A 72089-nucleotide genomic window follows, 5' to 3' on the forward strand; every position below is an offset into this window, starting at 1 on the left:
GGCAAAAAAAAACGAATCTAACAAAACATCACATTTAAGAACAATGTAACACCGAATTTGGCCAAATCAAATCCCGGAATTTTGCAAACATTAGTGAGAGGCAGCCCACTATACATTTTGCGAAAAGTATATGCGCAGAAAGTGGAAAAATGAAATTTTCCCACACATAGCAAAATCTAAGTATATTCTGCCGCTACCACTAGTCTCTGGTTCCGTCTAGCTCATAGTTCAACGCTCGCCTCCCACTTCAGTACGCGTTTCCCCGCAGAATCGGAAGCTCTACACCATTTCTTTCCTGGGCGGGAAACAGAGTTCAGTAACTCGCTACTATTAAAACTGTTATTGCACTCGTCACGAAAGCAGGGTGATCATCTCTGCCACCATACAGTATTAGCAATTAGTGATAATTTAAACTTTTAGCAAAAACCCCCAAAACATGTCAGACATCTTTATTTTTAGTCAAAAATATGATGGAGTATTTCCTAAAGAAAAGTTTTACAAGTCGTTACCAAAAAAGTAAAAACTAACTTCATAAGAGATTTTAGAGAAATATGTTTTCTACTTTAACCTGAGAAAAAAGGCAGACACACTAACATATTTACACTCAAAAATGTAGAAACATTCTGAAAGTTTATAGATGCATCTGATACACATTTTACCTCGACACGTCAAAGTATTTAGAGGTAAAAAATAAAATAAATAAAATACCGTAAGAGGTACGAAACTGTTTCGCCTGTGTAAAGAAAATCGTCGCCGTTGACGAATTCTCGTTCTGTTTGGCCTTATAGAAACTTCCATCGACAGAGCTCTTAAGAAGACTATAAAATTAATTTCGGTAACATCTGAGGCGTGTTACTGACGAACGTTATTTATTTACGGAACACTGCACACGCGACAGTGGCCAAGACCTCTAGGATTCTGGTTCCGACGGCTCCCTGATAACAGAACAGATTATATACGCAGCTGTAACAGAATCTTCATCACAGCACCCATCACACAAAACACCAATATATACTGCAGCAGGGCTGGCCAAGATTAGCGCTCCATCTTCCGCCACTCCGGCGGGTTTCCGAGTAGGTGTGAGAGTCACACGGCTATATGCCAAAGGCTGAACGCTAGCGAAACGTACGAAGAACTGTTTGCAACACAGTGCAATTCCTACTGATAGGCGATAATTGCAGCATATTTTTAAGAGCAGGATTTTATCACATGTGTTTATATTTATCTTTTACTTTGCCAAAGGATCAACTTTTATTACTTCAGGAAACAAAAACCTGTATATATAGGATTTCAGCATTAAGTTGTGATGTTTATACATTTAAACAATTTGCGATCTTAGAATCTATACTTATAGCTATATACACAATGAAATTGGAACTGGTCGATGTTTTTACATAAGCGATACTTAGGAAAACTTAATATGAGCGGTCTTTATGACAGCAGTAGAAGCCAAAACAGTTATTTTTAGAAGTTTTGGTTACCTTACTGTCTGTCTATCCGTATGTTTGTGCGTAAATCGCGCAGAAATTACTGCACGACATTTGATGCGTTTTTCACAGTTCTTGGTGTCTAACTTAAAATCTGGTACATGTTTAATCTTGATACGCCACCTAGAAGCCAGTTATCTATACACACAGCATGTCTTTTATAACTGGGTCATTACGGAGAAACCGGAATCCACAGGAGTTGCAGAAAAACTGTCTTAAAAACCTTTTGTGGAAACAATTTTGGCATACTGAAATTTTTGGTCAAGCGTGACTTGTCCATGAAAATGATTAAATAAATGATAGAATCTCTAAAAAGTAGTATTTTGGAACTTTTTATCATCATAATAAAACATTCATTGTTTAATCCCCTTATCCACAGACATTCTTGTATTCATTCTTGAGTTGGTGTAACTATTATCGTTGATGAGTTTGTCGAGTAGTAATAATGCCTTTCTCGCGACATCGCCTGCGTGGATCTCTGACCAAGATGAATTTTGAAAAATTCTTAAAGCTCATTATCGGTGAGAATAACGGATTAAAGAAACTGAAGGTGAAGCTGACAAAAGGGCGCAACGGTAAAGGACCGACGAGTTAATAGGCATAGGTTCTTTAATTTCCGTAATTTCTCTAAATACAACACTAGGCTGTACCCCTATCCAGGTCTGTTAGTATTTCGTACTTCAAAATATCTGTATCTCTGCTTACGAACATATCATTTCTTTACCATCGCGCCCATTTGACAGCTTCGCCGTCAGCTTTTTATATCTGTTTTTCTCATCATTAAAAAATCTTCAGGATTTTTCAAAATCCATGCGGGTTCGAGATCCACGCGGTCAAAGTTGCGGGCAGAAACTAGTATGTAACATGTATGGTCATATGGTTCATGATTCAGTCAAACATATGGAGTTATGCACATTAAATTCTGTTCAAACTCGAACGTTGTTGGGATTTTGTTAGTATCAAAACAGAACATATGTTGAACCAAACACCGAGCTAACTTGTCTGTGCGGTCGAAGGCATTTTATAAAAGTCCTGTTAGTTCCCGGACTGCACAGACAGGTCGTTGAGTTGGGTGCGTCTGTCAGCTCAAGTTGGAAGTTATGAGGTACATTATCGCACAATAGCGAGAATGTCTGACAGATAAACTGAAATCTCCTTCATTCGTGCAATGTCTTGCAATCTCTTCGAGAACTTATTATGCAATGTTTCAATCACTAAAACGTTGTCCATCGTGGTCCACAAATACTACCTTGAGTTACGGGAAAAGTTCCACATCATAAACATGAACCTGTTCTTCCATGGGATTATTTTTTAGTGGATAGTATCAGTCTTGTCTACTATATCTGTTACCGGACGATTATCCCCTTGTATTATACCCTTCATGAATGGAAATAATTGGTGATGTCAAACATAAAAGATTTTATTACCACTCTACTTGCCCTAACTCAGTTTTTTTCCTAATGGTCACCTTCAGTTCACCCAGCATTCCCTATCGTTTAACAGAAGGAAACAGTATCACAGTGTCTTTGCTGCTGGTGCTGTAACGGCCTTCCAGTAAGTGTTTTTCCAGCTCATAATACTGCAATGACATATTAAGCACTTTGCATAGCATTTATATATACAACACGAAAAGTAAGGTAATTCCCATTCGGCATTGAATAATGTGGCTTCTTCACGTTTTCTTTATGGACATGGGCATAAACTCCATAGCATTAATGCAGAACGAAAATCATGCAGTATTGGCACTGTACTTGTGAGCGGCAGGTGGATTTATTAGCTTCGCCGTATTTACAAAAGCCTGAAAACTATTTCTGTGGTCAGTCAGAAAGCGATGGAGAGCTTGCTGACCATAATTTCCAGTCAGCAATTCCACATTATTTTTGTGCCCACTGAAAGAGTTTCTACTTGGTGTTTACACAGCAGGATAAAGAATTATGATTATAAATAAAAGTTTTGAATTCTAATTGATTAATATATTCAGTAAAAATTCACATTCACAAACATAATAATATTACTGACAACAATAAAAGTGCCACTATCAGAAACATATTAGAAGCAGTGCAGAGGCGACCTCTAAGGCAGGTTCCAAGTAAAGTGCCCTATCGCCCTGACTTCGGATCATCGAAGTTAATTGCGCGCTTTAACCTCACCACTTGCCACGAAGTTTTGTCAACATTACGGGCGACACACAAACAGTTACATCTAAGCGATCCAGGATCGTGTACAGTCCTCGCGAGTTCACTTCCGCCGGCCGCTGTGAGCAAGCGGTTCTAGGCGCTTCAGTCCGGAACCGCACTGCTGCTGCCGTCGCAGGTTCGAATCCTGCCTCGGGCGTGGATGTTTGTGATGTCCTTAGGTTATTTAAGTTTAAGTAGTTCTAAGTCTAGGGGGCTGATGACCGCGGATGTTAAGTCACATAGTGCTTAGAGCCATTTGAACCATTTAGTTCACTTCCTACTGTTACCGAAAAGCTGGTCGTACGTTGCGTTCCAAAAATGAACAGTATAGAGACAGAAGTGATGACACTTCCTGCAGGACCTGACCATCATTTTGCAGGACAGTGTTCAAGCACCTACAGTGCAAACTGTTACTGATTTGTTTCACTGATGGGTCTGCTAAGTGCTATACCACATACTGCACTCCCCTGACTTAAGCCCTCGTGAGTTCAAATCGATTTCTAAACTGAAGGAAACACTTCACGGCGTTCGCTTCAGAACTGCTACAAATTCGTCGGGCAATAGACCGCGACACTCTAACAGTCGACATATCTGGCACTGCTGAGTATCCTACGACTTCCACATCGCTGGCAACAGCTTATACATAGTGCTGGTGACCACTTTGAAGGTCAGTAAAACTTTGAAACACGTTTCTATTTTATATTGAAACGTCCCCTTAGAAAAATTATACAAGACTGTGCTTAAACTGAAACACAATATTTTTGGCGCTACGCAATCTGACTTCCAAAAATCCCTACGAAAGAATGGCCCTGACTAACATTAACCTATACGTTTCACAAATCACTTACCTCACAAAAATCTTCGTTACTCAAGCTACTGCAATACAGCGAGCACCAGCAATTCTGTTAACCAGTCCCTTGCTGAATTGTTGACACACAGGCAAACACTATCAGTCCCTACTTCTCACATATTATCCATATACTATGACCAATAGAAATGTGTGCAGTGAAATGTAACTTCCAAGTTACTTAATTTGATGAACATGTGTCAATTACAATTTTATAACATGAGAATACAATCACAAAGGTACAAAATATATCATTAAAGAACATAATAGTACAGATAACATTTGCAGTAATACAGGCTTTACAAAAGAATCGAAGTAATATATACATAAGTGTTACAGGAATTATGACAGGAGCACATACATAAAAAATCAGAATAAATTTTCGAAACATCAACTTCACACATGAGCATTAAAACAAAATAGAATAAATAATGTCTAAACATCTTTACAAAGTAAATAACATATTATTGATGCAAATTATATTTGAGGATAACAGTATTCCTCATCATAGTGAATGTAGCTTAGTATAAGAACAGAAAAAATTCTATGAAACAGTACACAGAGACAGGAAGAAAATAAATACACAAGGGTACACAAACAAATAGTGGGATAACACAAAAGGAAAGGACAGGGTTTGTTTTCAGGGTAACATTTGGTACTGGAGTCCAACCCAAAACTTCATTCCATAGATCGCCCCTCTTATTTCAACATTTGCTCCAGCCAAAAAAAATCCTAACCAAGCATGCTTTCTGTATTCTGTTCTCATCCTCTTTCAAAAATAGTTTTCCTCCACTGTACACAACTTTTTTGGCCAAACCATTTTCTTATAGCTTCTCAATGCTTTTCTTCCAATTCATCATAGTTAGTTTCTTATATAGTCTACCCCCTCTTAAGCTAATTTAAACCTACTGAGCTCAGATGCTAAACTAAGGGACGAGGCAATGCAGCAGCACAAAAGAATTAATACAAACAGCAATAACAAAAAAAATAGAAATTGGCAAAGCAACCAGCAGTAAATGTAATAACTTATATCTAAACATGACAAACCCACAAGCAGAAAAAAATATTACAGTAAAAATGTTTAATACCTATGTCACATCTTAACACTAGAGTGATGCATCAAGAGAACATACGCTAGCAGATAAGTTACCAAATCGTAAAAAAATTATTTTTGCAATTCCTGTCAAGGGAAATGTCTTTTTGAGCTCCTTCGTTTTTTAAGTGCATCATAAAGTTATTATTTACTGGATCTGTAGGCATAAAATATTTATATTAGTACATCCATTAAATTTTATAGTAACCAATGCTGCAGTGCGGCTATAAACTAGATATTAAACAAAATAGGCAAAACAAGGCGTGAAACGTCATTAGCTAGCCATATGGCGTTTCATACTGCAGTAAACAATCTTTCAACTAGCAAGACAATAGACATGAAACGTTTCTCATCATTTCATTTCAGTAAATATCATAAATTAAGAACTCTACAGTGTAATCATGTTTTCAAGTTTGAAGGTGTCGTATTTACTATGCTTTCTACAAAGAAATGTCAATAGCGAGGATAATGGCTTTTTTTTCTTTTACCTGTGCCTCTGAAAGACACACACACACACTAATGGCTTTTTTCCCAGGCGACTATCGCACAGCTGGGTGCCCACGACGCATTACATCACGGTCACTTACCTTTCATACCGAAATATTTACGACAGCAGTTTACTACAGTGACAGTCTCATATAAAAATATTTTCACAGGTTGAGAATTTGCGTTACAAATCTGTAGAAACAAAATCCTTTAAATATAATAGTGTCCAAAAAAATTTCACCAGCATTGTAATACATTCATGCATTTACATACATTTCATAACTCTTAAAGGACGATTCTTGGTTTCCAACCACCTTTTTCACAAACCAGAGTCCCTAACCACTACTCATTATTCCTTACCTTATTCGTCGACACTTCTTCAATATTTCATCATAACATATATGTAGCATAATCAAATAACTCATATAGCATCAGCTTATTGACCATAAACATACCACAACAGCATAATACAAATAGTCATCGTAATAATAACATCATAACACCTCAGTCAACTCTCAAAATCGTCGTAGCTTCCTCCAATAATTTCAAAACCTAAAAAAAAATTCTCTGCTCATGTCAAGTGTCATCTGCCTCAAAACGTACTTTAAAAATCATGATCCCATACCAAATACATCATTCAAAGCTCTCATAGTATCACAATGGTTCTGAAAAAATATAAACAGTTCACAAAGTACAGACAAAATACAATTTTCGTAAGTGTGAAGTTATCCAACTGTGTAATTACATAAACATCTGTCACTGATGTAGTATAATAAATGTTTGTTTCTCTCAGTTAAATGATCAGATAGCTGTGTAATTTATGTGTTAGAGAAATATGGTACCGATGTGTAAAGTTGTATAAGCAAATACCATATTAGCTAGGGCTCCTTGTGCCTGCCACACACATGGTACACAAAGTAAGCGTGTACCCCCCTGAGGAATAATGTAATTATATCCTCAGGTGTTACAGATTACAGCAATCACGAAAAACTTTCTTTGCAATTCAACAATCTTGATAAATAAATGGTTTAAGTACCAAATTAATCACTCAAATGCGTGCCCTGTAGTGCTAAATGTGCGTTTTGCTGTAAGATAATTCTGTGGAACTGTCGTAGTTATCGTCCTCTGTAAGCAAAGTTCTGCTGAAGTCAATGTACTTACCTCACCATAAACGAAAGTGAAATGCTTTCTGTATAAATATCGTAGTTACTACGCTTATTGCCGTGATGAAGTAAGTACTGTACTGTAACGTATTGTTGTGCTACAGAAAAGGCTTTCTCATTGTAGCTATACCACAAACGTTACTACTAAAACATGTTTTACTTTCCAGAATAATACAGAAAAACTGTGCAGATATAAAACACATACACTGCAAAAGCAACATTGTAAATTGTCACTCATTAGTAGCGTCGTGATAAAATCGTGTAGCTGTCACATATACTAACCACTGTCTCATCTGGTATCTCACAGAAAGTACTTTAAATCCAGAATTTATTTTCAAGTAAACCAAAATGTTGCATTAAAATCTCATTAGCAGTACTGGTAACTGTTCTAAGTATGTCAGCCTTATAGTCGTTACGTAATCGTGCAACTAACAAGCAAGAATGTTCACGCACAATAACACTGTGACGTCTGTTCACTATAACAATGCATTTGTAATTTCTCTTTAAATAAGTTCTCTTGGTTCTTGACTGGATATTTAACTTCAAACATGGTTGCATGTTAACAGATTCTAAGTCTGACAAATTGTACTAGCAGCGTGAAGTGAAAAATTTTATGGCAAAGACAAAGTTAAAAAGCAGATTATCTTTCAATAAACGGTTTTACGTGTGAAATGTAGTGTAAAACTTTACTCTTCCTAGTACGCAGAGTTTCAGCTTCAACGCAATTATCATGTGGTATACGTCGAATTCTGTAAGGTCCATTGTAAACTAGAAAGAATTTGTGACTCAAGTGTTTCTTCTTATGTGACAATGAATGAGTTTTAATGAGAACTTTCTGACCAATATATAATTTCTTTGCATTTGCTTTACCGTGTAATTTTCTCCTTTTGTCTGCAGCACAATTTATATTTTTAATAGCAAAGTCAATTATGTCTTTGTGTCGAAGTTTATGTGTATTCGGAAAAGGTACAAGCTCTCTGATTCTGTTCGGTGGTTCTTTATTCTTCAGTACAAGAACAGGTGGTAAAGCAGTGGAGTCATGAGGCATTTCATTCAGCACGTTTTGAAATAAGTGTAAATATCTGTCCCAATGCTGATGCTTTCTGTGACAATAAAGTCTGCAAAGCTTATTGATTTCTTTCATAATCCGTTCAGACGGGTTACAATGTGGTGAGTACAATGAAATAAAAACAGATTTGATTTTATGGTTACGAAGCATGCGTGACCAAACAGCAGATCTGAATTGCGGTCCGTTATCTGAAATTACTTTAATAACGTGTCCAACTTCATGTAAGAAATTTTTAACAAAGGCGTTGGATATAGACCGTCCAGTGGCTTTACGTAACGGTGTGAAAGAAACAAATTTTGAAGTAAGTTCAACAGCGACTAGAACGTACGAAAATCCATTAGATGTTCTAACAAGCGGTCCCAAGAGATCAACAGCAGCAAATTCTTTTAATTTAGAAGGAATGATAGGAAACAACAGAGCACGATGCGAGACAGTAGATGGTTTCGCCTTTTGACAAAGTTTACAAATAGACAAGACTCTTCCAATTCTCTTTTCCATATTGTTAAAATAGCAAGTCGTTCGAAGAATATGATAACATTTTCGTGGAGCAAAATGTGCATAGCTGAAATGAATGTACCAAATGAGCTTATTAACGAAATCTTCTGGAATGCAAAGTACCCATAGCTTGTCATCAACAGTGCAGCGTTTGAACAGTATGATGTTCCTAACCAGATGATAATGCCGAATCTGTGTGTTTGTCTTTTCATGCCATTTACTTTTGATGTCTTTCCAAATCGGATCTTTATCTTGTTCATGAGCAATGTCCTTTAAAGATGTGGTGATGAAGTTTTCAAAGGCGACTTTCTGAATGTAAAGAATACTGAAATTTTTATCGAGGTTGCTTTCTGTGTTACTTTTCTCGAGTCCAGCCGGTGCGCGTGACTGTGCGTCCGCAACAATGTCCTCCTTGCCGGGAATGTAGACTACTGTGAAGTGGAATTCTTGTAGAAACAATGCCCAACGTTTTAACCTGTCATGATTTAATTTTGAAGACATAAGAAATTGTAATGAACGATGGTCACTGTATACTTTTACGTGCTTACCATAAAAAAATAAACGGAATTTGTTAAATGCCCAAACGATAGCTAAAGCTTCTAATTCAGTAACGAAATAATTTTTTTCAGATTTTGTTAGCACTCGGCTAGCAAAAGCAATGGTTTTCTGAACAGTAATATCATTTTCTGTGGCTTCTTGAAATAAATGGGCACCAAGACGGACTTTAGAAGAATCCGTGCTAAGGCAAAAATCTTATGAGAGATCTGGATGAGCTAGTATTGGCGCGTTAAGTAGCGATTCTTTCAAAGAATTGAATTCCAACTGTGCTTGTTCGTCCCAGTTCCAAATAGTATTATTTTTAGTGAGAGAACAAAGTTTTGGTGTAACTAGAATTTGCATATACAGAAAACGACGGTAAAAATTTACAAGGCATAGAAAACTGCGGACTTGTTTTTTTGTGGATGGAACTGGAATGGCTCTGATTGCTTCTAACTTTTCAGGATCCGGCTGAATGCCTTCAGAAGAAATAATATGTCCCAAAAACTTCACCTTTGTCCTACTGAATTCAGACTTTTCCAAGTTAACTGTAATTCCAGATTTTGCAAAAATATGTAACACGCAGTTGGGGATGCGATTATGTTGTTCCTATGAGGCTTCTGCTATCAGAATATCGTCCACATATAAGGTGATGTGACGTTTTAAGAACTTAGGTAATACGGAATTTAGACCGCGAATGAATGCTGCCGAAGAAATGTTCAAACCAAAAGGAAGTTTCCGAAACTGATAACAAACGCCGAAACAAAGGAAAGCTGTGTATTTTCTGCATTCTGGGTGAAATTCGATCTGATAAAAGCTGGATCTGAGATCAATGAGAGACAGCACTTTTACACCATTAAAATTTTGAAGTAGTTCTTCCAACGTTTGCGGCCTGTCTGTTTCAGGAATAATGATAGTATTGATTTGTCTCGAATCTAAGACAAGCCTGATCGATCCATTTTTCTTCTCAAAAACATGTAATGGATTGTTGTATGAGCTTACTGCAGGCTCAATGATGCCCTCGTCAAGCATAGATTGTATTTCTGTTCTAACACGGTCCCTATAATGTGCTGGAATTACGTATGGTCTAACACAAAATTTAGTATGCTCACGAACACGAAATTGGTATTGAAATCCCTTGATTGTTCCTGTTTTGTGTGTAAAAACTGTCGAATGTGCTTGTAAAATGTCAAAAAAGGTCCTGCCTATCAGTCTCATTGCAATTCTCAAACTTTTGAGTTTTATTCTGAATTAACTCATTAGTTTCAAATAAGCCGTCGATATCATCTCTGTCAGTACTTGCAGAGTGATTGTTAGTGTCTAGTTCCGTAGAAAATTTCGAACTGTTGTCTAACAGAAGGTAAAGCCGATTAATTTCCTCGCCATGGTTTGAGAGCCAATCTTCAAATTTCAAAGCTATTGACTTACCTTCTTTGTCTAAACTAATTTCAGCATCGTGAAAGTTTAAGATTGCTTTGTATTCATTCAAAAAGTCTACTCCCAGTATAATTTCCGTCGACAATAATGGAACAATAAGAATGTTCATAGAAAAGCTGTGGCTTTGACAAAAGAATTCTAAGTTGGTTTGCTGGCGTACATCTACACTTTTTCCAATGACTGCACCTTGTAATTTAATCTTGCGTAACGGAAGTGTGGGGCAATCCTTCGATTTGTTGCATTTGCTAAAAGCTGTTTCACTAATTACTGAAATGGGACTGCTTGAGTCAAGTACTGCCGTAAATTTTACGTCATTTACAGTAATGTGAATCACAGGATATGCAATGTTGTTATGTTTTATGTCCTGTTTCTGGAGTAAGATGTCCCTGATGTCTTCCATTTTTACGTAATTACTAGCTACGGCAGCTACGTCGTCAGTTTCATGCGTACGTTTTGTGGCTGCCAGCGGTATGAGTCATTGCCTATTGTGTCTTGTTGGCGCATGTCGTTATTGGGATTTGGAGACCTAACTTCTACAAATTCACCTTGTCGAGAGGGCCCTCCTCTGTTTGAATCCCGCCAGTTCTGCTGCAATTCAAGTCTGTCGTTACGATCATATCGTCTGTCGTCTTGTCGGTAGATTCCATAGTTTCTTCCTTCTCCGTCACGTGGTGGAGAATTTCTCCTTGAATCGAAACTGCGCGCTAGACCGTTGCGTCTTAAGTTATTCTGTCTCCCTTGATAATAATTATTTTATTTTCCATATTGTCTGTTTCTCTGATTGTCTATGTGATACTCATTACTACGGAAATGCGATCTTTCTCTGTAACTAATATTACTCCGCCAGTGGTTATCATATGGGTGGTGTCTGTTTTGGTCACGATTTGCGTTGTAAGAATAGACTTGTCGTGTCCAGTTATTGTTTCTGTCGTCACGGAATTGTGACGGATGTGAACTGTAGTGATTGCTTTCCTGTTTTTGCATTCCGCGACTGTCTGTGTCAATTTCTCATTCTTGTAAGAGTCCCTGAAAATCTTCAATGACGTCATTGCAACGCCCTGCCAAAATAATATTCCTTAAATGTTCAGGCAATTACATTATGCAAATGCGGATGAGTTTGAAGGGCTATATGGGTTTGAAAGATATTGATTCTTATGTAACATGTCTTCAAAATATTTGACGAGACTGGAAAATTCAGATTGTTCAAAGTGTTTCATCATCATGATGCTATGTTTTACTCGGTCTTGTGTAGCTTGAGACCAATATGCTGAGAGGAAGGCATGATAAAATTCTCCTTCACTATGACAATCGTGAATGACCGATCAAATTCTTACAGCTGGTTCATTCTCCAAGTAGCCACAAATAAATTCTAATCTGTGCTCTAATGACCAGTTGGGAGGAAAACAATGAGAAAATTGATGGAGCCACACTTGTGGATGAATGTCGTTGCCAGAATTCTTAAATGTTTTGAATTTACGTGCAGTAATGAACAGCTTATAGTCAAAATCAACGTGTCGGCGAGTAGCATATCGGTCATTGTTACGTCGTGTCGGCGGTTCCATCTCAAAATTCGGTGCACCTTGCCAATTTCTTTCATGATTTCCGAAAAGCCCTGTGTTATTATTTTGTGGCTTTTCCGTATTTCTAAGTTCCTCTTCCCGTGTTGGAGCGCGAGTGCCCTCTGAAATATGTAATTCTTGTATTACCTGTGTCAGCTGATCTTGTACTTCCCGGATTTCTCTTTGGCGTTGAGTATTAATTTGATTCAGATTTTGTTTGAATTTCCTAATTTCTTCGCACTCTTCTGTGTCATTAAACACTACCGGTTTCGTGTCATTCATACTATCATCTACCTTCGTAGATAAATTAGGTAGCTGATCCAAAGGTTCAACTACTTTCTCTGATAATGAACTAATTTCCTGCATGTGTCTTTCTGAACCAATTTTCAGAGTATCTACTGTGTCCTTTAAGTTTTCCTGAGTTTTGCAAGTTGCGTAGCCGAATCGGTAGATGCAACTGAGTCAATCTTAGCTTTCAAGGTCTTATGATTTTCATGACCAATAGTTTGCAGTTCTTTTATGGCTAATTTGTGATTATGTAATATATTTTCATGCCGCGAAAAAAGAGGTTGGATTTTCTCACAAATTTGTGTTTTTACGTCATTACAGACTTTTTGACATTTCGATTCGATTTTATGTAACTCAGTAGTTAAATCTTCAAGTGTTTGTTCAAGTGTATGTTCCACTGAGTCAAACTTTTTAAGCTTTTGTTCCATTGTGTCTACTTTTTGAAGCTTATGCTGTGTTTGTCTCTGATTTTGTTCCATTGTGTCTAACTTTTGAAGACTTTGTTCCATTGTGTCTCACTTTTGAAGATTTTGTCTCATTTGTTTCTGATTTTGTTCAAGCATTGTGTCTAACTTTTGTAGCCTTTGTCCCATTTGTTGCATTAACTGTAATAACAGTGCACTGGTGTCTGAAACATGTTCCTCAGTGCTATTCGGCAGTGCATTTGAACCGGCAATATTTGAAAAGCAGAAAATATGTCTTGATTTATTTGAGAAAACGGTAAGGACGCAAAACCTGAGTCTACAGTGTTTGCAAAATTGTGTCCTGTTATGTCGGAATCCTGAGGCGAGCGGTTGCCTACCGATCGATCGATAATGCTTCTCTGATCACTAACTGTTTCACTGTCTACTCCATTATTTGAAGCCCGCTCCATTTCCCTATGTACACTCCTAGAAATACAAAAAAGAACACATTGACACCGGTGTGTCAGATCCACCATACTTGCTCCGGACACTGCGAGAGGGCTGTACAAGCAATGATCACACGCACGGCACAGCGGACACACCAGGAACCGCGGTGTTGGTCGTCGAATGGCGCTAGCTGCGCAGCATTTGTGCACCGCCGCCGTTAGTGTCAGCCAGTTTGCCGTGGCATACGGAGCTCCATCGCAGTCTTTAACACTGGTAGCATGCAGCGACAACGTGGACGTGAACCGTATGCGCAGTTAACGGACTTTGAGCGAGGGCGTATAGTGGGCATACGGGAGGCCGGGTGGACGTACCGCCGAATTGCTCAACACGTGGGGCGTGAGGTTTCCACAGTACATCGATGTTGTCGCCAGTGATCGGCGGAAGGTGCACGTGCCCGTCGACCTGGGACCGGACCGCAGCGACGCACGGATGCACGCCAAGACCGTAGGATCCTACGCAGTGCCGTAGGGGACCGCACCGCCACTTCCCAGCAAATTAGGGACACTGTTGCTCCTGTGGTATTGGCGAGGACCATTCGCAACCGTCTCCATGAAGCTGGGCTACGGTCCCGCACACCGTTAGGCCGTCTTCCGCTCACGCCCCAACATCGTGCAGCCCACCTCCAGTGGTGTCGCGACAGGCGTGAATGGAGGGACGAATGGAGACGTGTCGTCTTCAGCGATGAGAGTCGCTTCTGCCTTGGTGCCAATGATGGTCGTATGCGTGTTTGGCGCCGTGCAGGTGAGCGCCACAATCAGGACTGCATACGACCAAGGCACACAGGGCCAACACCCGGCATCATGGTGTGGGGAGCGATCTCCTACACTGGCCGTACACCTCTGGTGATCGTCGAGGGGACACTGAATAGTGCACGGTACATCCAATCCGTCATCGAACCCATCGTTCTACCATTCCTAGACCGGCAAGGGAACTTGCTGTTCCAACAGGACAATGCACGTCCGCATGTATCCCGTGCCACCCAACGTGCTCTAGAAGGTGTAAGTCAACCATTCTGGTTAGCATGATCTCCGGATCTGTCGACCATTGAGCATGTTTGGGACTGGATGAAGGGTCGTCTCACGCGTTCTGCACGTCCAGCACGAACGCTGGTCCAACTGAGGCGCCAGGTGGAAATGGCATGGCAAGCCATTCCACAGGACTACATCCAGCATCTCTACGATCGTCTCCATGGGAGAATAGCAGCCTGCATTTGCTGCGAAAGGTGGATATACACTGTACTAGTGCCGACATTGAGCATGCTCTGTTGCCTGTGTCTATGTGCCTGTGGCTCTGTCAGTGTGATCATGTGATGTATCTGACCCAAGGAATGTATCAATAAAGTTTCCCCTTCCTGGGACAATGAATTCACGGTGTTCTTATTTCAGTTTCCAGGAGTGTACAATTACCAAACTACTACTTTGAACATTAGTTAATTCATTGCTAGTAGGCGCTAACACACTGCTTTCGTCTTCACTGTCATTTCTCAGTTTACTTTGGAGCCTAGTATTACGTTTTTCACACGCCATTATTCTCACAATAATTCACACGATAACACAGAAAAGCACAATTTGAAGAGCAAAATAAGAAAACACATTAACATAGCACTGAAAATAATATCTCGTTAATTGCAAGCGCAGCTGCGAAATACCTGCTGCTAATCTACATGCATGCTACAACTGTTTTACTGTACAACAATGAAAAACTACAACTAACTACAAAGGAAATTCTCTCTATAATTACGCACTAGCAATAAACAAAAGCTACACTAATTACACAACGTACAAGAAAAAAATCAGAAGATTCCAGTGAGGTATCCTCGGCTAAGGGTCGACATCTGAAACGTCCCCTTTGAACAATTAATGAATTACTGTGCTTAAACTGTCACACAATAATTTTAGCGTAACGCAATCTGACTTTCAAAAGTCCTTACAAAAAAATGGCCCTGACTACCATTAACCTAAACGTTTCACAAATCGCTTACCTCACAAAAATCTTGGTTACTCGAACTACTGCAATACAGCGAGCGCCACTACCGCCAGCTAAATAAAAGATTGCTTTCCTGTTTTCGCATTCCGCCACTGTCTGTGTTAATTGGTAATTCTTGTAAGAGTCTCTGAAAAGGCATGATAAAATTCTCCTTCACTATGACAATCGTGAATGACCGATCGAATTCTTACAGCTGGTTCATTCTCCAAGTAGCCACAAATAAATTCTAATCTGTGCTCTAATGACCAGTTGGGAGGAAAACAATGAGAGAATTGATGGAGCCACACTTGTGGATGAATGTCGTTGCCAGAATTCTTAAATGTTTTGAATTTACGTGCAGTAATGAACAGCTTATAGTCAAAATCATCGTGTCGGCGAGTAGCATATCGGTCATTGTTACGTCGTGTCGGCGGTTCCATCTCAAAATTTGGTGCACCTTGCCAATTTCTTTCATAATTTTCGAAGTGCCTTGTGTTATTATTTTGTTGCTGTTCCGTATTTCTATGTCCCTTTTCCCGTATTGGAGCGCAAGTGTCCTCTGAAATACGTAATTCTTGTATTACCTGCGTCAACTGATCTTGTACTTCCCGGATTTCTCTTTTGTATTGCGTATTAATTTGATTCTGATTTGGTTAGAATTTCTTAATTTGTTCATACTCTTCTGTGTCAGTGATGGCTACAGGTCTTGTGTCATTCAGATTATCATCTACCTTCGTAGATAAATTAGTGAACTGATCCGAAAGTTCGGCTACTTTCTCCGATAGTGAACACATTTCCTCAGTGTGTTTTTCTGAACCAAGTTTCAGAGTGTCCATTTGTGTTGAAATCGAATCTACTGTGTCCTTTAAGTTTTCCTGAGTTCTTGCAAGTTGCGTAACCGAATCGGTGAATGCAACTGAGTCCATTTTAGCTTGCAAGGTGTCGTGATTTTCACGAACAATAGTTTGCAATTCTTTTATGGCTGCTTTGTGATTCTGTAATGCGTTTTCATGCCGCGAAAAAATAGGTTGAAAATGCTCACAAATTTGTGTTTTTACATCATTACAGATTTTTTGACATTTCGATTCAATGTTATGTAACTCAGTAGTTAAATCTTCACGTGTTTGTTCAAATGTGGTGTCTAACTTCCGAAGATTTTGTTCCATTGTGTCTAACTGTTGCTGTGTTTGTCTCTGGTGTTGTTCCATTGTATCTAAATTTCGAAGATTTTGTTCCATTGTGTCTAACTTTTGAAGCTTTTGCTGTGTTTGTCTCTGATTTTGTTCCATTGTGTCTAACTTTTGAAGCTTTTGCTGTGTTTGTCTCTGATTTTGTTCTACTGTGTCTAACTTTTGAAGCTTTTGTCCCATTTGTTGCATTAATTGTAATAACAGTGCTCTGGTGTCTAAAACATGTTCCTGAGTGCTATTCGGCAATGCATTTGAGCCGGCAATATTCGCAGTTTGAAAAACAGAAAATGTTTCTTGACTTATTTGAGAAAACGGTGAGGACGCAAAACCTGAATCTACAGTATTTGCAAGAATGTGTCCTGTCATTTCGGAATCCTGAGGCGAGCTGTTGCCGACCGATCGATCTTTAATGCTTCCCTGTTCACTAATTGTTTCACTGTCTACACCACCGTTTGCAGCCCGCTCCATTTCCCTATGTACAATTACCAAATTACTACTTTGAACATTAGTTAATTCATTACATGGTGGCGCTAACACACTGCTTTCGTCTTCATGTCATTTCTCAGTTTACTTTGGAGCCTAGTATTACGTTTTTCACACGCCATTATTGTCACAATATTTCACCCGACAACACAGAAAAGCACAATTTGAAGAGCAAAATAAGAAAACACATTAACATAGCACTGAAAATAATAAATAGTTAATTGCAAGCGCAGCTGCGAAATACTTGATGCAAATTTACATGCGTGCGACACCTGTTTTACTGTACAACAATGAAAGACTGCAACTACAAAGGAGATTCTCTCTACAATTACGCGCTAGGAATAAACAAAATCTACACTAATTACACAAACTACAAGAAAAAATTAGAAGATTCCAGTGAGGTATCCTCGGCTAAGGGTCGACGTATGAAACGTCCCCTTAGAAAAATTATACAAGACTGTGCTTAAACTGAAACACAATATTTTTGGCGCAACGCAATCTGACTTCCAAAAATCCCTACCAAAGAATGGCCCTGACCAACATTAATCTACACGTTTCACAAATCACTTACCTCACAAAAATCTTCGTTATTCAAGCTACTGCAATACAGCGAGTGCCACTACTGCCAGCTAAATAAAAGATTCAAACTACTGAAGGCACTAACTACTGATAAGTAGTGTCAGCAAATGAAAGATTTTAATAGAGAACAAACAATGTATTTACCTTAATAGTCATAATATATATATATCATTTCATGACATCAATTCTTACAAATTTCAAAACTCTGCCATCGCTCTCCTCACGTCCACCACTGCTGGTGGCTCACCTCCAACTGCGCAACGCTACGCGCTGTTAGCATCGAGCTGCCGCTGCCCAACACTACTATGGCGAGTGTTACAACAATGCCAACCAGCCACAGACTGCACACGGCACAGCCAGTGATTTTCATACAGAGCGCTACATGGCGTTGGCGTTACCAATAAAAAAAACCTAAACAGCCTACTTACAGTACGAGGTGTAAATAAATAGTTGTCACTATTAAAGTTCCAACCTTTGTATATATGGGCAAGAGGTCCACCGAACGGAACATTTGCTATCAACTGCTCTAGGCAGAGGTAGGAGCAGCTAACTCGTCACTTTCTCGAATATGTATGTTTTAAAAACTCTGTCGTGTAACAATTCACAATCTTCATAATTTTTATATAATTAAAGATAAGTTTGCTGTGGTTACTGAAAAAGTTTCAGTTCGACTCCATGTAAAGTTTGCCGGCTACGACTTTTAGAATGGAACCGACAGTAGAACATGAAGTCTGAACTTCCTATTTATGTCTCTGTGTCTCCATCTTTTCAGAGATAGTTGTGCGACTCGGCTGTTCGCTACAGGATATCAAATCAAACACCTTTCAGCCGTCTAATTTCCAAACTAATTTTATTTCGCTTCCAGTTTCGGCGATTTATTATGCCATCTTCAGGCCTCTGGCTGATGCGTTGGAAATTTCCACTTCAGTTTTGGTCAAGTTGATCTGGCAGTTGATGGTTGAAATGCTATCTATAGTAAGCAGAAATCTACAGATACCAGTATTTGAATGGTGACCCTTATTTTGACCAGAACTGGGGTGGAATCCTCCTACACGTCGGTCAGGGGCCTGAAGATGGTGTGTTAAATCGCGAAACTGGAAGCCAAATAAAATAAATTTTGAAATTAGACGGCTGAAAGGTGTTTGATTTGACATCCCTCTTTAAGAGTCTTTGTACTGATTGTTGTTTACACTAAAGACTTGAAACTTAGTACAGCTGTATTATTTAATGATTGTAACCAAGTGCTGTGATTCGAACTTACTGCGACTATTGCAAATATATTATAATTAAGGATGTTTCTGTTCCAAATTTAGTTTTTAGCAAATAACTTAGAGGTAGCTCAATATACTCACATAGTTAACGGTCTTCTATCAAACAGAGGCAACATACGAATTTTCCCCTTTCTTAGTCCATTATTTAGCACCTTCGTATTTTTGTAGAAATGGCAATTTTGACCAAAATATTTTTCCGATCAGGTTGGGACTTGTAACTTTTGTGACATACATTTGCACATTCAGAACTATTCTTAACTTTCTAGCTTCGTTATTCAACGCCACTTTTTATCTTAATGTAGTATGTTTAAAGAAACATATTCATTAGATGGTCCAGAAACTTAACAGAGTTAACATTAACATACTGAAACATACACTGACATAATTTGGAAAATCTGTTTCAAATTTTAATTTTGCCTCTAGATTATGGCACAATAATTCGAATGCTACGCACAGGCGCGTTATGATGATGAGGCGCTAGTAGCAGTGAACTGGTGTAAGTCGCGGTACACTCTCTCGCCTCTGTATCTTTCACAAAGATATAGCGCTTGTTTCGGCACAAACTTCTTGGCGTCTGACAAGGCGAATGCTTTGCTCTAGTGGCATCCTGCTGCAGCCTTCATTTTCCTGTCGCTCCTCACCCCTCACTCTCAGTTGCCGCTGCTCTCAGGGCGCTCGGCAGGAACACGGCCGGAGCGTTCGCGGAGTGTTTGGCCAGACCTGGTCCATGTAGATTTCGAGGCAGCTTGTAGTTATTTTCAGGTTACCATTTCCCTTGAAGTTTTCCCAAATGTTTTTGCTTATATGGTTTTGCGAAACACAGTTTAGTCCAGATAAACCACAGCCCTTTTGTCTTCCGTATGCTCTAAATGCACAATGCGGAAAACTGTACCTCTCAGGGGAGGGGGGGGGGGGCTACCCCATCGTGCCATGCGAAATTTGTCCGTTGTTACATTTCCTGAACTTAAAATCGCTGTCTTTTAGAAGATAGGCGACTAACCGGTGTTTCTGAGCCCTCATACTCAAGTTTGTGTTGTAGTTGGGCGCGAACGATGGTGGTAGTAGGATAATTTCCTCCGCTGTGGTATTCTAACGCAGTCGTGCAGAGCATTTCCTTATTACAGTCGTTCAGTTGAGTAGATGTACTGTCACGTTTGTACCCTTTCACGCAACACAAAGCACTCACACCCACACCTTCCGAAGTTAGGATAGTCCTAACACGATACTCCATTCTTAGTGAGACTCACATGCTTTTACCGTCAAATCCTATGCGTGGACAAAGTTAATGTTCCGTCTTGCTTTATCGTGAACGTGTTTGTTGAATTCTTTACGGTATTACTTTATATGAACAGATCTCAGAGGGCCCAAAGGTATCGACCGACCGCCGTGTCATCCCAGCCGATAGGTGTTTACAGGACGCGGCAGGTATGGAGAAGGGAGGGACATGTGGCCAGCACAGAACCCTCCCGGTCGTTGTCAGTTTTCGTTGCTGACGCGGCTACTTTTCAGTCAGTAGATCCTTAATTTGCCTCAAATGGGCTCAGCCCTTCCTGCTTGCCAACAGCGCTTAGCCGACCCAAACGGTCACCCTTCAAAATGCTAGCCAAGCCCGACAGCGCTCAGCTTCTGTGAGCTGACAGGAACCGGTGTTACATATTACGTATTTATATTAGCATGACCTTTTTTCGCATGAACGATAAACACAACAGAAAGATATTGTGAAGCGATTTTGCGATGTCTTTACAAATCGTATGTTTCTGGGTAAGAAAGTAATAATCTTATGTCCTTCAATTAAAGCAATAACATGGTTTTAAAGCTAAATTTACTTATTTTTCGATAAGCGTGATATACAGCGAAATCCGTGGGCAATAAAGAGCTTGAAAGTTTGTTACAAGAATATATTTATGAAGAGAAAGGGAAGAGATGACAAAGGTTTGTAAACAGGACAGAAATACCTTTTGTCTTTAATATGCCAGAAAATCTCGTTAGGGTATGACGCCAAAGACCCAAAGGCTTTAGGGAGGCCCAGGGATTTTCTAAGTAATTTGACATAAATGTTGCCGATTCCAGCGTCTTGTGAAACGAAATGTTTGAGTTGTTGTTCTCTAGGAAGCCAGAAACCCACCACAGCTTGCCTTCTCATGCAACAGCCTAATACTTTTGGAATACCCTAATGATATTTACTGACTGCACGCCTGACCGCAAGGAGGGTTCGTGTATTTCGGCGTCCTGTGCAGGTAAAAGAAAGTGACCGCAGTCTGTACTACGTGGCAACTTGACATCCAGACTCCATAGTTAAGATCGGTAGCAAACGGCAATAGCCAGGAGACTTCGTACAGTAGTAGTGATTTGTAGATGTTCGTTGCCAACTGTGCAGCGTACCTTTAGCCGTTTTTAACTACATTGTCGTCTGCTTTGTTGCTGAGCTATAATATCACTGTTTCTGTTTTGTAGCGCTGTTTTCATTGTGATTTTTTTTCGAAAATGAGTGACGTTGCGATGCGGTTGCAGGTGCATTGCTGGGTTACCTTCTACTCCAGCTCAGTAAGGGAAGCTGACTATCGGGAGCACGTGGAGGCTTAAATCATAAGCATGTGGCGCCTACGGTGCATATTTACAGTACTTGGACGCGGAGTTTGTTTGTCCCCTCTTTTCTCCCATCCTGCAATTCCATATTGCCAAATTCCAAGTTAAAGTTTGTGAGCAGTAACGAAGATGAGTGTTAGGTCACGCATCAGAGCTAAACAATTTGCGAGTGAAGGGTTCTACGTTTCTGGAAAGCAATATTTTAATGAGTAAATTTCGTACTGTTTGTATCAACTGCTAGAGAAAAAGAACTGTCTCAAAATATTGCTTTAAGAATAAGCAACATTTAAGGCAGGGGTGTCCAACCAGCAGCCTGCGGGCCGCATGCAGTCCAAAGCAAGCCTAATATGGCCAAAGAAGTGACAACCTGTCCACACGATTGCCATAAAAATTCGTAACTTTTAGTTTATGGAAACCTATAATGAACTGAATCTTTTTTTCAAGTTGGAGTTTCTACCAGATTATGCTATTCTCTCATTGGTATAGTCTCTTTTTTTCTCCTCAGCGGTTTTGTTACACGATGTGCAGCCCAAAAATATCCGTCCTCCTCCAATGTGGCCCAGGTAAGCTAAAAAGTTGGACAACCCGGATTTTGATTGTGGTAAAATGGGGATGGAATTGCTGGATGCCACTAAGTGATGGGGAGGATTGATGTGAAGGATGTGTTGAGGAGTAAAGGCTATGCGTGCCAGTCTCCGTGTACAAGTATTATGAACTCTTTGCCAAGCACTTAAATGTGAATTGCAGAGTAGTCATGTAGATGTAGATGTAGATATAGATTCAGTTTTCGTTTCCTTCATCGTCGTCATTTTTCTTTGACGTTCCAGTCACGTCTATTTTAATTCTGAATCCAGTATCCTGCGTGAGCTGGCGTCTTGCATAGCATCCACAAAATATCTGCCTGCAGCAATTTCTCTGTTGCGTACTGGTTGTCATCAGTACTCAACTTCAGTCACCCTCACACTATCCTGCCCCCCCCCCCCCCACCACTGTCACCCAGTTACCAATGTCGAGCAGACCACATATAGCTTCATTACAGCAAATGAACGATGTTCTACTGTGACGTGTCATTGATTTGGAAGAAAAATTATGTTCTACTTTGATTGTTACCATTTAAAAGTGATCTATTCATCAAAAATAAAAACTTATCTTCGGAAAAGATGCAGATATTTCGTGATGTAAGTAGGCTGTTTAGGTTCGTATGCTGGTAACGCCATGTAGCGCTCTGTATGAAAATCACAGACCGTGCTGTGTCCAGTCTGTGACTGGTTGGCATTGTTGGAATATTCGCTATTGTAGTGTTGGGCAGTTGGGTATGAACAGCGCGTAGCAATGTGCAGGTGGAGGTGAGCTGCCAGCAGTGGTGGATGTGGAGAGAGAGAGATGCCAGAGTTTTGAGCGGACCATCTGGATGCGTGTCCGTGAGAAAAAGGAAATTTGTTTAAATGGATGCCACAAAATTATATATATATATATATATATATATATATATATATATATATATATATATATATATATATATATATAAAATGACTTTTGAAGGCTATTAAGGTTTGTTCTATATCAAAATCTTTCGTTTGCTAACTATGCTTATCGATAGTTAGTGCCTTCAGTAGTTAGACTTATTTAGCTGGCAGTATTGGCGCTCCCTGTATGGCAGTAGTTTGAGTAACAAAGATTTTGGTGAGGTAAGTGATTCATGAAAGGTATAGGTTATTGTTACTCAGGGCCATTCTTTTGTGGGGATTAATGAAAGTCATATTGCTTTGCGCTAAGGATATTATGTGTCAGTTTTCTGATGATCAGAACAAGTAAAGAGAGAAATGTCTGAGTACGTTCAGTTTTGCTCAGTTGTTTGAAAATCAAATAACGTAGAAGTTTACCAGCACAGTCATTTATAATTTTTCAAAGAGGACGTTTCAGCGAGAGCAAAAACTCATAAATACTTTAGAACAGCCAACCTTACATTACTGCAAATATACTAACGGAAAAAAATTGGTATACCATTTTAGAGGTTACCAATTCAGTCAAGCTTTATTGTTGTAACAGTGCATATAAAGCACATGAAATGATTACATTTACAGATCAACAGCACAAGCAGTTCTCAGATACCAGGTATCGACACATGCTGAGACATCCATATCAGTACGTGGTGTACCCTCCATGGGCGGCAATTCAGGCGCTGACTGGCATTCAGTCGATCGTGCAGATGGTGAATACTGTCCAGGGTAGCGTTATCGCACGCCTGCTCGCCCTGTTCTCATAGTTCTGTAAGAGTTGTTGGTTGATGAGTCACACAAGCCACTTCTTGACTTATCATGTCCCATACGTGTTCGACTGGAGACAACAGAGATTGTGCTGGCCGTCTTGCAGAGCACGCTGAGGTTCACGAGCAGTGTATGGGAGAGCAACACACCATCTTCCTGTTACAAGAACAGCAAAAGAACGTGTCTACCACTGTTTTGCGTGTACCGAGCTCTGGTTAACGTCTCCTCTAGAAACAGGAAAGCTGAACGAGAGCTATAGCTTGTCGCGCCCCAAACCATAAGCCCTGGGTTAGGTGCAGTGTATCTTGGACGAAAGCACTCTACGACACAGCGTTCACCACATCTAAGTCGTATGGTCACACGACCATCACCTGCATGTGGGCAGAATCTGCTTTCATCTATGAAGACCACAGCGGGCCATTATGTCATCCAAGTGATCCTTTGACGACATCAGCCGACATGTGCACATCAATGCTGTGGCGCGAATGGAAGACGCGCTAGAGGTATGGGTGCCCATAATCCCATAGCTAGTAACTGGGTCGCAACTGTTCGTATTGACACACATCTGAACTCATTAGCCCTATTATCTGTGCTGTGGTAGCTGTACGATCTACCACTGCCGCCCTTACAATAAATAATACCAGCATCGTTGCAAACTCTCGAAGGACCTTCCCGCCGCTCTGTGGGCCGCCATCTCACCCCTTTCAAACTTGCTCAGTTGGCAGTAAGAAAGCAGGAGTGCGTCTCCGTGGCATGCTTGCTTTTCACCAGTACACCATAATGAGCCTTCTGCTTGCGAGCATTCATTCTTACAGAGTAGACACAAATGTCTCTCTGGTAGCTATGCCACTACCCTGTTGGCGGAGATGTTGAAACCACTGTCAGTATATTTACTATCCGCCATGTGGCATACGCTGTCATCAGTTCAAATTCGAAGTCGCCTTTCCAGGCATATTAATTCTTTTGCCAACAGCGTATAAGTAAATCAAATAAATGACTGGTATCAGTTATGCAGGTGCAGATTACTTGCAAAACGATGTATGCCGAGAAGTAACCGTATAGCCTGTTACATTTCTCTTCACTCTCCGCAGCTGCTTAAATCACGCCACAAGGGATATGACGTCTCAGCCTAGCTTGTAAAGCATTTACTTACACAGAAGTTCGTAATGATTAACGGCAACTCAATTTATGATAGCTGCGAAGTAATGGTTCGGAAATCAGTTTTTACCTTTTTACTAAATTCTTAAATGCAGTGTAATAAATAATCGACGTTTTACTTTAGCTTCCTTGGCTAAGCATCCACTAGCTTTAGCCATACGCATTGCATAAGTTGTAATAAGAAATAAATGAGAGCTGTATGAGGAAGTATTGAATAGGATTGGGGAGAAGAGAAGTATGTGGCACAACTTGACCAGAAGAAGGGATCGGTTGGTAGGACATGTTCTGAGGCATCAAGGGATCACCAATTTAGTATTGGAGGGCAGCGTGGAGGGTAAAAATCGTAGAGGGAGACCAAGAGAGGAATACACTTAGCAGATTCAGAAGGATGTAGGTTGCAGTAGGTACTGTGAGATGAAGAAGCTTGCACAGGATAGAGTAGCATGGAGAGCTGCATCAAACCAGTCTCAGGACTGAAGACCACAACAACAACAAAAACAACAACAACAACAACAATGATACATGTCTGAAGAAGAACGAATGGTTCCAGAATGATATATTCACTCTGCAGTGCCCTGATATGAAACTTCCTGGCTGATTAAAACTGTGTGGCGGACCGAGACTCGAACTCGGGACCTTTGCCTTTCGTGGGCAAGTGCTCTCTAGGAGACGAGGTACCTCCAGAAGTAAGGCTGTGAGGACGCGCCGTGAGTGGTGCTTGGGTATCTCAGGCCGTAGAGCACTTGCCCGCGAAAGGCGAAGGTCCCGAGTTCGAGTCTCGGTCCAGCACAAGGTTTTAATCTGCCAGGAAGTTTCAAGAACGAATGGACCACAATACGTTATTCTCTATATAAAAGATGCTTGAACTTTTTTCAGTGGGTCTAGCTAACTAATCACATCTCAGAAAGTTATCTCGCATTCTCGAAAATGTCAGTGTTAATCACATGAAGTACAGCGCGTACGAGTTCCACGAGTCTTGCGGGAGCGGGAGGTTGGCAGCACATTCATGCCGCTGTATAAGCTAGGGACCTGGATTCACTACTATTGGTTGCAGTTATCTTGTGAGACTGCATTCAACATCATTATAATTAAAACAATGACATTAATTAGATTAATTACAATTAAATACACTGTTAACACCAATATCAGAACAGGTGCTGGAAACGTTTTCCTATTTTTTTAAGGTACAGGGCAACACGTTTACATTTACTTGTGAAAACCTTTAGCCAAGTTTCACGTGTAACCGAATACAGATAAGTGATTATTGCTGTATTCCGTCTGTGTATGGGTTATTTTGATACATAAATATTTTAGCCGCAGGGCGAAGGAAACAGTCGGCACAGACTAGGGTTGCCATATCTAGCTAGGACCTCTTCGGGAAACACTGAGATAGGGGTGTAGAAATCACGTCAAAAAGTTGATAAAGTTGTCTGCTGTGAATGCTGAGGCAACCAGCAGCTCATCACTTATGTATAAAAGTGTGGCTTTCCACAGAACATTTTCAATTTTCAGAATCGTTAAGCTATGCTAAAAGACTGTTAAAAGACTGGATCAAGAATGTCCAATGCATGCAACTATGCTACTAGCATAGTCGCTTGCGCATTATTCACGTGCATTGATGCGTTTATCACAGTTTAGTAACTTCACTACTATTCAGGTAACCACTTACTGATGCCCACACTAAACACTTTGTGCAAAGAAATTTATTCCTCTTCTTTCTCACATTTCGTTAGTGGTGCCGTCACCTCGCGCACACTGGTGTAAGCTTTATATACACTACTGGCCATTAAAATTGCTACACAATGAAGATTTGCTACAGACGCGAAATTTAACCGACTGGAAGAAGATGCTGTAGCATGCAAATGATTAGCTTTTCAGAGCATTCACACAACGTTGGCGCCGGTGGCGACACCTACAACGTGCTGACATGGGGAAAGTTTCCAACCCATTTCTCATACACAAACAGCAGTTGACCGGCGTTGCCTGGTGGAACGTTGTTGTGATGCCTCGTGTAAGGAGGAGAAATGCGTACCAACACGTATCCGACTTTGATAAAGGTCGGATTGTAGCCTATCGCGATTGTGGTTTATCGTATCGCGACATTGATGCTCGCGTTGGTCGAGATCCAATGACTGTTAGCAGAATATGGAATCGGTGGTTTCAGAAGGGTAATACGGCTGGATCCCAACAGCCTCATATCACTAGCAGCCGAGATGACAGGCATCTTATCCACATGGCTGCAACGGATCGTGCAGCCACATCTCGATCCCCGAGTCAACAGATGGGGACGTTTGAAATACAACAACCATCTGTACGAACAGTTTGCAGCAGCATGGACTATCAGCTAAGAGACCATGGCTGCGGTTACCCTTGACGCTGCATCACAAACAGGAGCGCCTGCCATGGTGCACTCAACCACGAACTTGAGTGAACGAATGGCAAAACGTCATTTTTGCGGATGAATCCAGGTTCTGTTTACAGCATCATGATGAACGCATCTGTATTTGGCGACATTGCGGTGAACGCACATTGGAAGCGTGTATTCGTCATCTCCATTCTGGCGTATCATCCGGGGTGATGATATGGGGTGCCATTGGTTACACGTCTCGGTCACCTCTTGTTCGCATTGACGGCACTTTGAACAGTGGACGTTACATTTCAGATGCCTTACGACCCGTGGCTCTACCCTTCATTCGATCGCTTCGAAACCGTACATTTCAGCAGGATAATGCACGACCGCATGTTGAAGGTCCTGTACGGGCCTTTCTGGATACAGAAAATATTCGACTGCTGCCGTGGCCAGCGCATATGTTTCGTCCCCTTAGAAAACTTAATGAATTACTGTGCTGATAAACCTCTTACATTATTTGCTTTTCAAACAGCTGAGCAGAACAGAACGTACTCAGACATTTCGCTCTTTACCTATTCTGATCAACACTAAACTGACACACAATATTTTTAGCGCAACGCAATCGGACTTTCAAAATTCTCTACAAAAGAATGGCCCTGACTAACAATAATCTATACCTTTCATCAATCACTTACCTCACAAAAATCTTCGTTACTCGAACTACTGCAATACAGCGAGCGCCGCTACTGCCAGCTAAATAAAAGATTCAAACTACTGAAAGCACTAACTACTGATAGGCATAGTTAGCAAATGAAAACTTTTGATAGAGAACAAACAATGTATTTACTTTAATAGTGTTCAAAAGTCATAACATAATATAGCAGTTCATGATATCGAGTCTTACAAATTTACTGTCTCTGATGGACACATGACCAAGTCATCCGCTCTCAAAATTCCGCCATTTCTCTCCCCACATCCACCACTCCTGGCGGCTCACCTCCAACTGCGCAACGCTACGTGCTGTTAACAGCCAACTGCCCAACTCTACAATAGCATATACTCCAACAATGCAACCCAACCACAGCCTTCACACAGCATAGTCACTGATTTTCATATAGAGTGCTACGTGGCGTTACGAACATAAAAACCTAAACAGCCTACTTACACATTCTTCAGATCTCTCACCAATTTAAAACGTCTTGTCAATGGTGGCCGAGCAACTGGCTCGTCACAATACGCCAGTCAGTACTCTTGATGAACTGTGGCATCGTGTTGAAGCTGCATGGGCAGCTGTGCCTGTACACGCCATCCGAGCTCTGTTTGACTCAGTGCCCAGGTGTATCAAGGCCGTTATTACAGCCAGAGGTGGTTGTTATGGGTACTAATTTCTCACGCAATTTGGGTGCATAGATCCTGAGAAATCAGTATTCAGAACTACCATCTCTGGCCATAATAACGGCCTTGATATGCCTGGGCATTGAGTCACACAGACCTTGGATGGCGTCTACAGGTACTGTAAGTAGGCTGTTTACTTTTTCTTATTGGTAACGCCACGTAGCGCTCTGTATGAAAAATCACTGGCTGTGCCGTGTGCAGTATGTTGCTGGTTTGCATTGTTGTCTGCCATTGTAGTGTTGGGCAGCGGCAGCTGGATGCTAACAGCGCGTAGCGTTGCGCAGTTGGAGGTGAGCCGCCAGCAGTGGTGGACGTGGGGAGAGAGATGGCGGAGTTTTGAAATTTGTAAGAATTGGTGTCATGAACTGCTATATATATTATGACTAGTGAGGTAAATACATTGTTTGTTCTCTATTAAAATCTTTCATTTGCTAACTATGCCTATCAGTAGTTAGTGCCTTCAGTAGTTTGAATCTTTTATTTAGCTTGCAGTAGTGGCGCTCGCTGTATATCAGTAGCTTGAGTAACGAAGATTTTTGTGAGGTAAGTGATTTGTGAAACGTATAGGTTAATGCTAGTCAGGGCCATTCTTTCGTAGGGATTTTTGGAAGTCAGATTGCGTTGCGCTCAAGATATTGTGTGTCAGTTTAAGCACAGTCTTGTATAATTTTTCTAAGGGGACGTTTCAGTACAACTGTCCATGCAGCTTCATCATGATACCACAGTTCATCAACAGTAGTGGCTGTCGTATTGTGACGAACCAGTTGCTAGGCCACAATTGACCAGACGTTTTCAATTGGTGAGAGATCTGGAGAATGTGCTGGCCAGGGCATCAGTCGAACATATTCTGTATCCAGAAAGGCCCGTACAGGACCTGCAACATGCGCTCGTGCATTATCCTGCTGAATTGTAGGGTTTCGCAGGGATCGAATGAAGTGTGTAGAGCCACGGGTCGTAACACATCTGAAGTAACCGCAGCCATGGTCTCCGAGCTGCTAGTCCATGCTGCTGCAAACGTCGTCGAAATGTTCGTGCAGATGGTTGTTGCCTTGAAAACGTCACCATCTGTTGACTCAGGGATTGAGACGTGGCTGCACGATCCGTTACAGCCATGCGGATAAGATGCCTGTCATCTCGACTGCTAGTGATACGAGGCCGTTGGGAAACGTGTTGGTACGCATTTCTCCTCCTTACAGGAGGCATCACAACAACGTTTCACCAGGCAACGTCGGTCAAGCGCTGTTTGTGTATGAGAAATCGGTTGGAAACATTCCTCACGTCAGCATGTTGTAGATGTCGCCACAGGCGCCAACCTTGTATGAATGCTCTGAAAAGCAAATCATTTGCATTTCACAGCATCTTCTGCCTTTCGATTAAGTTTCACGTCTGTAGCACGTCATCCATGTGGTGTAGTAATTTACAGCCCAGTAATGTAGAAATAACGGGAGCCTTACATCATTTTCATAAGATAAAGCTGTACAGTATTTGAAACCCAGGAAGCACATACTAGGGTGGAAGGTGGATGTTACAGTCATTCAGAAATGATGAGAAAGTGTATCTGTATGTAGCATGTTTGCTGATGGGTGATATATTTCCGGCAACCCTGTGCGAGTTCAACAAACAATCCAGCGCCGTACTCACGAGTTTTGTATATACGACGCCGAAACAGCGTGCTGTATTTCATTACGTGCCCTGCATTATTCAGAGACTTTTTTTAAGCTTTTGTTGACTTTGCCGCACGGACGCTGTCAGTTGAGGACTGGTCGCTATTGACCCACACCTAACTGTGCCTACAACTCGAAGCTCCTCCTCTCCCAGTCCCTCCGTCCCTGCGGCAGACTCCTCCACATCGGCGAGGGTTCGCCTCGCAGTTGGAGAAGGCTCGCAGATTTATATCCCCAGGCTGCATTAATCATAAACGGGCCATAAATTCAGCTCTCGAATTTTCCTTCCCTGCAAACGGTATTAATGACTATACAATTGCTCATCATATCCTGCTGCGCGTTCGGATGAAAACAGATATAGTTGCCATCGATCGGCGTAAATCACCGAACTGAGCCGATCGTGACGTCACCGGCGAGCTTCCGGTGTGGACGTTTCCACACACTGAACTTTAGTGGATACCATCCACCAATTCGTCCACCGGTCCTGTGTAAGCAGCAGTAGCGCCATCAACCGATGAACTTAGCCACTCTACACACTCCGCTCTGCCGTGTGATTTTGAGTTTTGACTAAATATTTTTGCAACATAGGAAACTCTTTCTTTTCTGTAATTTTGTCATATGATAACATGATGGAGACCGTGACTGTTATTTGAAGACAAATGTTGATGGTGTTAGGACAGCAACCAGCCACAAATTTACTGTCTGTTCCTCTATTCAAAGGGTACCGTTATCGGTTGCGACTCGTTGTGATTCATCTTTAGACGGTTTACACGCTTTCCTTATGACATGTGGTGTGTTTTTTTTACAGATTAATTGTCCTAAAATATAAATAATACATAATTATAAATACGCCATACACAGATGGTTGGCCGGCCGGGGTGGCCGTGCGGTTCTAGGCGCTACAGTCTGGAACCGCGAGGCCGCTACGGTCGCAGGTTCGAATCCTACTTCGGGCATGGATGTGTGTGATGTCCTTAGGTTAGTTAGGTTTAAGTAGTTGTAAGTTCTAGGTGACTGATGACCTCAGAGGTTAAGTCCCGTAGTGCTCAGAGCCATTTGAACCATTTTGAACAAATGGTTGCGTTACAGATTTCCGTTGCATGTGACTAACGTGAAATGTCGGTTTGGAGTGTTTGTTTTCATAACATTCGTCCAACAGATGTGAATACATTCCCACTGCATTCTTCTTGTTGCACACGTAAATTTTTCTCACTGAACATTTGTCCCTGAAAAGAAGAAATAGAATTACACACACACAAAAATAGCACCCCAGACTATTTCCTTAATGAACAAAAAGAGTTAGCTAACACCCCTTTCCTGAAAAATTTCCAAAAATTATTTTCCAACCTCCAAAGCAAATAGTATTAATACGCCTACCTGCAGATCAAGTAGCAAATTCATATGTTACTATAATTCTCATGATGCTAAATGTAATTAAATAATGTACTATTTTACCTATGCAGTACTAAAAAAATGTAATTAATGTAATAGTATCAACTCAAAAAATCAATGTCTCTGTACTAGTGGCAAAGGCATTTCAGTTGCGTAAGTGAATATATGATCCTTTCAAAACATAGGACATTTTCAAATGTTACGATATATCATAGCATCTTTGATACTCATATGTTTGTAAGCTCTTTGTACGTATCAAAACATGTGGTGCATAGTAGAAATCTTCTCGGTGACAAATCTAAAGTGTTCAGTGAGAAAAATTTACGTGTGCGACAATAATAATGCAGCGGAATGTATTCACATCTGTTGGACGAATGTTATGAAAACAAACGCTCCAAACCGACTTTTCACGTAGACCTAAGTCACATGCAACGAAAGTCTGTAACGCAAACATCTGTGTATGGCGTAGTTATAATTATCTATTATTTATATTTTAGGACAATTCATCTGTAAAAAACACACCACACGTCATAAGGAAAGCGTGTAAACCGTCTGAAGATGAATCGCGATTCGAAACCGGTAACGGTACCCTTTGAATAATGGAACTGAAAGTAAATTTGTGGCTGGTTGTTGTCCTAATACCATCAATATTTGTCTTTCTTTTCTGTCTATCTTCTAATTGGTCTGAAGCGGTCCGCCACGAATTACTCTCCTGTACCAACCTCTCTATCTGAGAGTCGCACTACACCCAACATCTTCAGTTATTTGTTGTATGTTTTCCAGTACTTAGATATCAGTCGTATGTTGCGCAAGAATCTTTATTAACTCAAGAGCCACGTGATATGGCATAATCAAGCTTTGTTAAAAAATCTGAAACTTTTTGCCAAAAAACATCCGTCAAGAAGGTATGATACGGAATGAAAGGTACTAAAAGGCAACCGCATGGCGGCGACTGAAGGCGTAGCAGCGCAGATCATGCACGTGTATGCAGTACGTGTACAAGGACGGGCCTTAGGGGCCATTGTAGTGTGGCCGTTTTCAGTCAGCACGCGAAGTCCTGTTCTGCGCAACTATGCTTGTCGTCGTTTCCATGCGGTTCCTTTTTAGTACGTTTTATTCGGTATCATACAGTCTTCACCTATGTTTTTTTGGCAGAAAATTCCCGAGTTTTATACCTGAGTTGATGATGCCCCATCCGGACGATACGCGTCGTTCTTGAGTTAATAAAGAACCTTGCGCAACATACGACTGTTTAATAGTAGCAATAGAAGATAGCTGTACCACCATGCCAAGATGGAATGGAATAATTTGTACGTATTCCGGTCTCTGCCCTCCCCTACGGTTTTTACTCTACGGCTCCCTCCAGTACCAATGAAGTTATTCCCTGATTTCCTAACATATGTCCTCCTATCTTGTCCCTTCTTCTGGTTAGTATTTTCCAGATATCCTTTCTTCGCTGATTCTGAGGAAAACCACCTCATTCTTTGCCGAATCAGTCCAGCTAATTTTCACCATTCACCTCTAGCAGCACGTCTCGAGTGCTTCGATTCTCTTTTGCTACAGTTTTCCCATTGTCCGTAATTCACTACCACACGGTGTTGTGCTCCAAACGTACATTCTCAGAAATTTCTTCCTCAGAATAATATGTTTGATACTAGAAGACCTCTTTCTACCGGCAATGCCCTACTTGCCTGTCCTTGTCTGCTTTTTGTGCTCTCCTCGCTTCATCCGTCATGGGATGTATTGCTTCCGTGGTAACAGAGGTCCTTAACTTTACCTACTTTGTGTTCAGCGGTTCTGATTTTAAGTTTGTCGCTATTTTAATTTCTGCTACATCTAATTACTTTCATCTTTCTTCTGTTTGCTCCCAATCCATGTTCTGAACTGATTACACTGTTCATTCCATTCAAAAGATTTTGTAATTCATCTTCACCTACACCGTGGATAACAATGTCGTCACAAAATTTTGTAGCCATATCCTCTCAGTCACACTCTTGAATATTCTTTTGTTTTTGTCACAGCTTCTTCATTGTATAGGCTGAACAGTAGGCGGCGAAAGTCTGCATCCCAGTCTTGCATCGTTTTTAACACGAGCATTTAGTTCTTTGTCTCACATCCTTTCATTCCTTTTGGTACTTGCCCACATTATACACTACCAATCTTTCCTTATTGCTTATATCTATTTTTCTCAGAATTTCAACATCTTGCTCCATTTGAAACTGTCGAAAATTTTTTCCAGGTCGAGAAATCTTATGAACGTGTTCGATATTTTTGTCTTATTTCCATTACCAAGTGCAACGCCAGGACTGCCTCTGTAGTACCTTTTCGTTTCCTAAAACCAAACTGATCGTCATCTGATGGATCCATAGTATTGTTTTACATTTTTCTGTATATTGTTAAGCTGGTCAGAAACTTGAAGAAATGAGCTACTAAGCTAATTCTGCAATAGTTTCCGCACTTCTCTGCTCTTGCTATCTTCCGAACAGAATGGATGATATTTTTTTTTCAAAAGTTTGATGGTATGTCGCCAGTCTCATGTATTCTACACTCTAACTTGAATAGTAGTTCGGTTGCCACATCCCCATTGGTTTTTAGAAACTCTAACGGAATTTTATCTACCGCTTCTGCCTTACTTAGTTTCACCTAAGGTATTTTTAAAATTCTGACCAACACTGGAAACCCCACATCTTCTGCATAAACTCAAATTTCTTCTTCTAGCACCTCTTCTGGCCATTTCCGTTCCTGATAGAGGCGTTCAGTGTTCTCTTTCCATCTATCCGTTCTCTCTTCTGGGTTTAACGGTGGAATTCTCACTGCACTCTTAGTGTTACCCACACCCCTCACTTTGGTTCCATTTTTCTAAATACTGACTCAGTCCTTCCAAACATCATTTCTTTTTCTGTTTCTCTGTATTCGTCCTGTAGCGATTTCGAGCACCACTCGTACCGTGCTACAAACCGATTATCGACCTTACGCATTTACGTACGTGTAGCACTAACATTCACAACGACGTCATTTGTAATTCAGCTTGTTATTTCGCAGTATTGGAAGCTACGATGCCCTACATGATAGGTCACAGTATTATGATTATTGTCCTGAGCCTCATCTGATGGGATTGCAGGCACGTGGCGTGGTGCACGGACAGCCGTCAGTGGTTGCTTCTGGAGTGGAAGGAACGGTCAATGGAATAATGAATACCATTCGTAGCAGCGGTAAATCGACAAACAACACAACAATTTTAACAATACAATAACAAAGACCAGCTGCTTCAGCAGAACCAAATTAACCTGCTCTCCCCCTGATTGGACTCAAACCCCGGGGTCGCCCACTAGCACACACTGATCGGATCACGCAAGCACAGGGCACTTCGAGAAAATGTAAACAAACGTATCTTGAAACACATTATCTTACAACGATTAGAAAGATGCATGAGTTGTCCACGGAGCAAATGGTAACTCTCTTAAACACACGTTATTAAGACGATAATACGGAATAATATGAAAGACCCCTTGCTCTAGTATAGCACTGCACAGCAACTTCCAAAGATAGGTCGATGACAAGTTTGCAAGGTAACGCCCAAACCAGCGGTTCAATGAATGAAGAATAACAGTGCAGTAGCGTTCGAAAGACTTCCACATACACAAGAACCTCCTACCTCGGACACTGTTTGCTCACCAAGAATCAATATATAACTGGTGGAATGAATTATTAATGCTGCAGAAACTATTCTCGACCTGGAAGTTTGGTGCTTAAGTTCGTAGCGTTTTTGTTTTCCATGTTGGTTCTCCGGGTGCAGTGGGTTGATTTATCCACAGTAATTTTTTTTATTTGTCTTTCATTATCACTATTTGGGTTTTTATTTTTTTCTGAGTTACCAGTCTTCTGATTGATTTGATGCTGCCCGCCACGAATTGCTGTCCTGAGCCAACATCTTCATCCCAGCGTAGCACTTGCAACCTACGTCCTCTATTATTTAATGGATGTATTCCAATATCTGTCTTTCTCTACTGTTTTTGCCTTCTACAGCTCCCTCTAGTACCAAGGAAGTAATTCCCTGTCTTAACAGATGTCCTATCATCCTGTCCCTTCTCCTTATCAGTGTTTACGACATATTCCTTTTCTCTCCGTTTCTGCACAGAACCTCCTCATTTCTTACTTTATCAATCGACCTCATTTTAAACATTCGTCTGCAGCACCACATGTCAAATGCTTCGATTCTCTTCTATTCCGGTTTCCCCACAGTCCATTTTTCACTATCTTACAATGCTATAGTCCAAACGTATATTCTCAGAACTTTTCTTCCTCAAACTAATCCCTATATTTGAAAATAGTAGATTTCTATTGGTCAGGAATGCTCTTTTTGCCAGTGATAGTCTGGTTCTGATGTCATCCTTGCACTGTCCGTCATTAGTTATTTTTCTGCCTAGGTAGCAGAATTCAGTGACTTCATCTACTTCGTGAACATCAGTCCTGACGTTACGTTTCTCGCTGTTATCATGTGCTAATTCTCATTTCTTTAGTCCTTCTTCGGTTTGCTCTCAATCCTTATTCTGTACTCAATAGACGGTTCATTCCATTCAGCAGATCAAGTAATTCTTCACTTTCACTCAGGATAGCGATGTCATCGGCGAATCGTATCACTGATGTACTTTCACCTTGAATTTTAATCCCACTCCTGAACCTTTATTTTATTTGCATCATTGCTTCTTCGATGTACAGATTGAACAGTAGGGTCGAAAGATTATATCCCTGTCATAAAGACTTTTTCTTCCGAGCAGTTTGTTCTTGGTCGGTCAGGCTTATTGTTCCTTCTTGGTTCTTTTACATATTGTATATTACCCGTCTCTCCCTACAGCTTAACCATTTTTCTCTGAATTTCGGACATCTTGCACCATTTTACATTGTCGAATGCTTTTTCCAGGTCGAGAAATCCTATTAACGTGTCTTGATTTTTCATTAGTCTTGCTTCAATTATCAACCTCAATGTCAGATTTGCCTCTCTGGTACCTTTACCTTTACTGAAGCCTAACTGATCGTCATCTAACACATCCTCAATTTTTTTTCCATTTTTCTGTAAATTATTTTAGTCAGCAACTTGAATGCATGAGCTGTTAAGCTGATTGGGCCGTATTTCTCGTACTTGTCAGCTCTTGCAGTCTTCGGAATTGTATGGATGATATTTTTCCGAAAATCAGATGAGATGTCGCCAGACTCATACATTCTGCACACCAACGTGAATAGTCGTTTTCTTGCCACTTCTCCCAATGAGTTTAGAAATTCTGATATAAGGTTATCTATCCCTTCCGCCTTATTTGGTCTTAACTCCTCCAAAGCTCTTTTAAACTCTGATTCTAATACTGGATCCCATATCCTGTATCACATTTGACAAAAGTTCGCACCCCCCCCCCCCTACCCCCTATAGAGCCTTTCATTGAACTCCCCTTCCAGCTATCTGTTCTATTGTCTGCATTTAACAGTGGACTTCCAGTTGCACTCTTAATGTTACTAACCTTGCTTTTAATTTCACTGATGGCTTTTGACTTTCCTGTATGTTGAGTCAGTCCTTCCAACAATATCTTTTTCGATTTCTTCACATTTTTAATGCAGCCATTTCGTCTTAGTTTTCCTGCCCGCAGTGACCTGTATTTTTGTGTTCCAGGACATTCCTGAACATTTTTGTACTTCATTCTTTCATCGATGATCTGGAGTATTTCTTCCGTTCCTATGCTTTCTTCGCTGTTAAGTTCTTTGTTCTTATGTTTTTCTTTCCTACTTCTGCCATTACCATTTTTAGAGATGTTCATTCCTCTTCAACTGTACTGCCTACAGTGCTAACACTTATTGCTATATCTACAGCCTTAGAGAGCTCCAGCGTACTTACTTAGTACTCCCGTATCCCACTTCTCCGCGTATTGATTCTTTCTGACTAATCTCTTAAAATCTAGGCTACTCTTCATCAGTACTACATTATGATGTGAGTCTGTACCTACTCCTTGGTACAGTTTACAATGCAGTGTTTAATTTCGGAATCTCTGTCTATCCATGATGTAATCTAATTGAAATATTCCAGTATTAGCAGGCGTTTTCCAAGTATACCTCCTCCTCTTGTGACTCTTGAACAGAGTAATCGGTATTGTTGTTGTTGTGGTTTTCAGTCCAGAGACTGGTTTGCTGCAATTCTCCATGCTAGTTTATCCTGTGCAAGCCTCTTCCTTCTTCATCTCCGAGTAACTGCTCCAACCTACATCCTTCTGAATATGCTTAGTGTATTCATCTCTTGGTCTCTTTTTACCTCCCGCGCTTCCCTCCAATACTAAATTAGTGATCCATTGATGCCTCAGAACTTGTCCTATCAACTGATCCCTTCTTGCACTCAAGTTGTGCCAGTCTATTCAGTACGTCCTCATTAGTTACGTGATCTACCACCTTAACTGCAGCATAGATCTGTAGCACCACAAGTCAGAGGGCTCTATTCTCTTCTTGTCTAAACTGTTTACCTTCCATGTTTCACTTCCATACATGGTTACACTCCATACAAATACTTTCCGACAGAATTTCTGACACTTAAATCTATACTCAGTGTTCACAAATTTCTCTTTTTTAGAAACGCTTTTCTTGCCACTACCAGTCTACATTTTATATCATCACTACTTCGACCATCATCAGTTGTTTTTCTTCCCAAATAGCAAAACTCATTTCTACTTTAAGAGTCTCACTTCCTAATCTCATTCCCTGATTTAATTCGACTTCATTCCATTATCCTTGTTTTGCTTTCTCGTTGTTCATCTTATTTCCTCCTCTCAAGACACTGTTCATTCCTTTCAACTGCTGTTCCAAGTCCTTTGCTGTCTCTGACAGAATTACAATGTGGTCGGCAAACCTCAAGGTTTTTATTTCTTCTCCAAATTTTTCTTTTGTTTCCTTCCATGCTTGCTCAGTATGCAGATCGAATAATCGGGAATAGGCTACAACCCTGTCTCACTCCCTTCCCAACCACTGCTTCACTTTCGTACCCTTCGACTCTTATAACTGCCCACTGATTTCTGTACGAATTATAAATAGTCTTCGCTCCCTGTATTTTACCCCTGCCCCCTTCAGAATTTGAAAGAGAGTCTCCTGTTATCATTGTCAAACGCTTTCTCTAAGACTAGGAGTGCTATAAATGTAGATTTGTCTTTGCTTAATGTCTCTTGTAAGATCAGTCTTCGGGTCAGTAAAGCCTCGCATCCTCCTACATGTCTACAGAATCCAATCGGATCTTTCCCGAGATTGTTTTTTTTTCAGTTTTTCCATTCGTCTGTGTAGAATTCGTGTTAGTATTTTGCAACTGTGACTTATTAAACTGATCATTCGGTAATTCTCACACCTGTCATCAGCTGCCTTCTTTGGAACTAGAATTATTATATTCTTCTTAAAGTCTGAAGGTATTTCGCCTGTCTCATATATCTTTCTCAACAGATGGAAGAGTTTTGTCATGGCTGGCTCTCCCAAGTGTATCAGTAGCTCTAGCGGAATATTGTCTAGTCCCGGGGCCTTGTTTCGACTCAGAGCTGTCAATGCTTTGTCTAATTCTTCACGCAGTATCATATTTTCCATCTCATCTTCATCTACTTCCTCTTCCATTTCCGCAACATGGCCCTCAACTACATCAGCCTTATATAGAATCTCTATATATCTCTTCCACTTTCTGCTTTCCCTTCTTTGCTTAGGACTGGTTTCCCCTCTGAGCTCTCGGTATTCATACAGGTGGTTCTCTTTTCTCCAACGGTCTGTTTAATTTTTCCGTAGTCGGCATCCCTCTTTGCTTACGGTATTAAATGGTTCAAATGGCTCTGAGCACTATGCGACTTAACTTCTGAGGTCATCAGTCGCCTGGAACTTAGAACTAATTAAACCTAACTAACCTAAGGACATCACACACATCCATGCCCTAGGCAGGATTCGAACCAGCTACCGTAGGGGTCTCTCGGCTCCAGACTGTAGCGCCTAGAACCGCACGGCCACTCCGGCCGGCGATTACGGTATTACCCTTTCATTATCCTCATATACTTTCTCTATCTATTCATATTCAGCTTATGACGTCGGCATGTATACTTGAACTATCGTTGTCGGTGTTTGTTTGCTGTAGATTCTGATAAGAACAGCCAAATCACGGAAGTGTTTACAGCAACACTTCCTCTGCCCTACTTTCCTGTTCATAACGAATCATATTTCGGTTATACCATTTTCTATTGCTGTTGATATTACACTACACTCATGTGACCAGAAGTCCTTGTCTTTTTTCCACTTCACTTGTGTGGTCCTCCGCGCTGCTATTCATACTGCGTGTCCATTCCTCAGGCGGAAAACCTCCTGCCTTGGCTGCTATATGCAGACCGCCGGTTCCGCCTCCTTGGCCTGGTAATGCTACACTCCGTCTACTGTACACCGCCCTCTCCAGACGCCCAGCTTGTTCTCAGAATATAGGAGGCGAAGGCCAGACCCAGTTGTACAAAGTGGCTGTGTTATTCCACCAACGATAGAGGATGCGTGTGCTGAAATTCACTGACATAAGCGAGTTTGAAAAAGGGAACAGATTGTGGCCCAGCACCTGGAAACAGTGAAATGGGTAGGCTGTTCGCATGCAACAATTGCGATCATCTACGGAAAGTGGTTAAAGGGCAGTGGAACTAGGAATAGCTGACTTGGGTGTTGGACATCCGTGAGACATTCCAGAACATGGAGTCCGTATGCTTGTCCGCTCTGAAAAGCAGGATAGGCGGCGATCTGTATCCGAGTCAGTGCTGGTACTGGCACAGGTGTTTCGGAGCGCAGCGTTAAGCGTGCATTGTCGAACATGTGGTTGCGCAGCAGACGAACGTTACGTCCTCCCGCGTTGACCCAATCACACAGTCGCTTATGAATGCTGTGGGAATGGTATTGTCGAGAATGGACCGTGTATCAAGGTAAATGTGTCGTATTGTAGGATGGAACATGTTTCTTGTCACACGAGGTTGGTGGTGGTATGCGCGTACTCCGTCATCCAGACAAACGAATGCGCCTAGTATGCATTTAGCCGTGGCTGGCTCGTGTCATGACTTGTTTTTTTTTTTATCAATGATTGCAGTCCAGTGGTGTCTTATTTCTTCTTAGGTTACCGCCATAACGTTGCTGTCTTCTCTCTGTTAGTGGAAGCAGTACCATGTATAGGTACCGGTATTGCTGTATTATCTTTGGCGCTGAGGATATATTTTCCGAGTGTGCTGCGTGTGGCAGTCCGTCGGTTGGGGCAGAGTAGCGAGGAAGCCTCCGTGGCGCGTAGCAAGGACGGAGCCGCTGGCAGCGTGCACGTGTGGTTGGAGTTGTGAGTCACTTCTTACGAGGGTTACGAAGTTCGTCGCCCACCGATCCTGGACACTAAAGCTGAGTGCTCACTTAACCTACTGTCAAGCCTCAACTGTTATCACATCTCTTCATTTGATCCTGGTTGTCACTTTCCGGGAGATTCCCGAGAGCAACAACGTGTGTGCATTGAAGTGGGCTAGAACTGCAGTCGTCTTCCTGTGTGGTGTCTAACTTAATTTAATTCATTCCTTCATTTATGAAGTTTACCAGCGATATCTTCTGCCTTGTGGCCGTTGACGTTCCGGTTACCTGCCCTGGGCGTTGACACAGTTTTGGGCAGTGTTGATGCTGTGTAGTTCGACAGCTGACGTGTTGCTGGTAGTTTTGGGCGTTTATTCTGACTTGGCTAGATTGGGCACCAGTATCTAGAGCGTTGTGCTATTGACATTTTGTTCTCGTTTTGCTGGTCGGATAGAGGAGAAGTGGTCTTGTTGGTTGGTTTTTCGGCTGGCTTTTGGTTGGGTGGCCTTCCGATTAAGAGGTTGTCAGTCTGGCTGCCTGTCTCACCTAAACGTGTGTTAGTGTTATCTTCCCAGGCCGATCCTTGGAACCTTCTGAGCGCTGCTCCTTCTGTTTTACATAGTGATTTCGTTTTTAGTCTTAAGTACTCTGTGTGGCCTTCAGCCGAGTTTTAGCTTATTAAAACTACAAGGCTTTTCTTCTTAGGCCTTAAGCCGTAAAAAAATTGTTTCTTGTTTGATATGTGGCCTTCAGCCGAGTGTCAGCCTTTCAAAATTAAAACTGAAAATTCCTTGTGCCTTAGGCCTTAAGCCGTAAATTGGTTTCAAGTTGGTATGGGGCCTTCAGTCGACTTTTCAGCCTTTTCAAATCAAAAGTTGAAAAATTTTGTCTAGGCCTTAAGCCGTAAGAGATATTTTCCAGTTTTTATGTGGCCTTCAGCCGAGTTTTCTAGCTCAAATTAAAAATTGAAAACTTCTTTGTCTGAGCTTTAAGCCGTGAGATGGTTGGGGTTTCATATGTGGCCTTCAGAGGAGAGTTATGTGAAGCTTTTTATTATAAAGCCTTTTGCCTATTTTAGTTGAAATTTAAAAGCTTTTCCCTTTAGGCCTTAAGCCGTACAATTGTTTTGTGCATGGTGTGTGGCCTTCAGCCGAGTTTTAATCTCACTTAAACAAAAAATTCAAAATCCTTGTCTTGCCTTTGAGTCATGAGATTGTTATTCTTTAGTATGAGGCCTTGAGCCTAGTTTTACATGAAATATGTTAAGATAAGACCTTCAGCCTTTTCAAATTCAAATCTCTTCTTCCTAGGCCATAAGCCGTTAAATTGTTTTGTTGATATGCGGCCTTCAGCCGAGCTTTCAGCCTATTTAGATTAAACATTGACAATCTTTGTCTCGGCCAGAAGCTGTAACACTGTTCTTGATTTATGTGAGGCCTTCAGCCGAGTTCTATGGGAAAAATTTAAGCGAAGGCTTTCAGCCTATGTGTATTGAAGATAAAAAAAAATTTCTAAAGAAGTAAAACCTCCAGAAGAACTCCTGTACCTCAATTCCTTGCTTAGGCCTTGTGCCTTGGATTTTCGATGTGGCCTTCATCCGATCTAAAGTAAATCAAAGCAGGTCTTTCGTGAAAACCTCGAGAGTTTTGATTTTTGCTTGTGTGACTGTGTGTTTTAAGAAACAAAAGTTCATATGTTGACTGCAACTGACTGTAACTTATTTTGGCCCCTTTCCACAAATATAACCGCATCCGCTCTGACCTGCTAGCCCAGGAATTTCATGCATCAAATTGTGACCACAGGCCGGTGAGAGTATTTTTATGCTATGGGGAACTTTCACCTGGCCTTCCACGGGACCTCTAGTAGTACTCAAAGCACCATGAGAGTATAGACCACCTGAACACTGTTGCGGTCCATCCGTTTCCGTTCCTGGCTGATTTCTTCCACAAAAGTGATGTCATCTTCCAGCGGGATAACTGTCCGTGTCACAAGGTTACTAACGTGCAAAATAGTTTGAGGAGCATGATGGTGAACCTAAGTTGATGTCCTGGCCACCAAATTCGCCTCACCTGAACCCGAGGGAACACGTCTGGGATACCACCAGGACACAAATTACAAATGGTTCAAATGGCTTTAAGCACTGTGGGACTTAACTTCTGAGGTCATCAGTCCCCTAGAACTTTGGACTACTAAAACCTAACTAGCTTAAGGACATCACACACATCCATGCCCGAGGCAGGATTCGAACCTGCGACCGTAGCAGCAGCGCGGTTCCAGCCTGAAGCGCCTAGAAACGCTCGGTCACAGGGGCCGGCTACTGTTCTAGTGGTCTAGTGTTCAATGGCATGCAGTATTGATTAAATTCAAAAGCTCGGATCACCTATTCTCTAATATTTTGATAAACATTTCACAACTTGAATGAGATTTTCACTGTGCAGCGGAGTGTGCGCTGACATGAAACTTCCTGGCAAATTAAAACTGTGTGCCGGACCGAGACTCGAACTCGGGACCTTTTTCTTTCGCTGGCGACTACTTGGCTAGCTCGGTCGGTAGAGCACTTTCCCGCGAAAGGTAAGGGTCTCGAGTTGGAGTCTCCGTGCGATACACAGTTTTAATCTGCCAGGAAGTTTCATTTCACAACCTCACAGAACGGATCTCTTTAACCAGAACACAGTCATAATATATTTCACTTTTTGATATGACAGTAATAGCAGACGTGCCAAAAATACTGTCTCGAGTTCTTAGTTGTCTGTCAAGCTCTGAATACTTAGCCTAAAATTCATTGTCTGTGTTAATTTGTATGGATAACTGGCCTGGTGTACATAGTAAAATTGTTCAGTATGGCTCAAATTTTACTTTTGCGTAGGCTAATGTATCGTAATCACGTGCTAAGGCATGGGTGTTCACGTGAAAACTGTTGTACGGGATGCCTGGCCATTCTAGGAATATCTCAGGAGTCTGATACTAAATTTTAGTCGTATTCTATTCAACGAGTCCAAAGTGTTCCTTCTGAGCCTACGCACCTGGTGGAACAGTGGTATCTGCATCACACCATGGTTTCCAGTACTTTGCTTACAATACCAGCCACACACGTGTATAGGGTAGCCAGTAGCAGGGATGAAAAAGGCACAATGTGGTACTTTCTGTCCATGTCTCGGCGTGCACAGCATAATCTGTTCCCTATCTTGTACTCCTTCTCCAATACGCAGCTCTGTGCTGTCTACTTGTCTCTCTTACCTCTCATATTTCTACAGAGCAGACGGCTTAGTCTCTGACAGTTCTTCTTGACCAGCCACCACCAAATTTGTGCGTGAATTGCCTTCCCCTGGAGTGGCCGAGCGATTCTAGGCGCTACAGTTTGGAGCCGCGCGACCGCTACGGTCGCAGTTTCGAACCCTGCCTCATACATGGATGTGTGATGTCCTTAGGTTAGTTAGGTTTAAGTAGTTTCTAAGTTCTAGGGGACTGATGACCTCAGAAGTTAAGTCTCATAGAGCTCAGAGCCATTTGAACCATTCTGAACTGCCTTCTCTCACCTATGCCGGCAGGCAGAATATCAATACGAAATGGGCAAGCCTTCTGTATCCCAAATACTTATAGTGTATCAGAATTTATGTTCAGGTATTAATCTCAAAAAATCACTTACAATGGTAATCTTCATCCATCCTGGCCAAGCTCAGCTTCTTCACCTGTGCTCTGTTTCCTCACCCTTCAGTAGTTGGTTGTATCACGGCGCTGTACGATAGTATTGCTTCTCCTGTTTTCTAATTGGCCAAAACTCTCAGAATGTTGCGCATGGTATCCCTTGCGGAGATGATTTTGCATGTTGTGGACTGTGTCCAAAGTGATAAACGAACAGTGAATGGGCATGAACAGTGAACTGGTACGAACAGTGACTTCGTGACTTCGAATAGTATGAATAGCGTGTTTGAGCAATTATGTAGCAATTATAGGTGAACTCTAGAGCATTGATTCTTAGCGAAACTGCAGATTGTTAACAGTTTTAACTGTTGTTCAATACACGGTGTTGAATAGTGGCGGTATTACAGTATAGATTTTGGCAATGAATTCAATTCATGTCATATTGGTGTATGCTGTGTATAACTTCATAAACAAGGGGAAGGAGAGGTAGGCTACACAGTGGTGCCGCAACCGTCGCTGTAGGAAAGCTGGACAGGAGCAAGAAACAGAATCCAGCTACAGGGTGGCGCACAAAATGTGTTACCTATTGTTCCTTTCACAATTCACGACGCACATTATATATCCCGCTGGGATCTCTATATGAGTAGCAGGAGAGCTTGGAAAAACAAATGAGTTACGAAATGACGTGTAATTCACGATACTGCCGCTAGGAGACTAGTAAGCACCAATGGCTGACAATGGAAGACTGACGACACGGCAACGATCGGCAATTGTGTTACTTTTCCATGAAACGGAAAGCCTTGTTGTGACTCAGTGGCGTTTGCGACAACAGTTCAAGACACGATGGGTCCCTTGCAAGAAGACCATCCACAAGCTGTACGATAAATTTGTACAGGAAGGAACAGTATTGGAAGCGGAGCGACCTCGGCCTAAGCCTGTTTGTTCGCCCGAGAATATTGAAGCGGTACGATTTGCTGTACAGAGAAGTCTCGGGAAATCGTGTAGAAAGGCAGCAATGCAACTGGGAATATCCAGACACTCCGTTCAACGCATATGTACCCATACAAGATGACCTGTGCACAGAAGCTCACTGAAGAACACAAGCAGCAGAGACTACTGTTTGCTCAGTGGGCGGAGGATAGAGAAGAAACTCTCAACAACGTTTGGTTTATGGTTTGCAGACGAGGCGCATTTTCATTTAGGCGGCGTGGTTTACAAACAAATAGTATGCTCTTGGACCACTGAAAACCCACAAGTGCTTCATGAACGACAACATTAGGCTTCGAGGATTACAGTGTGGGCAGCAATTTCCAGTCACGGACTTATTTGACCCTTTTTCTTTGAAGAAACTGTGAAGAGCGAGCGTTATTTGAGCATGCTTCGCAATAGCTTCATTCCACAGCTTCTTGCTACTCCCTTGCTCTTCAACACGCAGTGGTTCATGCAAGATGGAGCAAACTCTGTGTTGGAGTTTTTACACGAGCATTTCGACATGCGGAATATTTCCCTCAGGTTCCAGGTCGCTTCAATGACGGACAAAATTGGTCCCCCAATAGTCCAGACCTCAATTCATGTGACTTTTTTCTTTGGGGGTACTTAAAAAAAAATAATTTTCCCGAAACGTCCACGTGATTTAATGGAGCTCAGAAGACTTATTCCTCAAAGTTGCAGTGAAATAGAGTAATCACCAACTTTAGTGATCGTTTGAAGGAAGTTAGGAAACGAAATGGTGGACATATTGAGCATGTGCTGAGTTAGAACAAATCTGCATGGACGGCTCTTCATTGTAGTATATGTTCCTTTCAGATAGTATTGACAATAAAGTTTATATTAAAAAACAAAGTGGTAACACATTTTGTGCGCCACCCTGTATGTCAGTGATAACAAAGAAGAGCCTCTTTGAACAAAATCACAGACTACTGCGTCGGAGTCGTGCATCCCGTAGCAAAGAAGATGTAATCTCTGTTATGGCACAGGGGAACACATGGTTTTGTGTAGCTTTACTACAAAGTGCAGCACAGTTATTAGATTCTAGACTAGGAACTAACGAGTAGAATATGGTGTAACTACTGTTGGTGATATTTACTAAGTTGAGTAATGAGAGATAAGATTGTTTTACTTAGAAGTAGAGGTGCACGCTGCTCTCAAGGGAGAGATGAAGATTATGATGTGTCAGAAATACGTGATGAAAGATCAGCATGAATGACGTATTCTTCACATGTTACAGTACAAAAGAAGTAACGTCACTGATGAGCCTGGGTCAGAGGTAACTGTATCAAGTGATAGTCACAACACTGCCTCAGCAGGCACTGTTACCCGTTAGCAGCGAGAGCGATAGGTCGAGTGGAAGCATTATGGTAAATGTTACTCATCGCAAAGACAAGTGCTTAGAGTGTGGATACTGAGCTGTAGTAATAACAGTTTTTGTCTTTATTATCTTTTGTTCTATGAGATCGTAAAATTTAAAAAATAAAACTGCTTCAGCTAACTTCACCCCGTTTAGGGTCAAACAATTCTGACGAGATAACGCGACAATTGGACAGAATTTAGCGCGATATCCCTCAGGAAGACGTCCAACTACCGAATAACCGCTTGCATTAGATGGAGCAACGCGTTATTGAATTGCTCAGTTTGTGCAGCACTATTTCTTCAAGGCATTATTAATTTTTTCTGAAATTCTAATCATTTGTTTGTCTGTACTTATACATCACATCTACCGATGTCATTGTAACTTCATTCTTCTAGAAAGAACAGATACCATCTTCATATAGATAAGGCTTACCGGCCAATTGATCTTCTTCAGTGCGGATGCATTCACATAGCCTGAACTCTTATGGGAATCGGTAGATTGATTGTCACGAGTAGTGAGTATAGTGGGCAAAGGCACTACAAATGTAGTGCATGGGCAGTAAGTTGGGAATGTGGGTCGCAAGGGGAGCGTGGCAGAGATAAATCCCTGCAGTTGCACTAACCTTGTGTCCTCGGTGGCTTAGACGGATAGGGCATCTGCCATTTGAGCAGGAGATCCCTGGTTCCAGTCCCGGTCGAGACACATTTTCAACTGTGCGCGTTGATATTTATCATGTGGCCGTGCGGTTCTAGACGCTTCAGTCTGCAACCGCGTAACCGCTACGGTCGCAGGTTGGAATCGTCCCTGGGGCATGGATGTGTGTGATGTCTTTAGGTTAGTTCGGTTTAAGTAGTTTGAAACGTCCCCTTAGGAAACTTAATGAATTACTGTGCTGATAAACCTCTTACATTATTTGCTTTTCAAACAGATGAGCAGAACAGAACGTACTCAGACATTTCGCTCATTACCTATTCTGATCAACACTAAACTGACACACAATATTTTTTTAGCGCAACGCAGTCTGACTGTCAATAATCCCTACAAAAGAATGGCCCTGACTAACATTAACCTATACCTTTTACAAATCACTTACCTCACAAAAATCTTCGTTACTCGAACTACTGCAATACAGCGAGCGCCACTACTGCCAGATAAATAAAAGATTCAAACTACTGAAAGCACTAACTACTGATAGGCATAGTTAGCAAATGAAAGATTTTGATAGAGAACAAACAATGTATTTACCTTAATAGTGTTAAAACGTCATAATATATATAGCAGTTCATGACATCCAGTCTTACATTTACTGTCTCTGATGGACACACGTCCAGATCACACGCTCTCGAAACTCCGCCATTTCTCTCCCCACATCCACCACTGCTGGCGACTCACCTCCAATTGTGCAACGCTATGCGCTGTTAACATCCAACTGCCCAACACTACAATAGCAAATTCCAACAATGCAAACGAGCCACAGGCTGCACACAGCACAGTCAGTAATTTTCATATAAAGCGCTACTTGGTGTTACCAACATAAAAACCTAAACAGCCTACTTACAAGTTATAAGTTCTAGAGGACTGATGACCACAGATGTTAAGTTCCATAGTGCTCAGAACCATTTGAACCAATTTTGATATTTATCAACGCCTGTAAGCGGCTGAAGGTTTGGATTTCGTTGTAATTTCATTCTGTCGATTTACGTCCCGTTCGGGTAATTCCTTCGTGATGCGTTTTGTTTTTGTCTTCAGCTATATTATTGAGGGAATATGTTAATCAGTAGGATAAAACCGGAGTTTTGACGATTACTTCCATCGTCTTCGCTGGGAGCAAGTCCTTGTCTACACTGCTGCTGTGGTTGCCTTTTATAGCTCATAGATGGTTTCTGATAGGTCGGTAATTACGTAGATGGTTTCAACGTGTATGTTGCTGGTGCCACTTCTCCTGCAGTAGCGTAAATGTTGCGACGAATATCTCTGATTCTTCTGTCCATCGAGAGCTCGCTTACATGCATCGCTAAAATAAAGTCCGCTATCGTCGCTGAACTTCTTTTCCAGCAGGAATAGTGAAACTGGACATTTCGCAAATAGGAGCGTAAAAATAGCTCGTGATTGTTTTCCCGTTTATGAAGTAGCTAGATAGACTCGTAGGTATTGGGGGACAGTATGAACGCGTGGAGAGCGTGCAGAAACGCATCGACATGAGAACACTGTTTTTCTGGTTGATTCTAGTACAATGCAGGTCACGGTGCTGGGGTGCTATCTGCCGGATTTAGCATTTTAAATTTTAGAGCATGGCTGAATCCCATTCCTGCAGCCCTCTCTCCCACGCTGTCCGGCCCCACTCATCAGGGACAGAAACTCTACGTGTAGTGTTAGCCTGTGCGGAAGTGTTCAAACTTATCAGATATCTGCGCATCGTGTAACTGAGGCGGCAGGTGGTTAACAAACCCATATTCACGTAGCCGAGCGGTTGTCAGCATGGGGGTAATTACTCTCTGAGGTATAAAATGGAATTTTCAGAGGGGCAAAAACTAAGGAATTCGATTCTGTTTCAGTCACGAAACTATTTTCAAAAGATAATTACTGCACTACTGGCCATTAAAATTGCTACACCTGCTAACAATAATTGGATCTCGACCAACGCGAGCAGCAATGTCGCGATACGATAAACCGCAATCGCGATAGGCTACAATCCGACCTTTTTCAAAATGGGAAACGTGATGGTACGCATTTATCCTCCTTACACGAGGCATCACAACAACGTTTCACCGGGTAACTGCTATTTTTGTATGAGAAATCGGTAGGAAACATTCCTCATATCAGCACGTTGTAGGTGTCGCCACCGGCGTGAACCTTGTGTGAATGCTCTGAAAAGCTAATCATTTGCATATCGCAGCATCTTCTTCCTGTTCGTTAAGTTTCGCGTCTGTAGCACGTCATCTTCGTGGTGTAGCAATTTTTATAACAATTTTGTAACACTCTAATGTTGATTATGTAAGTTATCAACAGTTACTTTTTCTCAATTGGTAGGATTAATGAGGTCGAGGTTACAGGTTCCTCACATGGTGCTCCCCCGATACATATATGTTGTGCTTTGTCACGTACACAGCTCATGACAAAAGTAAGACATGTACGTAGGAAATGCTAGAGATCTCAAGGAAATATCTTTTCTAAGTTATAGATAGTACTGCAGCAGTCAAGAAATTGCTTCATTACTCCCTTCAAAACAGATAAATGAATTCAGAATTAGATTTTCACTCTGCAGCGGAGTGTGCACTAACATTAAACTTCCTGGCAGATTAAAACTGTATGCCGGACCGAAACTCGAACTCGGGACCTTTGCCTTTCCCGGGCAAGTGCTCTATCAACTGAACTACCCAAGCACGACTCACGCCCCGTCCTCACAGTTTTACTTCTGCCAGTACCTTGTCACCTACCTTCCAAACTTCCTAGAAGCTCTCCTGCAAACCTTGCAGAACTTCTTTAGGAGTGCTAGTTCTGCAAGGTTCGCAAGAAAGCTTCTGTATAGTTGGAAGATAGGAGACGAGGTACTGGCAGAAGTAAAGCTGTGAGGATGGGGCGTGAGTCGTGCTTGGGTAGCTCAGTTGGTAGAGCACTTGCCTGCGAAAGGCAAAGGTCCCGAGTTCGACTTTCGTTCCGGCACGCAGTTTTAATCTGCCAGGAAGTTTCAGATAAATGAATTAATTGACATCTCGACAGAACAGGAACTACAGAGGTGGTACTGCAGAATTGTACACAGTATAATAAGAATAATAACAATTATTATTGTTATTATTATTATTACTACTATTTGTGGCTAAGGTCAGACACAAGGCATTAACAGCTTGAAGTCTTCCAATTTCTGCACGTTCAGAACTAAGGAATGCAGCAATGAAGTGATTAACGAACAGGAAGTGTACTGCACACATTTTAACCTGGTTACTGTGTGATATCAACGTTCGATACCACACTTGTTACGGGTTGCAATTATCGACCGCGGTCCTTACGACTACCGCTGGACCCGCGAGTCGAGACTAGCGCCGCTCCGCTCCTTGTAAAAAGTCTCAAGCGTGCGCTCGGCCATTCTTACTCGGGACGTCAAGTAGGAAAGTAGTACAGCTTTCAGCTGATAGGGAAACAACCTCTAACAAGGCGCTTAAAGTATGGCCTATGTGATGCCTCTATAGCTCTCTGTATTCCTCCTGACTATGAAGACTCCTGTACCACCAGTTAAGTACAATGTATTACTTTTTACCAACGACTTCTAATTACTTTTGTCGCTGTAGACCCAGACTTTGCAACCAGCTCCTTATGGAATTCACTGACAAACCTGCTGTATATGCAAAGAAGAGATTTGTATGTTTCTATTTACCATTGGCCACCAGTTATTCATATCAGTGACGATTCGTTCGTCGTCATCATAATATAATGTTAAATGGGTTGCAGTGTGCAGGTCATGCAACTGCCGCAATGGAGAGGAGTAACGCATGGGAAGTACGTTTTGTAACAATTATCTATCCTGTGGACTGTGTAACCTCCCAACAGAAAAAAATGTATAACATCCCAACAGTTTATTACTCGGTAACCTCGCAATAAGAACATGACTAACCTCCCAATAAAAAAAATGTGGCTCATATATAGCATTTCAATAATTAACTGACTGTGAATCTAAACTGTTGAATTTGGACGTGAGCAGTGCTGCGTCATGGCCCTGAAAGATCATTCTGAATAAATTGAAAATTCTTATCTCAATGAAGCCGCCGGATAACGTGCATATATTTGCTCCTATAACACATTTTTCTGGCACAGCCCACTGCAGTGCTGGCCGATAGATTTTGTCATGTATAAAAAGAAACAATTGACTTTTCTTTGCGATAATCGGGATGACAATGGATTGGAGAAATTAGTAAATTAGTTAAATTCAGATGAATGATTGTAAAAAGTTAATTTTTATGAGAAAGATTGTTATTAAGAGATTTTTTAAAAACATTTACATGGGACTTGACATAACAACAGTACATATGAGCGAGGCTGCTTTTACCTTATACTATATCGCTCAGGACCCGCCATCGCTCCCCACGACCGGCCCAGCCAGCTCGATAAACCAGACTGCTAGCTACTACTTACTCTTACTGCTACAAACACTGCTCTTACTGCAGCCAACACTGCTCTCTGGTCTGAGATTCTCTTATAGCTTATATATCGCAGGCAGCGCGTGAGCAATCCATCGAAAGTAGATCTGCTCGAGTGCGCTAGCAATAAATTCCTTAGTCATGGACTTCTTACAACTGATAGCTTCCTTGTGTGAGAAGGGGTTGTGGGTAACACTTGTGATGCACCACGAATTCCTTCGTCATTCATTCTAACAATCTCCGCACTCCCTCCACCCCGTCCCCTACTACCACACACAAACTAAATATCGTTTATCTTTCACCTTTTTAAGAATAGAAGTTTTCCGAGAAAAATCTTTCATTCTAAAGTTAAGTGCTAAAGTTGGTGATAATGTAGGGGAGAGGGGGGGGGGTGGTGTATTAGCTGTCTTATTGCACTCAGGGATAATAGTCTAAGAAAGCTTGGGAACCACTAACCTAGCCAGTCGAGAGAAAGCGCCTTCAGTCCGTCAGACGTATTCGAATCCGCGGCTATCCAGACGTGTCCAGGGCCGAAAGACGAGATAAGATTTAATTATGGATGATGGATGGAGAGGGTTGTATGTGCGCACGACGGCAAAGTCATCAGAGCCCGCTCAGTAACAGATTGAGACGGGTGTTAAGAAAAAACTCAGAACAGTAAGATGAAACAGAACGTAAAACACAGGTAACAAGCTTGGAAAAATATGGGCCTACCCACATCGAAGCGTGGGACAAAGCATGCCGCCAGCAGTGATAATTTACCGTCTAGTAAGGTCATCCGAAGACCAGTATGAGCTGCAAAGCGATTTAGAAAAGATTGCTGTATGGTGTGTCAGGTGGCAGTTGACGCTAAATAACGAAAAGTGTGAGATGATGCACATGAGTTCCAAAATAAATCCGTTGGAATTCGATTACTCGATAAATAGTACAATTCTCAAGGCTGTCAATTCAACTAAGTACCTGGGTGTTAAAATTACGAACAACTTCAGCTGGAAAGACCACATAGATAATATTGTCGGGAAGGCGAGCCAAAGGTTGCGTTTCATTGGCAGGACACTTAGAAGATGCAACAAGTCCACTAAAGAGACAGCTTACACTACGCTCGTTCGTCCTCTGTTAGAATATTGCTGCGCGGTGTGGGATCCTTACCAGGTGGGATTGACGGAGGACATCGAAAGGGTGCAAAAAAGGGCAGCTCGTTTTGTATTATCGCGTTATAGGGGAGAGAGTGTGGCAGATATGATACACGAGTTGGGATGGAAGTCATTACAGCATAGACGTTTTTCGTCGCGGCGAGACCTTTTTACGAAATTTCAGTCATCAACTTTCTCTTCCGAATGCGACAATATTTTGTTGAGCTCAACCTACATAGGTAGGAATGATCATCAAAATAAAATAAGAGAAATCAGAGCTCGAACAGAAAGGTTTAGCTGTTCGTTTTTCCCGCTCGCTGTTCGGGAGTGGAATAGTAGAGAGATAGTATGATTGTGGTTCGATGAACCCTCTGCCAAGCACTTAAATGTGAATTGCAGAGTAGTCATGTAGATGTAGATGTAGATGTAGTGAAACATGGACAACACAGGAAGAAAGTGCTAGAGGGAGTTATAACAATATAGCAGATGGAAGTGGCTGGCTGACCGCAAGGCAAAAGGGAGGAGCCAGCCACTGTGCAATACACTAAAACCTCCGGCCTCAAAGCTTAGGCCAGAGTCCAGATAAATCACAAAACTTCAAAACCGTAGACACACGAGTCTCATCACTAGCTAAAACACAGGGCAGATCCCCATCGTACTGTCGAGAATATCATATTGGTTTGGAAGAGGGGGGAGGGGGGGAGACCAGGCCTTTGATGTGTAGCACACTTTTGATGAAGTATTGGCAACTTCTCAATACAGGACCCCAGTGCATTGAATCCGTACATCCTCAATTAGCAACGGTTGTGTTAATCACTTAGGCAATGGTGAAATTCTACATTCTGATTCTAGCGTCTTGAGTTGCGAATTGGCGCCAGCCAACAAAGTAGCCAGTGGAGATGCTGGCTTCGCTTCCAGCGCCGCCTCCCCCAACCTCTACCCCCTCCCGACAGCTCGCGCCGATGGCCAATCCAGGCCCTCTCGGCGCGCCGTGCCCTAGCCAGGCCCGGCGGGGTGGCGAGGTTTCCAGACAACGCCAACTGAAACAAATTGTGACGTCGCTTCATCTTCCTCCAGTTATACAATGAAACAGAACGAAATGAAGAAGAATAAGGGGCGAGCCGTCCGACGGGCGCTGACAAATGACGGGCGATAGCGGGCCAGACAGCTATTGCATTACGAGCCGCCCCCACCGTCGCCGCCCCCTGCCCGCCGCTGCTCTGGAGGCGGGGGTGGAGGCCGGCTTTCTGCGCGGCGTCGCCTCATTCCTATTGCTTGGCCTGCCGCCACCGAGAGGTAGCTGCGATTTTCAAGACGTCCAGAGAGCGGCCAGGACGCGTAGCTCGTTAAAGACGCAACATGGTGAGGGCGTGGCGGTCCACTATTCTACACGGCTTCCCCCCTCGAGCACTAAGTTCCAGTTTTTAGTTTTATCCTGATCACCCATTGTTTTTAGGGGGTCTAAAATCAAATTTCTCTGTAAATCTGTGTTTACCAACAGATAATCATGTAAATAATTGTTGAACTCGTAAGTGGAACGTCAGCGATCTTGTATCGTAATGCAACAGAAAACTGTGAAGTTCACAGATGGTTAACTTCTCATGGTTGGGATTCAGTCATATAATATTTCTTAAAAGATATCATAGTCGCCGTTGACTGTATAAAATATTCATTATTACGTTTGCAATTTCGGCCTTATGGCCATTTTCAAGTAACACTGCAAAATTTACCTAAACACAAAAAATACTAAAGTGAAGCACAGGGTTTGTATACATAATCTTGGTGCGCTGGTAGTGCAGTAATATCCCATATGCCTGGCTAGGCATACATTTGATTAACTTCTCATGGTTGGGATTCAGAGTCATAGAATATTTCTTAAGACATCATAGTCGCCGTTGACTGTATAAAATATTTATTATTACAATTGCAATTTCAGCCTTATGGCCATTTTCAAGTTACACTGCAAAAGCAGATGGTGTTATTTTTTATGATATAGTGACCGGTTTCAACCGTAAGTAGCCCATTTTCAGGAAAGTCTGAAATTAGTAACGAAAGAAAAAAAATCGATTATAAGAACAAAGATTTTTACGATCTCTTTCACGATTTATTACAGTTGTCTTCCTGCTTTTCTGCTTTTAATTTTTCTATTGTACTTGGGTTTCTACGACTTTCAGAAATTTCGCTTAATTTTGAGTAAGCTTCTAGCATATTATTTTATTCTGATGCAGAGCTTCTTATACAGTTTTTATCTTTTACTAATAAGACATATCTGTATAATCTAAAAAATAGCAAGACTATGCTCCTTCATTTTTCAATGTCTAATGAGCCGTGCTGCGGCTCGCGTTGGTGCCTTCTGTTGGTTTCTGCCACACTGTATCGTTTAGTTGCCATGGTTGTGTTGTTTGTCTTCTTCTCGTGTTCACGGCCGCCACTCGGTTTCGTAAGTGTTGCCTGTCCGCTAGTGGCATCAGCCGCGCTTATCGGTATGTAGTTCTGCTGCCCTATCTTTGGGGCGACCTCGAGCTTCTGCCGTGTGGGGAGTGTGGAGAGGTTTGGGGACGCAGGAGCAGCGAGGTCCGCGCAGAGCGACAACACGCCGAGACCGCTGGCAGCGTGAATGGACTGCTGGACCGAAGGGCAGTGGTCAAGAGGGTGCACGACCTCGTCGAAACCGGATCCTGCATGTTTATGTTGAGTGCATTGCAGTTCGTGTAGAGAAACCTCCACCACTGTGAAATCTCGCGATTCTCTAGTGACTTGGCTTCGTGTTGCTGCTCGTAGTGTCACCGAGGCGAAAAGCAGCGAGTGGAGTACCTGGTGATGGCGGACTTGATTAGCCTTCCTGAGCTTCTAATTACTGTCTACTATTTTCAGCTTCTTATATTGTTAAGTTCAACCAGCGGTATTTTTTCTGTCTTGTGGCCGCTAATGCCCCAGTTACCTGCCCTGGGGGTTAGTGTATGTAGTGGCAGTGTACATTTCCTAGCCTTGCCACCGCTGTTCAGTGAGGCGTGTAAGTTTAACAGCTCCTTGATTGTAGGTTGGGTGGCGCTCTCCTACCTTAGTGGTAGTCATTCCTTCTTGCCCCGGGCACTCTAAGTACAGTTTGCATTTGTTTTGTTGGATGTCAGGTAGCCTCATCAAGATCATCATTAGTCGCTCGTTAGACTGCCACTAGTCCGAGCTACCATCTTGTGATCTGAATGCAACTCTTGGCTCCTCTTTTCGCTCGCGAAAGAGTTTATGGTGTGACCTACTCAGAGGTCAATTCCTGAAGCACCGTCTGCCACTGGCCCTTGTGTTTTATTTTATTATTGTGTTTTTTTAAATTAACTTTTGCTATGACAGTCGCCGTTTGACAGTATATGTGTTAAATATTTTGTAATTGCCATTTTGGCTTTAAAGGCCTTCAGCCGTGATTGTGGTTACTTGCTTTAAAATTCTGATTGCGACCACATTGGCTCGTTTTCAAAAAAAATTATTTGCTGTCTGTATTTTATGTATGTTTGTTAATTTTTTTATAATTTGAAACGTCCGCTTAGAAAAATTGTACACGACTGTGCTTAAACTGACTCACAATATTTTTGGCGCAACGCAATCTGACTTCCAAAAATCCCTACAAAAGAATGGCCCTGACTAGCATTAACCTATACGTTTCACAAGTCACTTACCTCACAAAAATCTTCGTTACTCAAGCTACTGCATTACAGCGAGCGCCACTACTGCCAGCTAAATAAAAGATTCAAACTACTGATAGGCATAGTTAGCAAATGAAAGATTTTAATACAGAACAAACAATTTATTTACCTTAATAGTCATAATATATATATCAGTTCGTGACACCAATTCTTACAAATTTCAAAACTCCGTCATCTCTCTCCCCACGTCCACCACTGTTGGCGGCTCACCTCCAACTGCGCAACGCTACGCGCTGTTAACATCCAGCTGCCGCTGCCCGACACTACAATGGCAGACAACAATGCAAACTAGCCAGAGACTGCACACGGCATAGCCAGTGATTTTTATACAGAGCGCTACGTGGCGGCGGCGTTACCAATAAAAAACCTAAACAGCCTACTTACAAATTGTCATTCTGGAGTTAAATGCCTTCAGCCGTGATTGTGGTTACTTGCCTTTAAAGTCTGAATGCGAACTCATTGGCTCGTTTTCCAAAATTATTTATTAAAATAAATGAGTGAAATTGCAAAGCAAACCATTAGTAACTGATTCTGGTCTCGTCCACGATCGTAACCCAATCCTGCCTTCCTTAATTACCAAGTTCCATCTAATTTGGAGCTATTATTGTGAGCTACTATTACCTAATTAACAGTTGCATACTAATGCTCCATGTGTCACTGGCTAATGGGAGGGGTCAACGACCGACCCCACTACCCTTAACCTTTCTCTATCTAGGAACAACCACATGACTTAAATTAGAGGGTAAGTCCAAAAGAAATGCAAACTACTTTTTTTTAAACCATCTTTTATTCTACAAGTTTGAAAGTTTTACAGTGTGTAGATAAATCCTTTAGGAACAATATTTTCATTTCTCCACATAATTTCCATCACTCTCAACTGCCTTACGACATCTTAAAACCAGCGCCTGTATACCCGCACGGTAAAATTCTCGACCAACCTGTTGGAGCCACCGTCTGACAGCGTGCACAAGGGAGTCATCATCTTCAAACCTTGTTCCACGAAGAGAGTCTTTCAGTTTCCCAAAGAGATGATGGTCACATGGAGCCAGGTCAGGACTGTAAGGCGAGTGTTTCAGTGCTGTACATACGAGTTTTTTTTCCTTTTTGCTGTTGGCACAGCAGCAGCGAGTTGTAGTATCCTTGCTGCCTATCCCCTTGCACCGCTCCTCCACCGTCTGTTCATCAGTACTGCATTCCCTGGAGTTGCATGCTAAGTACCGACTCCGAAGTTCTAAGTTGACGACATGTAACAGATTTTTGCATAAACCAGTAATAAAAAGGTGAAACGTCCCCTTTGAAAATTTATACACGACTGTGCTTAAACTGACACACAATAGTTTTTAGCGCAACACAATCTGACTGTCAATAATCCCTACAAGAGAATGGCCCTGACTAACATTAACCTATATGTTTCACAAATCACTTACCTCACAAAAATCTTCGTTACTCGAACTACTGCAATACACCGAGCGCCACTACTGCCAGCTAACTAAAAGATTCAAACTACGGAAGTCACTAACTACTGATAGGCACAGTTAGCAAATGAAAGATTTTAATAAAGAACAAACAATGTATTTACCTTTATAGTCATAATATATATATATCAGTTCATGACACCAATTCTAACAAATTTCAAAACTCCGCCATCTCTCTCCCCACGTCCACCACCGCTGGCGGCTCACCTCCAACTGCGCAACGCTACGCGCTGTTAGCATCCAGCTGCCGCTGCCCGACACTACAATGGCAGACAACAATGCAAACTAGCCACAGACTGCGCACATCACAGCCAGTGATTTTTCATACACAGCGCTATGTGGCGTCGGCGTTACCAATAAAAAAACCTAAATAGCCTACTTACAAAGGATTGCCTCCTCTTTTAGCCTCTCTTCTATCAGTCAGCAACAATTTGCAATTCATATCTCTCCTTATTTATATTTGGGATTAATACGTCACAAGGGAATAAAAAGAAATGTACCTGGACCGTCACAAGGGTATGACAAAACTTTCTCAGTTTCTTTCGAAAATAGCGCTTATATCGATTAGGACCTGTTGTTTTCCTGTTACAGAGAGAAGACACTGCGAGCTATAGGTTAGCTACATTTCCGCAGAAACTAATCTGGAGATGTAAGGGTCTAAGTATAGGAAATAGTTGATGAGAAAGGAAAATTGCAGAGGTACAGCCCATTGCACATCCGCCATTTTACTCAATCTGCATACAGAGGAAACGGTAAGAAAACTTACTAAGGAGAAATTTCGGAAAATATGTGAATTTTAGGGAGAAGAAACAAGAAGAAGGTTTAAGATTTTGCAAATGACATCGCAATTCTGACAGAAATGGCTAAATAATTAGGAATGTTGCTTGAGAGTAATGGATAACGTCCGGAAATCGAAGCGTTGTTCTTGTTGTGGTCTTCAGTCCGAAGACTGGTTAGCTGCATCTCTCCACGCTACTTTAACCCGTGAAAGACTCTTTATCTCAGAGTGACTACTGCAGCCTACATACATTTAAACCTGCTTACTGTATTCATCTCTTTGTCTCCCTCTACGTTTGGTACCCCTCACATGTCACTCCAATACTAAGTTGGTAACTCCATGGTGTCAGAATGTGTTTTACTAACTGATGCCTTCTGTTAGTAAAGCTAATCCACAAATTTCTCGCCTCGCCACTGAACTTTAAATCCTTCTTCAATTTTTTTTTTGTTTTCTTTTATTACTTGCTCAGTGTACGAATTGAATAATAGTGGGGCTAGGCTACAACCAAAACCGTCTCACACCTTTTTTAACCACTCCTTCACTTTCATACCCTTCCACTGTTACAACTGTAGTCTGGTTTCTATACAAGTTATAGATAACCTTTACCTCTGATACCTTCAGAATTTCAAAGAGGGTACTGCAGTTGACATTCATAAACCTTCTGCAAATCTGCAAAAGCCTTAAAAGTAGGTCTGTCGTTCATTAACCTACCTTCTGAGATGTGTCTTAGGGTCAATATTGGTTCGTGTGTTCCTACTTTTCTCCGGAATCCAAATTGATCTTCCGATGTTGGCTTCTATCGGTTTTTCCATTCTTCTGTAAATGTTTCGTGTTAATATGTTGCAATATTGGCTTATTAAACTGATAGTTCGATAATACTCACACCTGTAAGAATTATTGCATTCTCCTAGTAGTCTCAGGGTATTTAGCCTCTGTTATATACCCTGCATGCCGGTGGAATATTTTGTCGTTGCAGGATCCTCAAACGATGTCAGTAGTTCTGGCGGTATATGGCCTTCTGCAGGGGACCCGCTTCGAAATAATGCTCTCAGTGATGTGACATGTTCTTCTCGCAGTATCCTAGCTCCTACATCTTCAGCTGTGTCCTGTGCCCTTTGTATTACATTGCTTTCTAGTTCATCTCCATTGTATAGACTCTCAAAGTACAAAGGTAACACAAGCGTAGTGGAGACTGCACGAACTAGTCCAGTGATTTTGCGGGCATTGGATTAAGAAATGATACATTGTAAGTAGAAGACAAGTTTTGCTGCTTGGTCAACAAGATAACTGACCACAATCTAATTAAAGAGAATACAGACTGTCGTTACAAGCAACAACAGATTTTATGTGAAAGAGAAATATGATAACAACTCTGTAAGTGTTGGAAAGTCTTCCTGAATGTATGTAGAATGTAGTCTTGTATGGAAGTGAAACGTGGACGAGGAAAACCACCAACAAGAAAAGAAAAACAACTTTGGAGATGTTGTGCAACAGCTCAATAAAGAATATTGAACGGATAAATTGGATAGCCAAAACACGGACAAATGAGCTCCGTGACACCACTTGGGCTAAAAAGTGAGAGATAGTGAAACATCCTCAGGTATAGATGGATAGTTAATTTTATAACAGAGTTTGAAATGGTAGAGGCAGACCAAAGTGTAAATGCAGTATGTGCGATGAAATGGATGTTGGACGTAGTAGATATGCATAGACGAGGAGACTTGCTCTTTAGTGAACACCGTGAAGAGCTTCGTCAAATCAGACTTGACTGAAAACTACTACAGCAATGTTACATTTTGCGCAAAGGCTGTAAGTATGCTATTTAGGTTTTTATATTGGTAACGCCACGTAGCACTGTATGAAAATGACTGGCTGTGCTGTGTGCAGTCTCTGGCTGGTTTGCATTGTTAGAATTTGCTATTGCAGTGTTGGGCAGTAGGCTGTTAACAGCGCGTAGCACTGCGTAGTTGGAGGTGAGCCTCCAGTAGTGGCGGAGTTTGAGAGCGAATGATTTGGACGTGTGTCCGTCAGAAAGAGTAAATTTGTAAGACTGGATGTCATAAACTGATATATATATATATATATATATATATATATATATATATATATATATATATATATATATATATATATATAATGACTTTTGAACACTATTAAGGTAAATACATTGTTTGTTCTCTATCAAATCATTTGCTAAGTATGCCTATCAGTAGTTAGTGACCTTAGTAGCTAGAATCTTTTATTTCGCTGGTAGTATTGGAACACGCTGTATTGCAGTAGTTTGAGTAACGAAGATTTTTGTGAGGTAAGTGATTCGTGGAAGGTACAGGTTATTGTTAGTCAGGACCATTCTTTTGTAGAGATTTTTGAAAGTCAGATTGCGTTGCGCTAAAAATATTGTGTGTCAGTTTAAGCACAGTCATTTATAATTTTTCTAAGGGGACATTGCAAGGCTTTATCCATTCTGTGTTTGATGAAACAACATGTCCCGCTGAACTAATATTCAGTCTTTAACGTTGGGACGCGTATATCTGTATAGTGTTACCATATAGCTACAACATTTCGGAAAAATGCCATGCGCCATGGGGGTGGATAAATAGGGTGAACCATAATTCCACCGATAACTTTCAGACAAATGTCTCAGTATTTTGGCATAATAGACCCACGGTCTCCGGCTGTTCGTTAGAGAGTAATAATGTAGTTAAGACTTAATCGGTTTGTTACCGCAATGATCCTTGTTCCTATCAGAAAAGCCGGCCGTTGTGGCCGTGCGGTTCTAGGCGCTTCAGCCCGGAACCACGCTGATGCTACGGTCGCAGGTTCGAATCTTGCCTCGGGCATGGGTGTGTGTGCTGTCCTTAGGTTGGTTAGGTTTAAGTAGTTCTAAGTCTAGGCGACTGATGACCTCAGATGTTAAGTCCCATAGTGATCAGAGCCATTCGAACCAATTTCTTTTCCTATCAGAAAAACTTCAGAACTGTGGAGAAGCCTGTAATATGTAGTATCCAAAAAGTACAACGCACAACACAGCGAAATGCAACAACCCCCAGAGAAACACGTACATGTTTATCAGAGTGTGTTCAGTCTTTTCTGTCAGCATGCAGTACAGTGCGTAACAAATGCAGAACGGCTCCCCTGCAACTATTTTTCAAAACCTCGACCACCACGTGTACAGCAAAGCACCATCAACTATATTACACGCTCAAGAATTCCAGGAACTTGGGTTACTACTTCCACGGCTGTGATAAGTCTAGCAATCAAACCCTTGCAAGTATCAATCGGAGTCCCGGAAAGTTCGCTCTTCGCTTGACCCCGGAAACAGCCGTTCTCCATTGGTGTCTGGTGACGGAGTTGGCCATGGAACAGGACCAGTCTGTTATCCTCGAAACTGTGCTTCAATGTGGTTCCTGGCATCGAGTGCAATGTGTGCCGACGCTCCGTCGTTTTGAAACACACCAGCTGACGGGTTCTCAGCGGAACATCGTCTATGAACTGAGGGTGGAGGTGTTGAAGGAAAGTTTTGTACACGACTCGGTTCAATGTATCAAGAAATAGGTAACGTCCAGTCAGAATGTAGGTGACAATCCTAGCGTATGCATGAACATTAAACTTCGGTTGATAGGCTCTAAACATCAGTGCGTGCGGATTTTCGTCATCCCATAAACGGCTAATCCTACTTCCGAACATGACCTACGTTGTAAATATGGCCTAGCCGATAAACAAGACGAAAACAGGAAAACTGGAATTTCTGTATATTGCTGTAGGAATCAATATGCAAACGCCACGCGAAAAGCGGAGGCCGCTGGCTTCAACGATTGCACCTTCAGTGAATGATACTGGTGCAAGTGTTATTCTTACAAGACTCTCAAAACAGTTGGTTGGCTTTTGTGTTCAGAAAACTTGTCCAAAGCACCGACTCGTAGAGACAGTATTGTCTTCAGTTGCGTGTAACGTATTCTCTTCCCATTTCAGGTGTTCTATCACACCTCACACAGCCAGTATATGTCATTCTAACGTAGAAGGATCCATTTTCTCGTAAGCGCTTGCATACAGATGCAAAAGTACCGTGATACCGTTGCCGTCGGTGTGATAATGAACTCTTCTTCAGCAGACCTTTACACATTACTGCTGTGTATCACTGTTACCGCAAAACTAACACTGTCGGAAAACAGAACCCTGGACAGATTCAAGCAGTAGTGACGGCAAACTTGGGGAGAGCGAGGTATGGAGGACATTACCGTTACCAACAGCAGGTATCGTGGCAGAATGGGAACAGGGATACAGCGCATACCGTCTACATTTTCAAAGTTGTGCATTATTTTCAGTGTAATACTGACGATACTGACGATGCTGAAAATTAGGTGAACTGATCAGGTAACGAATGAGGAGGATCTGCACAGCATCGCAGAGGAGAGGAACATATGGGAATCACTGACAGGAAGAAGGGACAAGATGTCAAGATGTTAGGACATACCGCCCGGGGTGGCGGAGCGGTTCTAGGCGCTACAGTCTGGAACCGCGCTACCGCTACGGTCGCAGGTTCAAATCCTGCCTCGGGCATGGATGTATGTGGTGTCCTTAGGTTAGTTAGGTTTAAGTAGTTCTAAGTTCTAGGCTACTGATGACCTCAGAAGTTAAGTCCCGTAGTGCTCAGAGCCATTTGAACCACTTTGTTAGGTCATCTGTTAAGACATCACGGAATAACTTCCGTCATACTAGAGGGAGCCGCATAGGATAAAAACTGTAAAGGAAGACAGAGACTGGAATACATCCAGCAAATAATTGAGGACATATGTTGCAGGTGCTACTATGAGATGAAGAGGTTGGCACAGGAGAGGAATTCGTGGTGGGTCGCATCAGACCAGTCAGAAGAATGATTAAAAAGCTAATTGGGGCAAGAAACCAAACGGAATGCAGTAAATAATTTTCTAGCGAACCGCCGAGGACCGGTACGAATTTCCAACGTGCTGGGTTATCGAACGTAAAGGGTATATCTAAACAACCTCTGAAAGTGCTTCATTGGAGCTCTGTTTCACCATATACACTCCTGGAAATTGAAATAAGAACACCGTGAATTCATTGTCCCAGGAAGGGGAAACTTTATTGACACATTCCTGGGGTCAGATACATCACATGATCACACTGACAGAACAACAGGCACATAGACACAGGCAACAGAGCATGCACAATGTTGGCACTAGTACAGTGTATATCCACCTTTCGCAGCAATGCAGGCTGCTATTCTCCCATGGAGATGCTGGATGTAGTCCTGTGGAACGGCTTGCCATGACATTTCCACCTGGCGCCTCAGTTGGACCAGCGTTCGTGCTGGACGTGCAGACCGCGTGAGACGACGCTTCATCCAGTCCCAAACATGCTCAATGGGGGACAGATCCGGAGATCTTGCTGGCCAGGATAGTTGACTTACACCATCTAGAGCACGTTGGGTGGCACGGGATACATGCGGACGTGCATTGTCCTGTTGGAACAGCAAGTTCCCTTGCTGGTCTAGGAATGGTAGAACGATGGGTTCGATGACGGTTTGGATGTACCGTGCACTATTCAGTGTCCCCTTGCTGATCACCAGAGGTGTACGGCCAGTGTAGGAGATCGCTCCCCACACCATGATGCCGGGTGTTGGCCCTGTGTGCCTCGGACGTATGCAGTCCTGATTGTGGCGCTCACCTGCACGGCGCCAAACACGCATACGACCATCATTGGCACCAAGGCAGAAGCAACTCTCATCGCTGAAGACGACACGTCTCCATTCGTCCCTCCATTCACGCCTCTCGCGACACCACTGGATCCGGGCTGCACGATGTTGGGGCATGAGCGGAAGACGGCCTAACGGTGTGCGGGACCGTAGCCCAGCTTCATGGAGACGGTTGCGAATGGTCCTCGCCGATACCCCAGGAGCAACAGTGTCCCTAATTTGGTGGGAAGTGGCGGTGCGGTCCCCTACTTCGCTGCGTAGGATCCTACGGTCTTGGCGTGCATCCGTGCGTCGCTGCGGTCCGGTCCCAGGTCGACGGGCACGTGCACCTTCCGCCGACCACTGGCGACAACATCGATGTGCTGTGGAGACCTCACGCCCCACGTGTTGAGCAATTCGGCGGTACGTCCACCCGGCCTCCCGCATGCCCACTATACGCCCTCGCTCGAAGTCCGTCAACTGCACATCCGGTTCACGTCCACGCTGTCGCGGCATGCTACCAGTGTTAAAGACTGCGATGGAGCTCCGTATGCCACGGCAAACTGGCTGACACTGACGGCGGCGGTGCACAAATGCTGCGCAGCTAGCGCCATTCGACGGCCAACACCGCGGTTCCTGGTGTGTCCGCTGTGCCGTGCGTGTGATCATTGCTTGTACAGCCCTCTCGCAGTTTCCGGAGCAAGTATGGTGGGTCTGACACACCGGTGTCAATGTGTTCCTTTTTCCATTTCCAGGAGTGTATAAACGACTGCAGGCCATCAGATGAGGCGATGGTGTTTATAACTGGCACCGTACGTGTGTTTCTACATCTACATCTACATGACTACTCTGCAATTCACATTTAAGTGCTTGGCAGAGGGTTCATCGAACCACAATCATACTATCTCTCTACTATTACACTCCCGAACAGCGAGCGGGAAAAACGAACACCTAAACCTTTCTGTTCGAGCTCTGATTTCTCTTATTTTATTTTGATGATCATTCCTACCTATGTAGGTTGGGCTCAACAAAATATTTTCGCATTCGGAAGAGAAAGTTGGTGACTGAAATTTCGTAAAAAGGTCTCGCCGCGACGAAAAACGTCTATGCTGTAATGACTTCCATCCCAACTCGTGTATCATATCTGCCACACTCTCTGCCCTATAACGCGATAATCCAAAACGAGCTGCCCTTTTTTGCACCCTTTCGATGTCCTCCGTCAATCTCACCTGGTAAGGATCCCACAGCGCACGGCAATATTCTAACAGAGGACGAACGAGTGTAGTGTAAGCTGTCTCTTTAGTGGACTTGTTGCATCTGCTAAGTGTCCCGCCAATGAAACGCAACCTTTGGCTCGCCTTCCCGACAATATTATCTATGTGGTCCTTCCAACTGAAGTTGTTCGTAATTTTGACACCCAGGTACTTAGTTGAATTGACAGCCTTGAGAATTGTACTATTTATCGAGTAATCGAATTCCAACGGAGTTCTTTTGGAACTCATGTGGATCATCTCACACTTTTCGTTATTTAGCGTTAACTGCCACCTGACACACCATACAGCAATCTTTTCTAAATCGCTTTGCAGCTGATACTGGTCTTCGGATGACCTTACTAGACGGTAAATTACAGCATCATCTGCGAACAGTCTAAGAGAACTGCTCAGATTGTCACCCAGGTCATTTATATAGATCAGGAACAGTAGAGGTTCCAGGACGCTTCCCTGGGGAACACCTGATATCACTTGAGTTTTACTCAATGATTTGCCGTCTATTACTACGAACTGCAACCTTCGTGACAGGAAATCACGAAACCAGTCGCACAACTGAGACGATACCCCATAGCTCTGCAACTTGATTAGAAGCCGCTTGTGAGGAACGGTGTCAAAAGCTTTCCGGAAATCTAGAAATACGGAATCAACTTGAGATCCCCTGTCGATAGCGGCCATTACTTCGTGCGAATAAAGAGCTAGCTGCGTTGCACAAGAGCGATGTTTTCACGAAAATCAGATCAGTTCACGATCTCCTCGTTTCTCCTAATCTTACAAATGGTGGGAGGACGGCTCCACCCCTATCGCTTCCTCACCCCGCATTGTCCCTCTTCGCCAAGTCTGTGATGACTCTGGTGAGGTGCACTTCATATTCTGGCAAGAGGGTCCCAGTACATCAGGGATCCGCCGTCTGCGGGACATCTGAAGTCATCAGTCCCATAGACTTAGAAATACTTAAACCTAAATAACCTAAGGACATAACTCACATCCACGCTCGAGGCAGGATTCGAACCTGTGACCGTAGCAGCAGCGCGGTTCCGGACTGTAGCGCCTAGAACCGCTCGGCCACAACGGCCGACTCTCTGTTCTCAGAATGTCTCAAGTAATTAATGGTGTTTTCCTACACCCTGTCAGCCTAAAAGGTCATGACAGTGGATTTAAAGCAAGAAAAATTTAAAAAAAAACACAGAAGAAAGCTAAGATTGTGCTACTGACTATTCTTGTGTCCTACATAGTCTAGTCTTCTCCCACTTTAGTAGAACAAACAGGAAGTTCACAACACCATGAGCAACTGTTAGAAAAGTCCTTCTTAGACATGTTCAATTCGTGCGTCACATTGGCTTGGCTACTGGTTAAATCATTAAACCTTTAACCTATGACCCTTCGTTTCAGTTTCTGCCCTTTATAGTTTTGTGATACGTTCCTATTGATAACACCCTGTCTCTTCACCAATGATGGTTTCTTTCCAGAAAATTATTCTCCGGGCTTTATATTTCAGTCCAGTCGCGTCAGGCGTCCAAGCCTCGAAACATCCTCAAGAATGTTTTGAGCAGTTGTGTTAGAGATGTCACTTCATTCCGATTTACGACACTACAACCAGAACACACTTACATAGCAGAAATAAGATCAGTCTCGGAACTGTTTCGCAGATGGTGTATATCATGGACTCTTTTTTGAAAGATTACTGCATTCCTCAGGAATTCTGCTAGTCATCATCATCATCATCATCATCACCATCATTATCATCATTTAAGACTGATTATGCCTTTCAGCGTTCAGTCTGGAGCGTAGCCCCACTTATAAAAGTACTCCATTATCCCCTATTCAGTGCTAACATTGGTGCCTCTTCTGATGTTAAACCTATTACTTCAAAATCATTCTTAACCGAATACAGGTACCTTCTCCTTGGTCTGCCCCGACACCTCCTACCCTCTACTGCTGAACCCATGAGTCTCTTGGGTAACCTTGCTTCTCCCATGCGTGTAACATGACCCCACTATCTAAGCCTGTTCGCCCTGACTGCTACATCTATAAAGTTCATTCCCAGTTTTTCTTTGATTTACTCATTGTGGACACCCTCCTGCTATTGTTCCCATCTACTAGTACCTGCAATCATCCTAACTACTTTAATATCCGTAACCTCAACCTTGTTGATAAGGTAACCTGAATCCACCTAGCTTTCGCTCCCATACTACAGAGTTGGTCGAAAGATTGAACGGTGCACAGATAACTTAGTCTTGGTACTGACTTCCTTCTTGGAGAAGAGTGTAGATCGTAGCTGAGAGCTCACTGCATTAGTTTTGCTACACCTCGCTTCCAGTTCTTTCACTATGTTGCCATCCTGTGAGAATATGCATCCTAAGTACTTGAAACCGTCCACCTGTTCTGACTTGGTTCCTCCTATTTGGCACTCAATCTGTTTATATTTCTTTCCCACTGACATTACTTTCGTTTTGGAGATGCCAATCTTCATAACATAGGCCTTACATTTCCAATATACCTCTGAAATATTACTTTTCAAACTTTCAGTCGAATCCGCCATCATAACTAAGTCATCCGCATATGCAAGACTGCTTGCAGCCTTGTCTTACCCCTGAAACTACTCTGAACCATGAACCCAATTTACCGTCAACTCTAACTATCCTTGTAAAGACCTTTAATTGCTTGCAAAAGTTTGCCTCCGATTCCACAATCTCGTAGAACAGACAAGAACTTCCTCCTAGGAACATGGTCATATGCCTTTTCTAGATCTATAAAGCATAAATACAATTCCTTGTTGCACTCATAACACTTCTCCATTATTTGCCGTAAGATAAAGATCTGGTCCTGACAACATCTAAGAGGCCTAAATCCACACTGATTTTCATCCAATTGGTCCTCAACTAATACTCACACTTTCCTTTCAACAATACCTGAGGAGATTTTACCCACAACGCGGATTATAGAGATTCGTCTGTAGTTGTTACAATCTTTTCTGTTTCTACGTTTAAAGATTGGTGTGATTACTGCTTTTGTCCAGTCTGATGGAGCCTGTCCCCACTCCCAAGCCATTTGTATTATCCTGTGTAGCCATTTAAGACCTGACATTCCACTGTATTTGATGAGTTTCGACTTAATTTCATCCACCCCAGGTGCTTTATTGCACTGCAATCTATTGACCATTTTCTCCACTTCCTCAAATGTGATCCTATTTCCATCATCATTCCTATCCCATTATACCTCGAAATCTGAAACATTACTGATCGCATTTTCACTTACATTGGGCAACTCTTCGAAATATTCCCTCCATCTGCCCAAGGCATATTCACAGGATTCACCAGCAGTTTTCCTGAGCTGTCCAAAATACTTGTCATTTCCTTCGTACCTCCCTTTCGAAGACTGCTAATTACACTCCAGAATGGTTTTCCAGTAGCTGACCCATAGTCTCCAACCTGTTTCCAAAGTCTTACCAAGATATCTTATTGGATGCTGCAATTATCTGTTTGGCTTTGTTTCTTTCCTCAACATAAATTTCTCTGTCTACCTGAGTTCCAATATGTAGCCATTTTTGATATGGCTTCTTTTTTTTTTACAGGCCGCCTTGACTGTGTCATTCCACCAAGCTGTTTGCTTCATCCTACTTTTACACACTACTGTTCCAAGACATCCTTTAGCCACTTCTAGTACTGTGTCCCTGTACCTTGTCCATTCCTTTTCCAATGACTGTGACTACATTCAACTAACTGGTACCTTTCTGAGATGGCTGTTATGTACTTGTGCCTGATTTCCTTATCCTGAAGTTTCTCCACTCTTATCCTCCTACATATGGACCTGTTCTCCTGCACTTTCGGCCTCACAATCTCAATTTCACTGCGGATTAAATAATGATCAGAGTCATCAAAGAATCCTTTGAATACACGTGTGTCCCTCACAGCCTCTCTGAATTCCTAATCTGTTATTATATAGTCAATGACAGATCTGGTTCCCCTGCCTTTCCAAGTATACCGGTGAATGTTCTTATATTTAAAAAAGGAGTTTGTGGTTACTAAGCCCATACTGGCGCAGAAATCCAAGAGTTGTTTCCCGTTCCTGTTGGCATCCATATCCTCTCCAAATTTACCCATAACCTTTTCATACCCTTCTGTTCGATTTCCAATCCTGGCTTTAAAATCACCCATGAGCAGAACACTGTCCTTGTCCTTTACTCTAACAACTACATCACTGAGTGCCTCATAAAAACTATCCATCTTATCTTGATCTCTCCCTTCACAATGCGAATATACTGACACAATCCTAATTTTCTTGCTAGACACTGTCAAATCTATCCACATCAGTCGTTCATTTACATACCTTATTTCAACTAAGCTGGGTTCCATTTCTTTCCTAATGTAAAGCCCTACACCCCATTGTGCCATTCCTGCTTTGACTCCTGACAGGTAGACCTTGTATTCTCCCACTTCCTCTTCTTTCTCACCCCTTACCCGAATATCACTAACAGCTAAAACATCCAGCCCCATCTTACTTGCAGCCTCTGCCAACTCTACCTTCTTCCCAGAGTAGCCCCTATTGATATTAATAGCTCCCCATCTCATTACCATTTGTTTGCTAAGTCGTATCTTAGGAGTCCGTGGTTTGTCAGTTAGAGGTGAGACTCCGTCACCTCCAAAGGTCCGAGGCATTTTGCTCTGATTGTTGCCAGCATCATATTTAAAGTCCCAGGGAAGCAGGTTGCTAGCCTTACTTTACCCGAGTCCCATTGGGTTTTACCCCTAACGGCTGAGGGACTAACCGGTGGATTTGGTAGTCTTTGCCATATGAGCACAAAGATGACCACGACTCAGTATATGTCCGAGATGCCCAGCCTTATTTCAAAGTAATTGATATCCCGACTGTCGGGACCACTTACTTGGCCACTCATAAGTTGCCCGTGGTTCATTAACTAGGACATGACTGCAGGAACCCACACCATGAGCCACATTCTGCTAATTTGAGTATAATTTGCACTTAGTGAGATGTAATTCCCCAAAAACCTTTACAGAGTGTAGAAAATATTGGTACTTCATATGGCGAAGCCACGTGTAGTAAATCATATTGTTAACTGTCACGAGAAAAAATCTGTTTAGGTACTGTTTTATTGTACTTTTTCTGTATTTCCTATGTTAAAATCACGCTACAAACAAAAATTTAACTCTGAAAGTCGTAGGTTGAAACGAAAACATGGAATTACATTCGAGGGATACATGTGTCGCACCTCATCGATTTTGAAAATCGATCATCTTAATTAGAACGGACGACAGTTTTAGTCCATTCTGAGACGTACGTAAATACATTTTAATCACGAAAGTGTAGGTCAGTTGTGCACTTCACCTGTGGAACAGAGTATCGCATGCAAGTTACAAATGTAGTAGAGTTCCCCTGTGTGTTTCGTTAAATAAGATAAAGTGGAATAACATACAGTCACAAAACTTTTGGTTTTGGAGGCTTGTTGGCAACAGAAATTAATTTAATACTAAGTTTCTCATCCGTATTCAACAGTTAAAAATATGAGCCAATAAATTCAAACATCCTGGGGACTCAACGCTCACACTGACCCGTTTTTCCAAGCAGCATAACATCTCTCAGTTGAGTGAAAAAGCCATGCAACTGCGAGAGGAAGAGTGGCTGACAGTGACGAACAATTAGAGAGAGTCAGCTCAATCCTGTTGTCTTGTAGTGGTATGCTTTGTACCAGTTAATCTGAAGGAAGGA

This window comes from Schistocerca gregaria, chromosome 6, assembly GCF_023897955.1.
Source record: "Schistocerca gregaria isolate iqSchGreg1 chromosome 6, iqSchGreg1.2, whole genome shotgun sequence".
Lineage (NCBI taxonomy): Eukaryota > Metazoa > Arthropoda > Insecta > Orthoptera > Acrididae > Schistocerca > Schistocerca gregaria.